Source organism: Gallinula chloropus (assembly GCF_964237585.1).
Source record: "Gallinula chloropus genome assembly, chromosome: 15".
NCBI lineage: Eukaryota > Metazoa > Chordata > Aves > Gruiformes > Rallidae > Gallinula > Gallinula chloropus.
In genome coordinates this window covers 3069196-3129981 of record NC_140100.1, presented here as the reverse complement: position 1 = coordinate 3129981, position 60786 = coordinate 3069196, and the positions used below count along the sequence as shown (strand labels likewise).

Here is a 60786-nt window from a genome sequence, read left to right as displayed (position 1 = left end):
ATAGCGAGCGGTGGGGCCTGGGAGCGCCGCCTGCGAGAGAGGGAGCGGAGGCCTGAGCCCGGGGCCGCGGGGGGCCTCTCCCCGTCGTTCGCCCTCTCGTCGGGGCCGCGAGGAGGAGCCGGGAGGGCGTCGCCGCCGCTGCCCGTCTCGATCGCCCAAGGGCCGCGGGCCGGAATCGTTGCGGGGGCTGGGGCCTCGCAGCGCCGCCGCGATGGAGCGCTGAGGCCTCGGCCAGCAGAGTCTGCCTCAGGCCGCGGGGCCTGGCCATGGCGGAGCGCCGCGGCCTGTGAGCGCCGGCCTGCTCGAGTTCAGCCCGCGCTGCTCGCTCCGGCCCCCACGGTCGGTGGGCCCTTCCCGCGCCGCCGCGGGCCCTGACCGGCGCCGTCTGCTGCGGTAGGCGCCATCGCGGAGCGGGCACCGCCTGGCTCCGATCATGTCGTGCGTGCACTACAAGTTCTCTTCCAAGCTGAACTATGATACGGTCACCTTCGACGGTCTCCACATCTCCCTGTGTGACCTCAAGCGACAGATCATGGGCCGGGAGAAGCTGAAGGCGGCGGACTGCGACCTGCAGATCACAAACGCCCAGACCAAAGAAGGTTCGTGGGGGGCGGTAGGCGCGGGGGCCTCGGGGATCGCACGGCTGGCGGCGTAGCAGACCGCCCCGCCGCGGCCTGCTCTTTGTGGCTCGTCCCCGCGTAGCGTGAGTCAGCCCGGGGCCCATCCCGCCGGCGTGCGGGGGGACAGGGAGGGCGAGCGGCGCCGGGGATTAAGCACGGTGGGAAGCGATAAGGTGATTCAGCTGCGGTTGGTAGTTGTGACTTGTGCTGGGGCCTCACAGAGCTGTTCTTCTGGAGTTGCTGTTCGGACCAGTACCTTCAGTTGTGTGTTGTGGGCGCGGAGCTACGCGTATACGTGGTTGATGTGCGACATACGGTGCTTACAGAAGTTTTGGTTTCCTGGAATTCTTCTACCTAAAATGATAAGGAATTTGGAGGGGCTATCTTACAATAACAAACTTGCCAGATTTTTGAAATGTGCTGGAGAAAGCTGAAAGGTGGTTTTGTTGGCTTAATTTTGCCTTCAAGTTATTTTATCCCACTTCATTGGAAAATTGGTTTTGTGCCCATTGCAGTTGTTGTCACCAGAAGAACTGAAGTTTTCTGGCAGAATGCTTATAATGAATATATGTTAGAAATGCTTGATTCAGAGATGAGTTTTATGTTACTTAGTGTGGTATTTCAATGATCTGCCATCTTGATAAGGTTGAATATGATTGAACACTTTTGGATGCAACATCAGAAATAAAAGTGTTGTATGTTGTAACTGTAACTTCAGCCCTAGCCTTTAAAATGGTTGGACCTAACTTGTTTATCTACAGGTATTCAAACTATTTTCAGGAGTCTGAAGAGGCTTAGCAACACAGTGTTATGGGTCTTAGAGATGGAGGCAGTTGGATTGCATGAGGTAGATAGGTAGAGATACACTTCAGAAATGGTGAATTTTTCTGGAGGTATTGAATAAAATAGTAAAAAGACCAGTCTTTGTTGCAGACTGCTCATAAATATGTTGGCCCACTAACATGCAGATGCATAATACCAGTTTTACAAAGTGTTTTGCTTTGTTCTTGTATGTGTAATCAAAAGCCAGTGGGGAAAAAAAAGTGGTGTTTCCTAAAGGTGAAATTAAGAGGGATATCTTTTATACTTTTTAAAGAGCATTACTCCTGTTTAACAGGGAGAAGAGCCTCCTCTAGGTAACTTGTGTTGCACTTTGACCTTCATAAAAGAAGTCTGAAATTTTAAACTTGTTCTATTGGTGGCACAGATGCTTATTGAAGTTTTTGTAAGCGTGTTTTCTATGTGAAAATGCAAAAATCTCCCAGTGGTTTTCAGAGCAAAGCTAGAAAACACATTTCACTGCAGTATGTATGTATGCATGCCAATTTTTTTGCTTATATTCGTAGCAGTTTTTATGAATCAGATGTAGATGTTTAAATTCACCTTCAGAATGTATGGGGGGGGAATTAAACCAGGTTATCCTGCATAAATGAGATAGTTGGAATTCTTAGATGTGGACATAAAGTATTGGGGTTTTTTAATAGCTGTGCAGGAGTCGTGACTTAAATGCTAAAATTATCTTGGAAAGAACAAAGTGAAACTTGAGTGAAGATAGATAGCCTACTTGTTCAGATTTTTCAGAGTACTCCAGACTTGCTCTTTTCATGATGGAAATCTAGTATCAGTAGAAAAAAAAATCATATTATTAACATTTGAAGATGCTGGGAAGGCAAAGTGGATGATTGGGACCTGTTGGGGAGGGGGTGTCCTCTTCCATCCTTACTGTAGAAGGCAGAATTGCCTTCAAAAAAGCCTTTACTCAAGAACGATGCATTTAAACTTGCCTTTTTTCTAATTTAATCTGAATTTCTTGACCTGTTTTCCACAATACTGTGGAAGAGCTGCAAACTCCAGAACTGATGTTTAAGTGCTCTTTTTGCCCTGTAACATTTTGGATCAAAGCCCTGAAAGAACATGCTGTTCTGTTTATCAGGCTAAACACAAAGATCTGTAAAACCAAAAATGTGACTCTGAACTGGTCTTAGATTAATAGTTTATGGAAGAATATTGCTCTTGAACTCAGAACTTGCTTGAGTTAGTGCTGTAGTATGCACTTGATAGATTTAGTAGTGCCACGATGTGATGTCTTCCCAACAAGCTCATGCTAACTCAGAGTGAAATCATTTGGCCTCACAGCTGATGCCTGTCTACTGGAATGTCTTCAGCACTGTGCAAACTTGGCATTTTGGAGAAGGCTTTTTAAATGCTGCCCTTCACTGTGCCACATTGTTGCAGTGCTAATATGGGTGATTACTGTGGCTGTACCTCATAGTGCAATTAATTCTTGGGTTGCCACACAGCTTATTGTGCGGAGCTCTGAGAAAGGATATGGAGTTCCCCATTTCCTGGGCGAGTTGAAAGTAAGCTACATACCCATTCAAAAATACGATGTTAACAGTGGAGCTGTTACAAGATAGTATAGGATGTTACAGTGCAGTGGGGATGTGCTGTCAGCAGGGTCAGTGTCCCTTGGACAGGTGCTTAGTGGGGTTCAGTACCACCTTGTCTCCACCATTGCTTTCCTTTTCCCAGTAACATGCTGAAGCAACAGGCAGTGCCAATAAAACATTGTAGCATCAGGCAGTCTGTATAATCAGATTAATGACTGAAACGATGCTAGATTTCATTGACTCATCCTTTCAAAGCAATATAGGTGTTCTTTGGAGTACAGTATTGTATAATAATAATAACACAAATGAAAACTTCCATGAACTGCTTGGCCTACTGAACTAGGTAATTCGAGAAATGATGGTGGACCAGTGGTAGGTGAGTGTTGTGGTTTAACCCAGCAGGCAGCTAAAACAGCCACACAGCTGTTTGTCCAGCCCGCCTGCAGTGGGATGGGGGAGGGAATTGAAGAGAAAAAGGTAAACCTTATGGGTTGAGGTAAAGGTAGTTTAATAGGGCAGAAAAAGAAGACTTAAATAGAAGGCAAATGATACACAGCACAATAGCTCATCAACTGAAGTCAATACTCATCTAATTCTCAAGCTGAACTGCATCCTGAGGCCTGCCCCCCTAGACCATGACATCATATGGTATGTAATATCCCTTTGGCCAGTTAGGGTCAGCTGTCCTGGCTGTGTCCCCTCCCAGCTGCTTGGCTGTTCCCTGCCTTCTCATGGGCAAGCCAGTAGGAAAAGCTAAAAAGTTCTTCACTGCTGGGCAACAACTGGAAATATCAGCATGTTATTGACATTATTCTCATCCTGAACTCCAAACACAGCACTGCATCAGTTACTAGGAAGAAAATTAACTCTTACCTGAGCTGAAGCAGGGCAGCGAGATTACTGATGCTTATTTTGGTGGAAGCTGAAAATCCAGAAATAGTAGTCCAGTCTGTTAATCAGGATGTTTAGAGGCAGTGCTTTCAGTGCCAGCTACGTAGAGGATTTGTTTGTTGCAAAGTGTGCAAGTGGTGGTGATTAGAACAGAGCATTTAAAAATCCCATAATGAGCAAGCGTATTTTTAAGTGCTACAGAGAAAGGGTGTTCTTGGGAGTTACCCTGTTTGCTGGTGGACACAGTCTGGCATGTTAGTAATTTTAATTTCTTACTCTGTAAATCCTTCTCCCAGTAGCATAATAGCTGGTTAGCAAGGCATCTAAGCCTAATAAAGGTTTTTCTTTGTGGTTTCTCATCTAGGCTTGCCTTTTGATGCTTTCTGTTTTGATGAGCTGGGGTGAAAAAAATGGGTGGAAATAGTTCTCTAGATAGTGTGCAGGGGGATGCTTTTGCAATGCTGAGACAATCAAAATGGTGGATTAAAGCAAGCCATGAAAAAGTAGGAACTTGTTTCAGTAATATGCTTAAAGCATGTATATGACAGAAATTATTAAAAGTAGCAGATTATCATGCATTAAATGTAAAGCAGTATAAACTTCAGTACATAACTTGAACTGTTTGTACTCTTGTGCAGTAAGAAGGTTGTGGATATTAATGCAATTGTTGATTTACTATTTCTAAGTCAGTACAAAGTAGCAGTCAAAGTAGCTGTTGTTTAACTTGTCTGCCTTCATTCATTCCTGGAAATACTTTTTTCCCTTAACTCTTTGAAGCATACTGTTGTCTCATAGAATAGACAGCAAGTTTTAGACTGTTAGGTCTCTTCTGCTCTTGACTTTGATGTTGCATCCAAATCTTCCTTTGCTTTTGCAAGCTTTCTGAGTTGAATCCTTACTTTTAATCACAGGTTAGATTTTCAAAAGCCTGGTAGCCACTTACTGGTCACCACTGGCAGTAGAAGAAGTTTTGTGCTATAAAAGAGTAGGAATCAACAATGTTATCTTCGGCTTTGTTGAACACTTCTGTTGGAGCTCTGCTTGGACAAGTATGAAAAGTAGCCTTGTTGAGTATGATGTCACTGCGTACTTTGCAGATGTTGAGTCACATGGTGAGGCAGAGTGACACTGCTTTGCAGGTCCTGGTAGTTGCCAAGTCTCTGCTAGGGGATGGTGCTGCCCACGGGAACAGGATCCTGCTGGGAGATGCCAACATAGTCTAGCAGCTCTCAGGCTAAACTGACATCTGTTAAATTTAAATGGAACAAACAAAAATTTCTGGAGACTTCAGGAATGGTGCTCCAGCTGTAGTCCTTTTCTGTTAAGGACCAAACTTGTTAGTCTACATTGTTTTACTTCATCTTTAATAAAATGTCATCCCCAGAATGAATTCAGTTAATTGAGGTGAAGGAAAAATAAATGTATTGAAGCCAACTGCTATCTGTCTTTCTACAGAACTAATTCAGCAATATATCTGCTGTGTGTGTACTCCCACAAGTTCTGGCGCAGTGACCAACCTAGTGTGATACTTCAAGTACCAAATACAAATACGTGCCCTGATAAGTGTCCCTGACAAAGCCTTTACTTCACCAAGCTATTGTCAGTCTTCAGTTGAGCCATTTATATGAATGCTGAACAACTTCTATGGGGAATTCAGTTTTATCAGGATGTTATTACATGGCTGGAGCTTCACTGCACGCTTAAGCGGACTGAAAGCAAGCCTATCTATGTGTGCATGCAGATTGGTTGTTCAGCAGGCAGATGTTAATACTTTTGCCAGTGAATTGTGACAAAATAGTAAAAGAGGACTTAACTTTCTGCATCATGTGCCTGTTGTTCATGTTGCAATTGACATCTGCAGGTTTTCATAATTTGTGAGAGAGGTACTGCCACTTCTCATCTTCTGCAATGCTAAATTTGGCACAGGTCTAGGAAACTCCTGCCTTTCGGTGGAGCCCCTGTTGCTTATCCTGTATCTCTAAAATCTCAGTCTTAGTGGTTTGTGCTCTGGCCCAGAAGGAATACACTGTGTGACTCCAGCAGGTAGAAACAGCTGGGTTGGTCTTTGGGAACTAGGGCTGGCATGATCTCCCAGTTGTTTGGGCCTTGGTACTGGCTCCCTCAAAAAAAAAAAAGTCCTGGTGCAGCCTTTCTTCACAGGTGGCTGTGTAATGGTTGGATTTCCCTTTTGAAAAGGGCTCTAGGGGTTAGTTTCAGAATATCTGACTTCTGTAAAAGCTTCCAATTTCTTCATTAGTAGCCCATTCTGTGGTTTTAAACTGCTTTGTTTAGAAGTTCAGAGGAAGCTTATTGTTTCCCTGGGGAGGGAAAGACCAGGAATTAGTTTCAGCTAAATGATTTCTTAGTTTTCTGAAGAAGCATTCTGTCATTTTGAAATAGAAGCAAAACTTCTATTTCATTCTGGTGTAGGTATGGTTTGGTCTAAGAAAGGTTTCTGCACACAGGAATAATGCACTTAGAAATGGGAGCATAAATTGCAAAATACTCATATTTTGTGTGTGAAGAGAGAACTTGACTAGATACACAGCATCTTTGGTTTTCAGTCCATTGTTTGGATTTGGTCTGCAAAGGTAAAGGCTTTTAATATTTAAAACTATAAGCAGATTACAGGGAATGACTGCTTATACAACTGTAAAATATTTAGTCATATCAAGCCTATGTAAGAACACCGATTCTTGTGGAGACATCTTTGTTTTACACTTGGTCAAAGTGTCTCAGGTAGTAGGGTGGTTGTGGTGTTTTTCCTTTGAGTCTTACCTAGGAGGTCAGAAGGCTTTCTTCTTCAAAAGACTAACACAGTGTAAGCCAAGGCAAAGCACAGATGGCTTCAGGCATGCTGTTTTCTAAAGGCTTTTAAAGGCTGGCTTAAGTAATTTCATTTGAGTCTTGCTGCTCTACAAAGAAAAAAAAAAAACATGAATTGAGAGAATTCATGTCCCTTTGGTTACTTTTTGCTAGATAATTATCCTAAGAGGTGGTGTAGTTCTGCATGGCTGGGTTCTGGTGGAGGAGGGGGTGTGCTGCAGGGGGTGGCTTCTGTGAGAAGCAGCTAGAAGCTCTACAGGCCGGAGAGAGTAAACACCAAGGCTGGAGTTCTGTTGACCAAGGCCAAGCCAATCAGTGATGGTCACAGTGCCTCTGGGAATCCCATTTAAGAAGTAAAAAAACACAAGCAGCCGCTTTTTGCCCCCAGAGAAGGGAGTGAGAAGATGTAAGAAACTCTGCAGGCACCAAGGTCTGTGAAGGGTGGGGATGCCCCAGAACTACTTGGGTGGGCATCTGGCCTCCAGCCAGGGCCAAACCACCACAAGAGGGGACATGGCAGTTCTGCCCTACTTGTGAAAGCAAGCTCAAAAAACCCCTGAAACTTGTATGATCCAAATTCTAGCACTGCCAGTTTCGTTTCCATGTAAATGTAAAGCACTGAGCAGCTGAGGAAGGGTGGTTGGTGCTGGTTTAAGTGCCAAGAGTGTTCTGCCAGACTGCTCTGCACTAGCAGCATAGGTGAAGCAGGTTTAGTTAACAACTATGGAAGCAATGACCAAAAGCGTTGGTGCTTCAGTTGAGTGGCTCTTTTGTTACAGGCAGGCAGACTAGTCAGGCTTCAGAATGTGGTTTAGTCGTGTGAGACTTAGTTGTGGTTTGCTTCTCTCCAGAGAGCTATTGGGTTTGTACCCTAACAGAAGCAAAAGCAACTCAAAGCTAGATGAGGAAAGCACCTAATGTAATAGCAGGCTCTTTTGGTGACCATTGAGACTATTTTGCTATTGGCATTCAAACTTTTTTTTTTTTTAATGAAAAAGATTTTGCTGCTTCTGTTTGATAATCAAATTCAAGGATTTCTTGAAGTGTTCTTGTAGTGTTGAGACAATAAAAGCATGATGTTACATATAAAATTTTGCTTTCCCATTTGTCAAGGGATTCTCTGAAGTGCTATATAAATACATATATTAAAATAACATTCTTATTAATTGACTTATTTTTTTTCTGTATTTATGTTTCAGAATACACAGATGATAATGCGCTGATTCCGAAGAACTCATCAGTAATTGTTAGAAGAATCCCTATTGGAGGTGTCAAAGCTACCAGCAAAACATATGTTATGTAAGTATCCATAAAGCATGGTGGTATTTGTGATGGGCTTCAGTGCATTAACTTTTTTATTGATGGTAGTTTACAGGCACATTCAGAGTGTACCTTTATTCATAAAGGAGCTGTTTGTTTTTCTTTTAAATTTCTCTAGTGATAACTAAGATGATTTCTTGGGGTTGATTCTTCTGATACCCAAGTTATAGATCCTGTTTACTTGGAGAAAATCCGTGGTGTTTGTGCTTGCTTATGTTGCTTTTGTATTAAAGAAAGATATGCACTGTAGTGTAAACTTAAAATTTGTTCCCAAGAACAAGAGTCAAGTGTTTGACTGTTTCTTACATTTACGGGAGGGGGACTGGAGTATGGCAGATATTCTTATGCCCCAATTCTGGGGGGTTTGCATACCAGCAATAGAGGAAAGGCCAGGGATTGGCAGCTGGTGAAACATGCAAGCAAGGTTTCATTCATAAGTGATTCCTGTTAGTTTCCTAAGGACAATGTCCCTTGTGGGTAAGAGGAAGAAGAATAATATCCTTAACTGTATCACCTCTTTTGCAAGTATGATTGAGGAGTAGTTACTCCTTTCCAGACTTGAAACTCAGAAAGCAGTTTAGCACACTGCCAAATGTTCCTAGTTATCTTAGTCTGAATTTATCCTAAGTTGGTATCTGTCCTCCAGTTTTTAATTCTATATTGCTGAGATTTATGGAAAGCAGGTAATTGGATGTATTGATTAAAGTACAAATACTCAAATGCTACCCTTGACTGCAGCATTATTGCTGCCACTTCTGTATTCATACACTCCAGTTCTAGATCAGCTACATTAAGGCAGCTGGAAAACGTGATCATTCAAACAATGCTAAAGATGTGCCTCTCCACCACAACTAGTAGATATTATTAGCTTGTGGTTTTGTCATGTTCTCCTGTTGGCTCTGAGTAAATGCACTGAGTTTCAGTGTGTCTCGAACAGTACAGCAGCATCCTGGTACATATGAAGTGTTTGAGACCAAGAAACCCCTGAATTTATGTGGCTCTGCATGAAAACTGTGGGTGTATTACTGCACTAGTTGTAGTGCTTGCAGGCACTACCTAGTAATTCTGGGTACCACAGTGTTGTACTTAGAAACATGGCCTTGTTTTGGGAGGTAATTCAAATATGCTTAGTGCTGTCTTGTCAATTCATCCTGTTTCTAGTTGGATGGCCCCCTTTTCTGGTATTGTAATGCTGCCCTAAAATGAGAGGATAGATGCTGCTAGTGTCTAAGATCAATACGTGTATGTGGGCATAATGAAAGAAAAAGACTGCTGTTTCAATGTTGAAAACTAACTAGGCAGATTAGCTTTCTATTCCTTCAGCTGGAAGCATTGCAGAAACAGCCAGCAGAGTGATTAATGTTTGGGAATTACAAATATGTGCTGTAATGGTGGAGAGGCATTCAAAAATGTGTTAATCACCTTGTAGTATGTTCTTCAAGGTAAATGTATGAGGAAATTTGTGTGGTAGGCTAAAGTATTTCCTTGTACTTCCTCATCTTTAGGAGGTACGTGGCTGTAATGGCAGGTCAGGTGGTGTTCTAGCAGTGGCAAGAAGCATGAAACTTTTCTATTTGTACATAAATTCTGTAGCAGCCTTTGAATTGTCTCTGCTCATGGGACACTTTTAGTGATGTATGAATTGCTTGTATTAAGGGTTGCATGAATGATTCATGATGAGTAGCATGCTGATACAGATCAATGATATGTGGAATCTCAGCAAATTTTCAAATGTAATAAATATTTCCTAAAATACTGTAGCATTTTCAAGATTTTCTTAAAGCAAATTCTGGCAATTAAGACCTTTTCTTTTGTCACAGGACTCCTAAATCGCACAAAATCCTAGAAACTGCTTTCAGGTGATATTTCTACTACTATTTTTAGTCAATATAGCATATGTAACACGTTTAGTATTTTGGCACTTTGATGGCTAAATATAGTAGATATCTGAACAGTGCTTGGGCTTCCACAAAGAAACAGTTTTAAGCACTGTGACATTTTTATGTTACTCCTTTGTCAGATGACTGATTTTATTTTTTTTCTCTTAAAAGTAAACTTGCACTTAAAAGTGTCTAGACTACCACTGTTCTCAGATACCAGATCCAGTGCTTTAATTTCTATTTGTAATACTAGGAATATACAGCTTGGCTACCTTCCTATTTTGATGGTTGATTATTTGAGAACAAAACTGTGGTACAGACATCATGGGTTTGATATTTACATAGCAGAGAAAGTATTTGAGGACTTCCTCTTGCACTGTTGTGTTCAGTATTTAAGTTTTAGAGTAATTTGTGACAAAGTAGAAACATGATTTGGGGTGTGTTTTAGTTGCGTTGTGAATGTACCAAGAGAGAACATTTTTACATAAATTTCCACATTTGTTTGACAATCAGAACGTGATGTTTTGATGTTCAGGCCTTATAATATTTTTTCACTGCTTTATGTTGGGTGCAAGTGTTCTACTGTAAATTCTGATCACCTTTATTTCTTCTTCTAGAAGTCGAACTGAGCCAGTGAGTGGAACATCAAAAGCAGTATGTAAAAACACAATCTCACACTTTTTCCTACACACTGCACTTAATTCTAAACAATGTAGCCTTTATTAATTTCCCAGCCATTAACTTAATATTTTCCAGTAAAACATAGTATATGTTGTAAATACAATGTATTTGATTCAGCTTAGTAAAAAACCTGATCATTTGCACAGTTCTAATGTGACTCTTGGTATTTGTGCCTAGCAATGCGTTGTATTTCATATTGAATATGCTAGAATCTTTCCTGTATGACTTTGTGTTGTACAGATAATGTATGATCGTTTCAGATCACGTAGGTTCAAGGTTTACACAACTGAACATGGTGCCATGTTCTACATCTGTCTGTCTATAGCTAGCAATTTGTATGTTTGTATAGGTTGTTGTGTGCTTTTTGTTTCTTGCAATAAAAATTATTTGGAGTGTATTTTTTGCCATTTTCACATTGTATCACTTAGCTTTTGTTTTCAAATACTTTTTTGCCTAATGGTTTTTGAAAATGTTATCAAAAACCACTGAGAAACCATTATTGTTAAACTGGTACTGTTTCTTACTTGGGGGTTCAAACAAATACCAAAACTAATATATCCCATATGTTTTGAGGACAATTCTGTGCAGCTAAATGATTCCTTTGATGTCCTTAAATACTTGGGTATTTGTTCCTAAAACTGTATAATTGAAGCGATATTGTTTGGGCCCCTCTGAGTACATAAATGTCTTTAATAGATTGCCATGAATTTAAATATCGTTGCTACACAAAGTGGTATTCTAAAGTTCTGCATTTGATCTTTCCACTTTATCTGATGAAGCAGATGAGTTTAATAGTTTGTCTTCAAATATCTAATATAAATTCTGGCACAAAGTTAGAGCCTGGTGCATTTGTGGGTAAAATCCCTGTCATTTTTCTTAACTTCTGCTTGCAGTACATTTTTGGATCTGGGTGACTTCAGGGTTGGATGCTGATGCTTTAATTTTTCAAAGGTTAATCCTTTCTTTAGTATACCACCACTTTGAATTTACATTGGAAAAGGAGCAGCATTTTTCTTCAGCTTTAAAACATTGTCTTTCTGCTGCTAAAATATAAGTTAACACACAAATACTTGACTAGTAATGGTCTAGTTCTTGATTTGATTTGCCACCTCGGTTGAACGACATGTGTAACTAAGCATTTCAAAATAGTCCTTTTAGTAATTTTATACTATTTGGTGGTTTTTATTTTCATCTTTATTTTACGTATAACTGCTTTTTCTTCACTAGAATGGTGTGAGGCATTACACTAACCCTGGATCATTGGATCTGATCACTTGATAAGCTGTTAGGATAAGTTAATCTAGAAATTCATGAACTCTGGGTCTGTGTTCTGTGAAGAATACAGCCTCTGATTATTGTGGAATAGTAGACAATCAACTGAAAACTTCCTGTGTGTAGGTATAAAAACACATCAGTTTAAATCTGCATCCAGAGTTGATGATTGATTCAAATTTCCTTTTTGGACATGAATGCCTCTCATTGTGAGTTTGAGTTAGTTTAACTGGCCCAGTGACCCGAGTAGTTAATGTAATGCATTTATGTAAACCACATTTATAGTACTTGATCTAATTCAGATGGGTTTTTATTTCTTGAAAACAGTTCTTTTTGTTTACTAGCATGTGTATAAACACAAATCACATGTTCATAAATAAAGTTAACATTCTTTTAGCCTCGTGTGTTCCCTGGCATGTCTGTATTACGTTTCTAAGTAGGATCTTACCACGATCTAACATAGATGTCTCAAAGAAAAACGTATCCTGTTGTGGGAGGGAAAAGAGTTAGTGTTAGTTAAAACTAATTAAAGTAAATGAAAGGCAAAGCAAAAGCATTTCCCTCTAGCTTGCTTTCTTTGGGTTGTGGGTAGCCATAGGGAGGACGGAAGCCTTGCATCTCTCTACAGGTTTTCTTTCTTACTGTAAAAGCACTGCAGCTGCATGTGCTTCTAGTGTTAAAAACACTATTAGCTTTATGCTTAAAGATGCCTCAGCTCTTGGTCTAAAGTGTGGGGATTTTGTATGTCAGTTTGGTTTCTTTAAAATGCATGTATTTATGTGTTTCAAAGCAGAAGCTGGATCTTTAGTAGGAATAAATCACTGGAAAGCTTGCTGATTGTTGTTGATCAAACAGCAACAGCAAAATTTAAATTAGTTAAGATTTTTTTTTAAAAGGATGCCCAAAAGCTTTGAATATTTTATCATTTGTCTTGCTCTTTTAGCTGTCACTCTACACTTGTAAATTTGCGCTGCTCTCTTATTCTTACTGCAGCCAAATCAAGGAATTGGATCTTCTTTGCTTTAGTGTTACTGTTTCAGTAACTGCAAGGATCTCTGGTGTTTGTCCTTAGAAGCTGCAGAAATGCAGAGGGTCATGCCCATTGTTTTCACACTGTCACAACTGTGATCTTTTCTGGCTGAATTTTTAGGTTAGTCAGGGTATCAGGTTTTAGGAAACCACTGTAACTTAAATGTAGCACTTCAGCCAGTGAGTCTAGCCTTTTTCCTCCCATTATTTTGTCCTCTTTTCCATTTGCTTTGTTAGTTTCTGTTCAGTCCCTGCATGAAATGAGAGTTAATGCATTGACTGTGAATTCTGGTTTTGAGGGTTTGGGAGGAGGGAGGGGGTTGGTTAGTTTTGGTGGGGTTTTTCCAGTTCTTCCGCGGTATTATCTTAGGGTTGTACACAGGTTCTGTGGAGGTGCTGTATCTATGTGACTGATTGGAAAGACTGACAGGAAATACTTAGAAGAAATTTAAAGAAAAAAAAGACACAAGAATGCAGGATATTTGGAAGATTACTGCTGGGCAAACATACTAAATAGTACATTATCTATTTGCTGGTGCTTTTGGTAGCTGTTAGAAGGGAGTACTATCGCCTCCTTTAAGAAATTAGACTCTTGCCTGCAGGCCATGTAATAAGTGCTCCCTAAAAAAATACAAGAACTGATTTTATTAACAGTTGATTAACTTATATTTCAGTTACTGATCAATACTAGGCTGTTTTAGACTAGATTGTTTAACAGTAGACTCCATAGGGTGCTTTCCTAATTTCTTGTTTTCTTCTGAAGAATCACAGTATGGCAGTGGTGTGCCTGCTGTGAGAGAACCCAGGCCAGTTTTTCCACATGTAAAAGAGTGGCATATGGAGCAGGAAGCTTCAAAATACTTCATCAGGCTGCTTTTTTTCACGTGACTAGGTACTAAATGTTCTGAAAAGAAGGAAAGTTAAATCTTCTGCTAAGATTTGCCATGAAAAGAAGGTCTCTTTCCAGATCTGGGTGTTCCTTTCCAAAGGCATGTTTTCAAGAAGATTTTTGTCAGCAATACAGTAATGTTGTATGTGCTTTCCTAAACATGTAGAGAAGGAATGATTAACTGGAGTGAGGAATCATCATGTAAATGTTTTCTTCCCCAGAGTCTGCTAAACCCACTCCCTTTAATTCTTCCCACTCCATTAGGTAATAAAGGACAAGAGCTTTTTCCAATGAAGAATTTTAATCTTTCCTCAGATCAATGTGGTGACCTCTTGAGGAGAGCTGTTCAGTTTCCATTGTGAAATTTTATTCTATGGTTTTTAACAACTTCAGACGTAATCAGTGAATTGAGTGACTTTAATATTTTATTAGTGTAAGATTAAATACTGCTTGTGGTATAATATAATTAAATATACTGGAAAAGGAACTAAATAAGAGTTACCTGTTTTACTGGTGGAAAAACTGCATTTCAGTACTAATTCTCGATAAACACCACGGTCCATTACTAACGAGTGGTCTGGGAACTTCATTCTTGAAAGATGTTCCCAGTAGGCAGCTGGGAGGGGGGAGTGTGCTTGTAATGGAGAGAAAAGTTGCAGGATTGTGCTCTGAATTCCATGTTTTCATCACCAACAGTATGCTTTACACTTCCTTGCTTTTCTTCATTTAATACTGGGCTGCTATTAAAAATTGGCTTTGGTCTGATAGCAAGGAAAATACTAAATTCTTGCACTTCCCAAACTAATTTGCCTGGTAAGGTCTGTTCTGTGTTCTAATAAAACACAAGAAACCACTTTTCTCGATTTTTATAGTCTACTTTATCATGTTAAACAGCTTTAATTTAAGTGTTTGGTTGGGGTGGTTTTTCTAGACAAAGGTGGGCTACTTTCATGGCTTTTGGTTTAGGTTGGTGGTTTTGTCTGGGTTGTGGGGGGGCTGGTGAGTTTAGCATTTTTAAACTTGCTGACAGAAGGGGCACAGTTCATGTTTCAGTGCTGATGTGCCTGTGCTTTATTCGGACAGGCAGCTACTGTGTTCATAAAAGCCTAACTGTACATTTATAAATGGTGAGACATTAACTGACTAATTTATAAACAGCACTGAAAAAAGGTTCCCTTTAGTGATGCTTCTTTCTCAAACTTAGATATTTTTTATTAAATCTTGTCTAGCTGAAAATTTATGGCTTCCCTTTGACTGTTAAGCAGTTGTGAGCATTTGACAAGGGTCCTTCTTTGAGATATTCTGGAGCACTAAGTTGAGCTCAAGTGGGTTTGGTTATTTTAGTTTCTTATTAACTATATAGGCACTCTTATAAGCTCTCATAGGTTTGGACTGTGTTTTGAATAAATACATTAGCTTGGAAATGCCTTTTTCAGTGACGCTCAGAGGATATAATGCAGGCTTTCAGACTACAGTAGAGGTTAACTATTGCTATGTTTTGACTGTAGAACTTGAATATGTGTTTAATTTTTTGTGAACAGATTGATGACTCTTCTGCATCTATTTCTCTGGCCCAGCTTACTAAGGTATATATATATATATTCTTGTCAAATACTTTAAAAAAAAAGTGTTTGCTTCCTATTTTTAAATATATCCTGGGATCTATAGCTGAATAACTGTTGTAATTTGAAAAAAAAAAAAAAACCCTTTAATTTCTAATAATTTCAAGTATTTATTTTAACTTTAAAATGTGTGTATAATTTGATACTATCCTGTAAAGAGTAGTTCCCAGTTTGGGAAGATAGAAGGGGAGTACCTTATCAGCCTCAACATAATGTTGCAGTATAACTCAACTTCAAGACACAAAGAAGAAGCCCTTCAGAAGCTGTTTACCGTTTTTCATACGTTTCGTTAATTTTGCCTTGGAAACTAACACAATTTTTACAGAAGAATTTAATTGGCTGTAAGTTATGGACATTCCAGGGGGGTTTGCAACAGCCAAAGTAGAAGCGTTTCTGTAACATGGACAATTGCATGACTATTTTGAATTTTAGTCATAATAGTTACAGACACATTCTTTGAATGCTGCACAATTTAATAAATTGTAGTATATATATATATTTAGAGTGGACAACACAACCTAATTTGTTTGAACGCAGACTGTGTAAATTGTGTAATTGTACCTAATTGTTTATAGGAATATACCAATGTGTATGTGTGGCATATTGGCAGATGTGACCTTCTGAAACTGTTGTAATGCCATGTTTTGCTATGGAACTGCTTGCCTTTTTTTGCTCTACAATGTGTAACTTTGTCTGGGAAAGCACTAGTGATTGCACTTTGTGAAAAGGTGTAGTGCTAGCCAATTAATTACTAGTCTTTAAAGTTACAAAGATTAGAGGAGGCAGGGCCTAATGCAGAGTAGCTAGTTCATTCTTCTAAAAATAAAGGCTGGAGTTCATATTCAAGAAAGAAATCTCTTCCCACTGGTAACTTCTTCCCTCTCTCACTGCAGAAATTCGATTGTGTACATTTGGCAAAAACAAAACCAAAAAATGAAAGTTTGGAAGGTAGCCACCACAAGAAATTGGTCTGCATTAGTGCTGTCCCTAAACGTGTCCTTGGTTCTGTAAACTCATGTGAAGCTTTACTCTAAAATGTGAAAAACTGTCCAAGTGGTGTACACATTTAAGCTCTTGAGAAAATTATTTCAGAAAAATACAGGAACATAACATAAAGCAGCTCAAAACTGTTACTTACTCTAACCTCTTTAGTGCAGACTGGCTTAGCCTGGAGGTAATGTGTTGACAGTTTTCTGTTTTACTATTACTATGTATTAAATGCCATATTTGAATTTTGGTCTATTCCTACTAATGTTTGTGGGTTTTGGATGTGTTTTGTAAACTGTTTGGGTTCAAACAAATTAGTTAAGTATCTGTAAAGTTTTCTGTAAATGTTAATGGAAATGATTTCTTAGCTGTTGATCTGGATTATGTTACTGTTGAGAAACAAAACCCTGTGTATATGAAACAACCATTTAATAAAATGTTGAAACTAGTTGGTTGGTTTTGTGAATGAATGCATATAAAAATGAAAACATGAGTGGTTGATCTGAATGATAGGTGCTTGAAGGTCCAAATAATTTACAGTCACTCCCTTAGACCCTGCTTGTATCTGGACTAGTGTGTAATAAAAAACATTTTGAGCAATACTACTTAAGATCAGCTGGCTTCAATAATTTGAAGATCTAGTTGTGGATAAGGTTTATATTACAATTTGTGTGTTAAAAGGACACAGTCAACCAGAAAAAACCTCTTTAAGTTTTGCTTACGGTAGTTAAATCATTTAATATGGAGTTAAATGAGGGGGGAGTTGTGCTGTTTGGACTGCCTACAGCACCTGATAATCAGATTTCTACTGAAAATTATCTTTTGTCTTGCTGAGGGATTATAAAAAGCTTGATTCCTTTTAATGCTTCTGTGTCAGAGGCTGAGTTTCAGTAATTGAAATGACTTCCCTTTCTGTTGTGTGTCCTTTTAATGCTGCAAAATGTAAATAGTGTTACTTGCATACATACTTCTCAAATGTACAGTGGATATCTTCTCATTTGAATAGTCTGGAGCTTAAAAATCAGTTCAAAAATACTGGATAGTGTATTTTTTTCTACACATAGCTTCAGTCCACTTTGAAGAAAATTGGATTGGTTACACAAGTCTTTATGTAAGGTACAAACAGAGCCTAAGGTTTTGAGTGCCCAAGAATGCTCTTTCAAGTAGGTTAACAGGCACATAAACATCATGTAATGGCATAAGGACTCCCCAGAACATCTTCAGGACAAATATTTTATATAAGCAGCTGTTTTCATGCAGCCTCAGCTAGTGTTGTGCTGCTCTTTACAGGATTGGATGAGTGGTGTTGTCTTTGGCTGTGTGGGCTTAAATGTGTTTCTAATGTGTGTGTCAAATAATTACCTGTTAAACAGACTGCCAATCTGGCTGAAGCCAATGCTTCCGAAGAAGATAAAATAAAAGCTATGATGACACAGTCTGGCCATGAATATGATCCCATCAAGTAAGTGTTGACAACATCGAATCTGTTCTTTTTAAGATTATGAAAAATTGTAGAGGTGTTTGTTTTGACCAGAGATACATGGGTACCTTTTTCTTTTTGTCCCAAAAAAACTTCTAGTTACATGAAGAAACCCCTGGGGCCGCCGCCACCATCGTACACTTGCTTTCGTTGTGGGAAACCTGGACATTATATAAAGAACTGCCCAACAAATGGGGTAAGATGGTGGAGGAGTTCTGACCTTACTTAGGTGGTTTATTTTTTTATACCTTGACAGTGACTTAAATAACATGAATATTCATGTTATGAATTGTTTCTCTTGGGTTTAAATACAGACAGTATATGGCAGTGTTGCAAAGCCCTTCAAATCAAGGGAAACTTGAAATTATAGATGTAAAATGTCCTCCTATTTTTCTAGGTCATAAGCATTAAATATGCCTGTAGATCTTTCTTTGTGAACTTCCATGTATATAGTTTGATACTTTTCAACGTTATTTAAAATTTTTCTCTAGTTTTAACTCTAATGACTCAGTTAATGTTAGTCTCTGGATGTTTATACACGAGGTATGAATTCAACCCTCACATACACATGGTGACTATCAGTTTCTTCAGTGACTGATAGATTCAGAGCTCTGAATTAAGCTCTGGCTCTGAATTGTGCTTTGCAGGCGGAGCGGGTTTCTGTCTCTTCTCTGAGTGGATGGTGAGCTGAGGGCTATTTCACCATTAAGGAACCTGAAATCAAGCCAAAGAATGTCAATTGAGTTCAAAACACTGCTCAAGCCTTTGAAACATCCTGGCTATATTCGTTTAGGGGAATAAGTAGTTCAGTTGAGTAAGCCTTACACTACATAAATGGAGAATTAAAGACTGCTGCTGCTTAAAATACTTACTGAAATCTTGTTTTAAGCATCTGTCTTGAGTTATGTCTGCATTTCTTTTCTTAACAGGACAAAAATTTTGAGTCTGTTCCCAGAATTAAAAAAAGCACAGGCATTCCAAGAAGTTTTATGATGGAGGTGAAGGATCCTAATACGAAGGGTGCCATGCTGACAAACACTGGAAAATATGCAATACCAACTATTGATGCGTAAGTATCAAATTAATGGATCAACCAAAAAGTGAATGAGAAAAAATATATGTAAATCCCTTAGTGACAATGCAGCCAAAATAGCCAGTATCTGTAATTACAGGAGAGGAATCACTGTCTTTGTATCTTAGCCTTTACTTTCCAATGCAAAATGGGGTGATTTTTCATACCCCTGAAGTTGGTTAAACTTGTGGTATGGTAGGAATCTGTATTTCTGCAAAACATTTCAGTGGTGTTTATAGTTGGAATCATTCTCTTTGAATGATTTATGCTTCGAAGGCTTCTTGCAAAATTTAACAAATAGTTGTTGGACCGAGATTTCCTCCCCCTCTGATTTGTGTAAAAATCCCTGTCTAAAACAGAGTGAAGTTTTCTTGTTGCTATGGATGAAGAAAATACTACTGTGTGCTGAATACAGTGGTTCTTTTTAAAGGCCCTTAGTAGCACTTCTGCTTTTCTGTCATGATCTCCTTTTGTGGAAGCTGTAACTTAGACTTTTCATTTATAAAATGTAATTACGTGGTGACTAGCTTTATTCTGAGCCTGCAATTTACATTTACCCTCTGGCAAAAGAGAGATGGGATTCATTTCTAGCTGTCAGAAAAACGTTTTTCTAGTTTGAGCTAATTTTTTAGTTGATCCAGTGAATGGGAGACTTCTACAGAAGTGAAATTGTTCTCCCCTCTTTCTTCTGTTGTTATGGCTATAGAAAAGTTGTTTAGACTCAGTGCCTGTGGTTTAGAAGGCTAATGTGGGGTGAGAATTCCATCTATGAACTCCCGTTGATAAAATCTAAAGCTTGGAAAAGTTTCCCTATAGCCATCTCTGACTTTTCTTTCCTCACTCTGCTTCTAGGGAAGCTTATGCTATAGGAAAGAAGGAAAAGCCTCCATTTTTACCAGAGGAGCCATCTTCCTCCTCAGAAGAAGATGATCCTATTCCAGATGAGCTGTTATGTCTCATTTGTAAAGATATAATGACTGATGCGGTTGTTATTCCCTGCTGTGGAAACAGCTATTGTGATGAATGTAAGTGTTACTGTCAGGTTCCTTAATTCAAAACATAAAATCTGATATCTGATAGCAGAAATGGGAGATAACAGAAGTACTTTGTTACCAATTCTAACTAATACTTAAGTATATCATGAATGAGAAAAGGCTCTACTCCCACAAATGGGTGGGAAAAAAAAGCAGAAAGCTTTCTCCCCTTCTTCTGTATCTAGTTAAATCCTCTTTACATGTGGAAAGCTAAGGATGAGAAAAGTGCATAATTGTGCAGATGATTGCAGCAGTGGATATTGAATGCTTTTAGTTTGTCCACAGCCCTTTCTCCCATCCAAAATTAGGTATCTAACTGATGACTTGTGGCCTGCAACAAATGGATAATTAGCTATTTAATCTACATTCTTCTCCATAGGAAAGGTGGTTAAAACCTTCAGAACTCAAACCTGCTACTGTTTTTTTTTTGAAACATGTTTTATTCATTAACCTTGAGATTGCTGACATTTTCATTGTACTGGATAGGGAAAAAAAGACTAGTGGAAACATTAAGACAGAGTCTTCTCTGTATCTTCAGGGGTTACAATAGTGAAATACCAAAACTGTATAGTTATTTGCTGCATGCCAGAATTTTTTTACACTATTGAACATTTATAGCTTCACAATCTCAAGGCCATATTCACCCATTAATCATATATGTGCTTTTATAGTTGATTAGAATCCCAAAAATTTCCTTAGTTTGGCTAAAAACTGTTTTGGTGATTCTAATTACTCACAGGTATCAGAACAGCATTATTGGAATCTGAGGAACACACATGTCCAACATGTCATCAAACAGACGTCTCTCCTGATGCTATAATTGCAAACAAGTTCCTACGCCAGGTAACGTGGTGACTTTTACATAAGGTGTTTGTAAGAAAACTCTGCTTGTAAAAAGCTGAAGGGGAAGAAAATACTTAAGCAAGGCTAAATTGGGTTAAGGCTAAATTTACTGTTCCAGTCCATTATCTGTTGATACAGAAGCTTGTAACTCTTTAGCAGTGATCCAGCAAATTCAGCCTGCACTTCTGTTTCGTGTGATTGCCACACTTCCAAACTCATTGTCAACACCAAAATACTTTAAATACAAATACTCAGTTACCAGTGGTTGACATCAGTGTTTAATGTGATGTGTTCGTATTTGTGTATGCTGAATTACTTTAGCATTAATAGCATTTACAGGAATACACGAGTAATTTTACACTGTGGAGACTTTTGTTTGTTATCTACTGAAGTGGTGTATGTTTTTCTGCCTCTAGGCTGTGAACAACTTCAAAAATGAAACTGGGTACACCAAAAGGCTCCGTAAGCAAATTCAGCAGCAGCAGCAGCCGCCGCCCCCACCACCACCACCTCCTCCACCTCCACCGCCCCTAATGAGACAGACAATAACACGCAACCTGCAACCTCTGCTCCGGCCACCAATTTCCAGACAGCAGGACCCACTAATGATACCATTAGCTTCTCTGGCTTCACGTTCTGCTGCTGCTTTGTCATCATTGGGCCCTGGTCAGGCACCTGGGCTGCCTGTAAATCCGTCTTCTGTTGTTGTCTCTGATCTCCCTCCAGCAGTGTCCCTATCTCTCCGTGGTGAAAAGCCAGATGGACCTTTTCGGTAAGTAAATCTGTAGATCAACGTGAGTATGAAAGACTGCTAAATGCTTAAGTTGAATTCTCTTCATGAGCTTCCCAGCTCATGATTTATATATAATTGTGACAGTTCCAGATAATTGTGGAAGTTTTGGAGTTTGTCTTTACTTTGAATGAGGACACTTGGATAAGTTGGAAGTCTGCCTTGTGCCAGAATTTTCTCCGAATTATTTCTTGTGTGGTTCCCTTTCAAGTCATTGAGTACAGGTGTACCCTTAAAAAGAAACCCTTTTTTTTCTCAGGAGCCCTTTGATTCTATGTGACTAGCAATTCCTAAAGTAACCATGTGGTTATGTCAGTAGTTGCATAGTTCCTGAGTATATTACTTTCTCTTTAGTACCAAGAAAATACGTAAAAAATTAAAAGTATAAAATAATGATCACAAGTAAAATTCACCAGGTGCTTCTGCATATTTTTTTCTACATTTGTATCATTATTGGAATCAGTCATCCTCAGTAACACACAGTGTGGAGTGTGATTGTATAATAAACATTGAAACATTGTCAGTTTGAACCATTGACAAACATGACTGTTTGCAAGCCACTGAAGTCATATGAAAGTACATTAAAAATATTTACCATTGTTTAGGGCTTTGATTCTTTCAACCTTGCCATGAATGCAGATAGCAGTTCTATCCAGAAGGCTGTCAAGCTCAGCTATCCTGTTGCATGCAAAGAATCACAATTGCAGATAGGTTAATAATATGTTTTTCTAGTGAGTTTCCCCTTTAAATGCCAGTAGTCCAAATAGAATTCCCTTCAATGCTTTGTTTGGGACTGTTTTGGTGAAGTTTATTTTTAATTTTTTCCTGTTTTCAGTACTCAAGCTTTATATTTCAAGTAGCAGTTCAAAACAAAGTTTTAATAATAAAAAAATGGGGTTTTTGTTGCAGTGATGCCGATGCTCTTTTACCTCCTGCTGCTCTGGTGACTGCCTCTGAACTTTCTAAATCCTCCCCTCTGTCAATCACCAGTTTGTTAGAAGAGAAGGTAAAATTTATTTCAACATAAGCAATGATTCTTGTATTTTAGTAGAGATGATTTTCTAACTGTTTGCGTTTATTCACAAGGGCTATCAGGTTCCTGTACTAAGGCAACCAGCATTACCAAGTCTTCTGGGCCCACAAGGACAATCCATACCCACAACTGGTAAGTAACTAAGGCTTTAGAATTTCTTTTGAAAAAACTGTCTTCAGATAAACTGAAAGGTGTTTTGTTTGTTTTTCTTTCTTTTTCCTCGCTCCACTCCAAAAGGTCATCCAATGAGAGCTGGAGCAATTCGTTCAGCAGGTGGCCGACCAGGCTGGGAACTGTAAGTATTCTACAAAAATTCAATATATTCCTACTTGTATCCAGTTAAATTAGGCCATAACACATAACTTATACAACAGCTGATTTATAATGAAGTAAGTATGTGCAGATAGTTGTAGAGAATGCAAGTGGTAATTAATTTTTAAATGGCTTAATTTGAATTCTCTTTAACAAAGGGGATCTGTGCTTGCAGTAAGATTATTTAAAGTAAAACTTCAGTACATAATTGAAAAGAGGACTCTGAAAAATGAACACTTTTTGAGGAAACCATAATTACATGTAAAAATTAAATATAATTAGAAGATCAGATGGAAAGCCACTCTTTTGATTACTGGCTGAATAGGGCTGAAGAAATTGATTTCCCAATAGAAATCAGCCTCCAACATTCTTTAACAACTTAGTTGATACTGACTGAGGAAATTATTGGAAGAGGCAATGGTATTTTATTTCAGTTCTGAATTTCTTCAATTTAGTCATTTCAAACTGCCAAGCTGCTTTCTCTCAGTTGAGAAGAGAGGAGTCCATGTTAGATTGCATTGTGTTTACAAAACCTTAAAACAAAAACCAGGATCCACCGTACAGATTATCTAAAATCACGAATTGAATAAGCAAGAAAGTAACAGCTCAGGGACAAGAACAGGCCAAATGCATCATCATGAGGCAACAACATAGGAAGCAGACATGGGAGAAGGTAGAAGAAGTTCGAGGGAAGATTAGTTAGTACCTGTGCAGTACTTTGAAGATCAGAAGTGTGAAACACTGAGTGTATCGAGGAGTGACAGAAGAGCAATGAGCGCTTGGCACATGAGAGATGGGAATCTCTTTTGAGCATGGGCAGCCTCCGTCGACAGTTGAAAAAGCTGAGTATAACAAGAGAAGAAGGAGGGAACTGTTGGGGGTGAGGATGTGGAAGGCAAGTATGAGGATCAAGAAGGGAGCATAGTCTCAATTGAACAATGGGGGGCAAAAATGAAAAGAACAGCGGGGAGACACATGCCTAAGTTGAGAACGAGAAGTGCTTCCCACCCTGCTCCTGCCTCGTTCGCTTTCCTCTTTACAATCAGGGCAGAGTGTAACAAACAGTGACACGTGTTTTTGGATTTCTTTAGTTCAAATCGAGGACGCCCGCATAGTGAACGTGCACAAAGGACTCAGGCCCCATCACTACCAGCATCTGCACCAGTCTTTGTGCCTGTGCCACCACCTCCCCTGTACCCTCCACCACCCCATGCACTTCCTCTTCCACCGGGGGTACCACCACCACAGTTTCCTCCTCAGTTTCCACCTGGTCAACCTCCATCTGCTGGGTACCCTGTCCCCCCTCCAGGATACCCCCCAGCTCCTGCAAACATGTCATCAGCTTGGGTACCAACAGCAGTACCAACGGCTCATTCAAATACCATCCCAACGACACAAGCACCTCCTCTATCTAGGGAGGAGTTTTACAGAGAACAACGGAGGCTTAAAGAGGAGTAAGTATTTGACTCAATGAAGTTGTGTTGTTTTTCATTGTGGTGTTTTGGTAGCGTATCAGACTGCAGTTACCCTAAAGTGCATCTGACATAAGCAGAAATGACTTAGTGTGTGTTTCCAATACGTTTTTTCATTACAGATAGTAAACATGCAAAACTGAAACAAGACAAATGTAATTCTAAAACTTTCCCTAAAATTTGCAGGAATTCTAAACTGTTTTTGCTTAAATAGGATGTTCACCTTTCGCATTTGCATGCAGTATACATTTTCTCATATTGGCCATGTTTTGTTTCTTGATGTCTTTATGTGATAAAGGTCAAACTATAATTGTAATAAAGGTCAAACTTATTTTAACAGGGAAAAGAAAAAGTCCAAACTTGATGAGTTTACAAATGATTTTGCTAAGGAATTGATGGAATATAAAAAGATTCAAAAGGAGCGTAGGCGTTCGTTTTCCAGGTAACTGCTTTACATGTCCGTAATGGAGAAGCAGATTGTCTAGAAGAATCAGGAGGAGTTCCACTCCACCTCTCTGTCGTTAGATGGATTGGATGATTCAAGGGATTAGCAGTGACAGGAGGCTCATATGTAGGTTACTAGCTCAAATATGGCAGAGATGACAGTTGACTGATAGTTGCAATTTGGCAGCAGTTGTTAAGGAACAGGTGTCTGTGTCTCTTAGTAAAGCTTTTCTGTAATGACATCCTTCACTTCCCAGCAGCCATGAGGAGGCTAGAAGCTGAATAGGTGCAGTTGCTGGATTTGCTGCATCCCCCTATTCTGATTGTAACCATTTCCTCAAAGCACTTTGGAGGACATATGTGAGAGACATTGTCTTCATTTCCCCTTTTCTTTATCTCATGTGGATACACGGAGAGATTTTAACCTGGACTGCAGACTGGTCGCTTTCGTTAGTATTTTGTTGGCATTGTAAATTTTTCTTAGGAATTAAAAGATCAGACTTGGTTTTAAGGAAATCTTAAATTGGTGAAGGGCTTTGAGAGGAAGAATGATGCTAATGAACATATGTGGAATAATGTGAAATGGTTCTTCAAAAAATAATAAGACTTGTGAAGAAAAAAGTCAGGATAGGTGATGTTTTCTATGCCAAAAAATTGCTTGGGCGGGGAGTCTGAATAGCTCTCTGTTAGTACTGCTCTCAGTATCTTTCCTAGAGTAATGACATTGAGCCATATTACTAAACGCTGAATTTAGAAGCTTTTAAATAAGATTTTTCTTGTAATGCAGTCACTGTCCTTGGTTAGAGCAGTGGTACATGTAAATTTGGGCTAGGACATCTGGCTGGAAGCATTGATTAAATAGTACTGCGTGTAAGATTGCAGTATGACTATTTGGCATCGTGTACAAATTGCCAAATAAGTAATGAAGGTAAATAGACTAAGCTGGTATTTTAAAATTGAGCTTTACTGACTTCAGGCTAAGTCGTGTGTTCTTGATGCTCAGTACTGTACTGTAGCCATTATAGGACTTGCTCTTCTTGCATCTTACTGCAACAGGAATGATTTGCACCGCATGTAGTTGCTGAGTAGTGAAAAATGTGCATGTTCATGTACCAGTAGAGGCCAGTATACACCACCTGAAATCAATCAACAGCTATGGTAGTTCACATGATAGAAGTGAGTGGAAATAGACTTACCCTTCCTGTATGTTTTTACACTAACAAAGCAGCAGCTGTTCTGTCTTGTAAGCAGAAGTTCTTACATGTTACCAAGTTCTTCAATTTGCAGTAGCGTTATGTCAGCAGCTGAAAGAAGCTTTGACATAAACATATGGAGAGAAAAGAGGAAAAAAAATGGGAGGAAGAAAATCAGGGAGGCTGTTTTGAATTAACTTCATTTATATTCTTTTTTGTGTTGTGTTTTTTTTAAGGTCCAAGTCTCCCTATAGTGCTTCATCTTACTCTAGAAGTTCGTATACCTACTCGAAGTCAAGATCAGGTTCCTCCCGCTCTCGTTCCTACTCTCGATCTTTTAGCCGTTCCCATTCCCGCTCCTACTCCCGATCGCCACCGTATCAAAGAAGAGGCAAAGGGAAGAGCCGTAATTACCGTTCTAGGTCAAGGTCCCATGGGTATCATCGGTCAAGGTCAAGGTCACCCCCGTACAGACGGTACCATTCACGGTCGCGGTCTCCGGTATTTAGAGGCCAGTCTCCCACTAAACGGACAATACCTCAAGGGGAAGCAGAAAGGGAATATTTTAACAGATACAGAGAAGTTCCTCCGTATGATATGAAAGCTTACTATGGCAGATCTATTGACTTCAGAGATCCATGTGAAAAGGAAAGGTACAGAGAATGGGAAAGGAACTATAGAGAATGGTATGAGAAGTTTTACAAGGGCTATGCTGTTGGCGCTCAGCCTCGACCTCCAGTAAACAGAGAGAACTTTTCTCCAGATAGGTTTGGTCCAGCTGGGACCAGACGAGAGAATTCGCCGTATGCTCGGGGTCGTAGGGAGGATTATCCTGGTGGGCAGAGCCACAGGAATCGTAATATAGCTGGCAATTACCCTGAAAAACCTTCTGGAAGAGAGAGCCATGGCATCAAAGATCCTACAAAATCAAAAGAGAAGGAGGTAGAAAATCCACTGGGAGACGGCAAAGGAAATAAACATAAAAAACACCGGAAGAGAAGAAAAGGTGATGAGAATGAAGGGTTTCCCAATGCTGAGTTGTTAGAAGGTGCGAGAAAACCAAGAGAGCCAGTTGCAGCAGAAGATGTCAAGACGGACTCTCTGTTCATGGTACCAAGCAGGGATGATGCCACCCCCGTGAGAGATGAGCCAATGGAAGCAGATTCTATTGCTTTCAAACCAGTGTCTGAAAAGGAGAAAAAAGAGAAGGACAAGCCAAAAGCAAAAGTTGAGAAGACAAAGAGGAAAGTTGAAGTGGCTGCTCCTCCTAAGAAAGACAGCGTAACAAAGCCAGCTAAAGCGACCCAAGAGAAGACAGACACCGACCGTGAAAAATCTCCTCGAGCGGAACCTCCTGTGAAGAAGGTGAAGGAGGAGGTGCCAAAGACTGACAGTGTTAAAACATCTTCCTCTCAGAAGGATGAGAAGGCTCTTGGTACTCCACGGAAAGCTCATCCCAAAGTGACAAAAGATCACCCAGAAACCAGGCCAGCCAAGGAGGAAAAGGCAAAGAAAGACCATCCGAAAGAAACCAAGTCAGAGAAGCCCTCCAATAAAGAGGACAAGTCAAAAAAACCTGCTGATAAAAGCAAAACTTCTGATGCAAAACCTGAAAAAAGAAAAAGAAAAGCAGATGAAAAGGTTGATAAAGAACATGAAGCCACTTCCACAAAGGCCTCTAAACCAGAACCTGCTGAATCAAAAACATCACCGAAGGGAAAGACTGAGCCTGATGGTGAAAAGGGAGAGCGAACTCCAGAAAAGGATAAATCTGCTTTTCTTAACAACCCTGCAAAAAAGATTAAACTTAACCGAGAAACTGGCAAAAAGATTGTGAGTGGAGAGAATGTGCCACCTGCAAAAGAACCTGTTGAGAAACCTGAGCCAAGCAGCAGCAAAGTTAAACAGGAAAAAGCAAAGGGAAAAGTGAGAAGAAAAGTAACAGCAGCCGATGGATCTAGTTCAACTCTTGTAGATTACACCAGGTACCTCATTTCTTTTCCCATTCTTTCTTTCCTTTATTATTTATGAAGACTAATGAAAGGAATAGCTGAATCTCTGCCAAATGAGTGAATGATCAGTGATCTTTCCTGCTAAACTGTGCTTGGGTCAAAATCAAATTCTCTTAAAGAAAAGCAGTGGTGTACTGCACGGAAAGCTAATAAGGTTAATTCGTTGGTGATGTGTTTGACCCTTACTTCTGGGACTTTTTTCCTCTCTTACTCATTACATGTTTGCTCTTTGAAGTGTCTTCCTTCAAATCCAGCTTATTGCTAAAGGCAAGGATAATAGACATGCCTATACAGTGCAATATTTTGCATTTTAAATACTGCAGGGTACTTTAATGATCTGCTCTTGTCCATATGACATGAAATCCTGCCTTGCAGAAACAGCAGCTTGGTTGCCAATATGGTGTGCTGATGTTAGCATTGAGCACGGTGCCATGTTGACACAGTTATGCTGCTTCCTGCTCAGTGCCAACTTGTTTGCCACTTATCTTGGAGAGATCTCGACCATATTCTGTTGTGTGAAATGAGAGGGCAGGAGGGAACAAATGGTTGAGAGTGTTACTGCTTATAGGGTGTCTAAAGAAGCAGGACTAAGCAAACAAGGCAATTAAGACCTCACTGGAGAATTGAGATAGTGTCTTGATACAGCATTTTTGTAAAGAAAAAAAACCACTGGGACATGAGGCTAAACCTTTTGTTCTGTACAGTAAGAAGATACTAAATTAATTATTTGTAATCTTAATTAGCAGACTCTTTCTCTTGTCTGTTCTCTTAATTGAACATTTTTGGGGAAAAAAAGAAGTGAATATTTAAATGGAAGCAAAAGCCATTTTAGAAAAGGCTCCAAAAGATGGTGGTCCCTGTATCTCTCCTGTTACTAATGCGTGCTTTTTGCCTCTTAGCACCAGTTCTACTGGAGGAAGCCCTGTTAGAAAGACTGAAGAAAAGCCAGATACAAAAAGAACTGTCATTAAGACCATGGAGGAGTATAATAATGATATAACAGCCCCCGCTGAAGACGTCATTATTATGATCCAGGTCCCTCAGTCAAAGTGGGATAAAGATGACTTTGAGTCTGAAGAGGAAGATATTAAATCTACCCAGGTGCCTGCAAATGTAGGAAAACCTGCTAGTGTTATTAAAAATGTGAGTGCTAAGCCACCAAACCCCATAAAACACAATGAAAAAGAGACAGAGCCTTTGGAGAAAACACAGAAAACTACAAAAGAGGTGAGTTATGACAGCTCCCAGCATGATGCAAAAAGCTCAAAAAGTTCAGTGTCAAATGAAAAAGGAAAAACCAAAGACCGGGATCATTCTGTGTCAGACAAGGACACTTCTGAGAAGAGAAAGAGCAACACTCAGCCAGAGAAAGACCACTCAGAACGTGCAACTGAGCAAGGAAATGGGAAAAATATTTCTCAATCTTCCAAGGACAGCAGATCTTCAGAGAAACATGATCCTGGCCGTGGTTCCACTGCGAAGGACTTTACTCCGAACCGCGACAAAAAGTCCGACCACGATGGCAACAGAGATCATTCTAGTTCCAAGCGTAGAGATGAAAAGAGTGAGTTAGCAAGGAGGAAAGATTCCCCTTCTCGAAACAGAGAGTCTACATCAGCACAGAAGAGTAAGCCAAGAGAGGAACGGGCAGAGCCATCCAAAAAGGGTGCTGGAGATGCCAAAAGGAGCAGCTACAGCCCTTCGCGTGAGCGGAAGCAGTCTGATCACAAAGCAGCTCACGATTCCAAGCGTCCGTTGGAGGAAAACAAGCCTCAAGATAAAAATTCAGGAAAAGAGAAGGAAAAAGAGAAAGAGAAGCATGTACCAGAAGTAAAGAGCAATAAAGAGAAAGAGCCAAGTGGTAACAAACCACCCTTGAAACAAGAATCCCCAGAAGTAAAAACTGAGAAAGAAAACGTGAGTGGGCAAAACGACAAAAGTGTTGTCAAACCCAAGCCTCAGGTAAGCAGCTCCTCACGGCTCTCCTCTGACCTAACTCGAGAGACCGATGAGGCTGCCTTTGTACCAGACTACAATGAAAGTGACAGTGAGAGTAATGTATCTGCAAAAGATGAAGAAGCTGCGGGTAAAACTCCAAAAGAACCAAAAGAAAAGTCTGTGGAAAAGGTGAAAGAGGATCCGGCAGCACCTGCTGCCGCTGAGCAGCCTGAAGCGAGTCAGAGTCAAAGCAGTCCCAGTGTTAGCCGCAGCCGTAGTCAGAGCCCCTCTGAGAGCCAGACTCGAAGCCACAGCAGCAGTGCCAGCTCAGGAGAGAGTCAGGACAGCAAGAAAAAGAAAAAGAAGAAAGAGAAGAAGAAGCACAAGAAGCATAAGAAACACAAGAAGCATAAGAAACACATTGGGAATGAAACAGAATTGGAAAAGAGCCAAAAACACAAACACAAGAAGAAAAAATCGAAGAAGAGCAAAGATAAAGAGAAAGATGACCAAAAAGTGAAAGCTGTCACTACATAGGGTGACAGATAATTAAAAAAATGACTTAATTCCTAAGTCATCTGTATTAAATTTTGTTAAAATGTAAACGAATTCAAGCGTTGTAAATAATGACATGAAAGACCCTGTGCTGCACTTAAAATATTGCTGCTTGATTATTTGATTTTTACATCAGAGCTTTATAAAAGTGAACATTTTGTACAGAATTGTGAGTTGTGACCATGTAACATGAAAGGTTTTGCTGGGGCATCTTATTTTTAACCACCGTTAATTAGTTTGGGTGGAGTTTACTGTACTGTGAAAATTTTCACATTTGAATTTTTTTTAATTGCCTGGCAGAAGAAGCTGGTATCAGTTATAAAATATCAGCAGAATGATTTGCAGAATACATTACAGCCCTGTTATGTCACTTTTTGATTACAATAAAAAGTTTTCAGTAAACTATCCAATGTGATGAGCTTTCCACTGGCAGCTGGACGTGAGCAAAGCGTGGTGACAGGAAAAGGCTACCTGGTAGCCAGCCCCTGTGAAACACTAACATGTCCCTGGGTTTGCGTTTGCAGAGACTGCTAGGACTGTAAGTCTTTTGGACTGATGCAACGTGTGGAGCTGTTGCCAAGAGGTGTGCTTTCATCGTGTGCCAAGTAGGCGTGGGTTGATATTGTGGGTGTTGGTGTATGGCCCCCAAACCAGCCACTGTGTGCAGCTGGTGCCCAGCTGTAAAATAACGTTGGGGAGTGAGCTGTCACATGTCAGTGTTGTTCCTGGTTTAGAGAGCAAACGTTTACATGTGTGACTTTAAGATCATAGAATGGGTTACATTGGAAGGGACCTTTAAAGGTCATCTAGCCCAATCCCCCTGCAGTGAGCAGGGACATCTTCTCTAGATCAGGTTGCTCAAAGCCCCATCAAGCCTGACCTTGAAGGTCTCTGGGGATGGGGCCTCCACCTTTTTCTAGTTTATAACCATTACCCCTCGTCCTGTTGCTGTATGCCCTTGTGAACAGTCCTTCCTCAGCTTTCTTACAGGCACCTTCCAGGGATTGGAAGCTGCAGTAAGGTCTCCCCGGAGCCTTCTCTTCTCCAAGCTGAACAAGCCCAACTCCCTCAGCCTGTCTTCACAGGAGAGGTGCTCCAGCCCTTTGATCATTTGTGTGGCTTTCCTCTGGACGTGCTCCAACAGGTCCATGTCCTTCATGTACTGAGGGCTCCAAGCTGGACGCGGTGTAATCTGTATTTTTTCTTAACGATGCTGATCACCAGGATGTTTGTGGTTATAAATAGAGGCTTTATTCTTAGTGCTTTCATCTGGGGGTGCCACGCGATACAGAACTAATCTTTGTTAGGTGGGAGGCTTGGCACAAGAACGCCCAGCCTGCTAGAAAGGCCGGGCCTCTGCTTTGAACAGGGATAGGAAATCTAGAGCATGGAAATTTAATTAGCTTGATAATTTTAAGACAGAACTTACAAAAAAAAAAAAGTGACAGTGGTGGGTGTTGCTCAGCTGTTGGAAATCTGGCAGGAGGAGGAGTGCTGCTCCTTGCACATTAAGGGCAGAACATCCCTGTAGAAATTGACCTTGGGAGTGGAAGCCCTTGACTGTGGCTCTGGGGTTTTTCAAGTAGAGTTCTGTCCGAAAGCACTGAGTTAAAGCAGTGTGTCAGGCTCCCTGCTTGCAGGGGCTGTTCTGTTCAAAAAGTGCTGCTGTTTATAGGGACCAGTACTAGGGGTTTAGCAGTGAGGAAAGTAATCACAATTCCTTGTCTTCTCAGTGGGACTGATGCTCGTGTGTTTAACACTGGGTCAGACACCCAGCATCCCAAACTGCTGGTGGTTAAGGGAGGAGAAACAAGTGTTAGTCCTGGATGTCACTTCCAGTACTTTGTACCTTTCCATGTCAAGCCCTGTTCTTGGTGGGTTTATGCAGGTGTGCAATGCAAAGCAGCCTTTCCAATCAAACCACTTCAAAAATGGCATCACCAAGCACCGTCTGGAGGGGGTATGTACAGCAGCCTCAGCCTTGGCCTGGTCTGTGCTTGCAGGTGAGGCCCTGGAAACCAGATTTCTCTGCAGCTGGTTCTGGGAGCGCCCTTCAGCCTAAAGGCAATGGGGAAAATTTAGGACCTGGTGAGATGGGATTAGTGCCTTCGCAATCAAGGTTCTGAATAGCTGGTGAACTTGCATGGAAGTGAAATTTTGGAAATTTAGGGAATAGTTGTATAAAACCAGGCAAAATTGTGTACTTTTACATAACCTTGTGCTGAAAAGGCTGCAGTCAAAGCCCATTTCAATGCTCAGTTCAACTCCTGTGTTTCCTGAGCACTGTAGCAGCATTACTGGTGATTTTTCAGCCTTCCATGATCATAGCTTACTCTGCACGTGGAGTTTCTCCTGGTGGCTTTTTCCCAAGCTTTTTGAGCTGAAGACACCGGGGATGCAGTTACATGTGAGCCTGAATAGGTGGGTGTTACTTAGAGTTGTGCCTACAAGCCTTCTGACTGAATTCCTGGAGTTTTTATGCCATGCTGGCAGTAGGGATGTGTCCCAACGGGGTGCTCGGGGTGATGGGAGATGCTCCTGTGGTTTCACTGCAGGTGGTGAGATGGTTTTAGCCACAGCACAGCGACACCTGCCTACAGAGCAAGGCCAGCTCTGAGCCTCAGTCAGACTGTGAACAGCTGGCAGCTCGGTGAGTATCTTTAGTGTGTTCCACCTTCCCTTCCGTGGAAATGATGGTGGATCCCTGGAGCCAATGTCCCTCAGCTCCTGCCGTCAGCCAGGGCAGACTGTGCCTGAATGGTTTGACCTACCAAGAGCTGGAAAAGCTCAGGTGGGAAAGGGGGATTTGAAAATCTGTGTGTAAATGGTGAAACAGAAACTGCCCCGAGGTGGATGAGAGGCTGGTAGGGTGTCCTGTGAAATGTAGGAACAGTGTGAAAATGAAGATGAGGCAGTTATGGGGTGGGATAGTGTTGTGCATGGGCAGAGATAAAAAAACTTGGGATGCAGAATGAGTTTCGGTGAGAAGCCCTAGTGACTGCTTTGCACTCTGAACCAGGGGCCAGGGATGGAGAGCACAGACTCTGATCAGTGAGAAGTCGTCATGGGTGACAGGGCAGTTGGTAAATATGCTTCTGCTTAAGTCTTCACTGGGAAGGGTTGTCATTTCTACATGCAGCCAGGTGTCTTCCAGGGCTGGAGTGTTTGTTACTGGAGTTTTTAAGGTCCTGATTAAACCCAAATGCCAGGCAGAAATCACAGCTTTCAGAGAAAGGGCTCCCAAATTGTTCCTTGTGTTCTTGCCTAGCCAGCTGAGCGGCTTGGGTCTGTATTGAAATGGGATCAGCAGAGATGTGCTTTTTGCATCGTTGACCCCTAACTGTGCTCCACGGGAAGGAGTTTCATCTAAAATACTCATACTGCGAGCTTGGCCATCCTCTCAGTCACCTGGCATGAGTGTAGCAGCCACCAAGCCATCCTGTCTGCAACCCCAGCTGGTGCAGGATGGGGGGCAGGTGATGGGACAGCCCTGGCGTGCAGTGGCTCGTGTGTGGGTTGGCCGAATGCAGCCAGCAGAGGAGCAGGGCCAGGTCTGGGTGCTGGTGTCACACACAGGGGCTGGTCCAGTGTGGGTGTCTGGTGAGGGAGGGACCTGGCAGGGAGGGTCACCTCCTCCTGGGCACCAGCCCATCGCGGTGGGAGGCAGCTGCTGCCCCCCAAGTTCAGTTAACGGTCAGGGTCAGGAAGAGAAAGCAAAGGCAGCCCAAGGTTGAAAGAGGCAACACCTCTGAAGGAGACTAATTAAAAGGAAGAGCTAATCAAGGCCTGGAGCTTGCAGGAGTCCCGCTGGGCTGGGGGATGCTGGTTGAGCTGGCGGCGGAGCACACCTTTTGGGGGAATGAGGCTCCCTAATTAAAAAGGGAGAGCAGTGCTCAGTGGTGGGGGCTGGTGGAAGCTATTAGGACTCTGCCAGCTTTGGGAGCATCGCCCTCACGGAGCCGCTCCACTGCGTGATGGCAGTGAGGGTCCTGCTGGGGCTGGGGAGTGGAGCTGGACTCCTGCCCGGGGTTGATGAGTAACTCATTCAAGAAGCACACAGTAAAGCTCGTGACCAGTTGGAGGACGGATTCACCTGCTCTCCAGCTCCAAGATGATTCATCCAGGGCTTGCACAGGGAAGCTGGGCTCCAGCTGGCAGGGTGGTGGCAGTGGGGTGCTGGGGTACCAGCCCTGGGAACGTACAGGCACGTAGAGGCATGGAGAAGGGTGCTTCCAGGGCAAAGCTCTTGTCCCAGCCCCACAGGGAGGGCTGGTGGGGACATGGCAGTCCTGATCCCCCCAGCTGGCTTGTTTCTGGGGCCTCACTGCCCTTGGGGATGATGCTGCGGGTGCAAAACTCTTGGGGCTGCCTGGTCATGCTGTTAATTAGCACCCAATTACGGCCTGTGATCTGTGAGGTGACCCAAGCCAGGCACAGTCCCCATCTCTGGCAGGGAAGCAGCCCTTATCCACGGCTGGCAGGGAGCCAGGGGGGGTCCCTATGCACCCTCCACACATCTGGCTGCACGCCCTGACCCTGCAGTGCCAGCAGGATGCTGTTTGCTTAAAGCCAGCAGGTAGTTTGGGTGTAGGGCCTTTCATTTCACCTCCCTAATGTATAATCTCGAGTCAATTTCAATAACAAGTGAAATGTTTTGCTGATTCCCAGCCTTGTTTGAATTCCCTCCCATGCGGAGGACGGTGTGAGGCGATACAGTTAGGCACAGCAAGGCCAGCACAGGCACTTCTGGCTGCCTTCTCCAGGGAGGCACTAGCTTATAAAGCAACAGGCTTGCTTTTGTCCAAAATCACCTTGTTGGGCTCTTTTTTTGCTAAATACTTGGTGGCTCCCCAAGCATTTGCCTGCAGCCCCCTCCCAGCATTGCACCACTTCCCTGGCAAGGCTCAGTCCCATTGCAGTTGGCTCTTCTCTACCAAACCAGCCTCAGACAGACCCATGACCACGGCAATGGCTCCAACCAGGCTGGACACCGGCACCCCCTTCCCACTGGCCTGATCTGGGGAGGCAAACTGGGATGCTGTGGGGGTACAGGGGCCAATCCCTCTCCTGTGATTCTTGTGGTTGGGCTGTTCATCTCAGGGAGGTTCTCCCGCAGTGCTGCTCTGGGGCATCTCCTTTGTTTCCCCTGAGCGTGGTGTTTCTTTGCAGGAAATGTATTTTCCTGTTCCTGGTCTGACTTTACACCTTCTTACCCAAATGCGACACCCTCAGTCCACCCCAATGGCTTTCCTCTTCTACTGGTGAGCATCTCCCTGCCTGGAGTGCCACGAGGGTGCAGGGTGCTGGTGCATCCATGCGTTCTGCTGCACCCCAACACGTGAGTTAGAGCTCACAGGCTCAGGGCACTGACCAGTGTTTTGCACGTGGGGTCACACGACTCCACTCCTCCCTGGCTTGGTGTGTGCAATGCAGGAGTTGGCAGTGCCAGACCCGGGGCGGGTGTGCGGGGCACGTGGTACCAGTGTCCTGGGAGTGTGGGGCCAGGTGAACCCCAGGGCCCTTGTAGATGGTCTTGGCTCCACAGCATGCAGGGGGTGATGGCACCTTTCCAGACCCACCACGACTGCGTTCCTACGGCCCTGGTGGGTCACGCCAGGCTCGTCCAGGCAGGGGAGATGGTTCTGGAGGAGAAAGATGAAGAGGAAGATGCCATGTGAAGGATGGGGTGCCCAGAGGGACTCCAGCTGCGTTTGCTGCACCGAGGGGGACACCTGGTGTTGGTGCAGCCCTGGCTCCATGGGGATGACGTCACTGCTGGGCATGAGGGGCTGAACAAGCTCGCTGCTGAGCCCATGACCCATTTTCCCTCCCCACGCAGCGAGGGCTTCACTCACCAGTTCAAAGCCCAGCTCCCCCGCAGGGCTGCGGGCAGAGCCTGCCCTGGCATCTCCAGCCTGATCTTCAAGCATCCTCCTCCTCAAGTGGGAATGCCTCTGCCAGCTCCGCCAGCGCCTGCTCCTTCAAGAGGTAAACGAAGGGTTGAATAACTAGCAAGGGCAGTGAAATTCCTTGGCTTTAACTTCTATCAGCTCTGCTGTCATGTGTCCCAGCTGGGGAGGTGGGATGGGGCTGCCCTGGCTGGGCACCCTCCCACCCCATCGCCCTGAGCTGGGGCAGGATGAGGCTTTTGCAGGCGGTTTTTCCACCCATGTTCTGCGTGTGCGTGCGCACGCCTGGGCTTCTGTCGCCCTTTTGTGAGCAAAACAGTTGTTTAGTAGCAGCGAGCAAGGGCTCCTTGCCAAGCCTGCCTAATTAAGATTAAGCATATGCAGATTTGCCTTGTTTTCAGCTAATGACAGCTGCAAACAATTATTTGTCATGCTTGCTGACTGTTGATTGGTAAAGGCGAGGCCGAGCGAGGCTCCAACGTGGATGTGGGTGTGATGAGCGGTGTCAGCCCTCCCGGTGTCTGGCTGCCACTCAGGGCTCAGCCCTGTGGCCTCAGTGTTCCCTGGCTGTGGGGCAGCCGGCTCCAGCATCACCCCCGCAGCTCCCTGGGTCGGGGTCTGCAGGAGGTGGGAAGTGGTTTTGTTTTGTTCTCAGCGTTGCCCATCAGCACAGGCACATCGTGAGCCTTTCACGGGGTGATAAATAAAGATGTCTGCAAGCGTGTGTGACGTCTGCAGCTCCGAGCCAGCAGCCCTCATCAATTCTCTGCAAGCTGAGAACCAAAGCAGAGACTAAATGAGGCAGGAGGCTTCCTGCCCGCAGTCCTGCTCTGAGTGCAGCTCAGGAACGCCTTGGCACCTCTCCAAAACGCCTGGGCTTTTTAAGGACATGCTCAGAAAGAGCTTGAGTTCATTATTTCATCCTTTTTTTTTTTTCTTTAATGATTGTTGTTATGCTGATGAAAGGAGAGAGCCTTTGCCACAAAAGGATGCCCCAGCGAAGGAAGCGCTCTTGCATCCCGGATGCAAACGCTCTGCATTGTTTTAAGGGTGGTGTGGAAATGAGGACGTGGGGGGAAAAAATAGTCACTGCAGAGATATAATTACGTTCTGTTTGACATACATGCTGCTCGGTGCTGTGTGCCTCCTGGACCTGCGTGCTCCCACCACATCCCCTGCCCCGCTCTGCAGCCCCAGGCAGACACATTTGGGGTTCATCCCTGGGCTGTTCTGTTCAGGCTGTCCCCACTGAGAGTTTGTCCTTGACCCTGAGGGCCAGGAGCAAACAGTGCTTGGAAGCTGAGACAGGCGGGTACATGGCAGCCCCAAGGCAAGGAGGAGGCAGAGGCACCCCTGTCCCATCCCCATGCAGCCCCGGGCTCCGGCCACTCGTCCGAGGGCCGTGCCCAGCCCTGGTGCTCAGTGGTCACTGGCCACATCCCCTGCCCACCGAGTCCCTGGGCTCTGAAAGGAGCTGGAGCTGCTCCTGCGAGGAGCCGAGTCAAACGCTCAGATGCTTCTTGAGAATATTTTGGAGCGTTCCTGATTTTAATTGGGTTTACTTAATTATTATTTACTTTGACTGAAGAAACTGTTGTTATTTAAACAACGCTGGTTTTGCCAAAACACTGTCACGGAGAAGCTGCTTTCCCTTTAGGAGCCCTCAAACATGGGCTTCCTTCCAAGCCCCTCGGCTCAGCGGCACGTGGAGCATCATTGCTTGTGCTCCTGCTCCTTCCCGGGCTGGGAGCACAGCTCAGTGCTAAGGGACAGCAGTCCCAGCTGCACAGCGGGGAGGGTGAAATGGGAGCTTTGTGCTGTGTCCAACGCACCCGTAGTGTTTCTTGTTGGAGTCTGGCAGGGCTGAAGGTCTCAGCTGTGAGCGTCCCGTGGCTGGTCAGACCCTGGTGTGCCTTGAGGAGTCTGCAAGGCGAAGGGAGGACAGATCTGAAGAGCATCTGCACACACAGCAAGGATAAAGGGCTGAACTCAGAAGACCGGTGGGCAGCAAGCTGAACCTCTGAGGATGAAAAGCGGTCTGTAATTATGGACAGGAGCACTAACCAGCAGCTGTGCTGGATTATGAGCAGACGTTCTCATTTCCAGCCATAGTGTGGGGTTGGGTTTTGTTCTTTTTTTTTTTTTCTCTTGTTAACAGCCACGATGTCCCACCTACCACTGAGGTGACACAGCCAGGCAGGGGACCTGGGTCTAAGGACCCGACCCCACCATGCTGCGGCTGGGTTGGGTGAGCAGAGATTTGCCTGGGCTTCCCAATTTGTCTGTTGTGCCACAGGCAGCAGGACAATCCTGGAGAAAAATCCTGCCTCTTCTCAATTCAGCATCTGACTTAAGAGGAGCCAGGATTATGTTTGGGATCCTTCCCTGACAACGGGGCCCTTTTTGTGTCCCTGAGGACCGTGAGGGCCCAGCCAGGTGAGGAAGGCTGAAGGGAATGAGCAGTTAGGAAGGTACTGGGAGTCTGAAAGGATGCAGCCCTGTGCTAGGTCATTGAACCAGCCTTTCTTTCAAAAGCCAGAGCCTGGGATGAGCGAGTGTTTGCTGTGAAGCAGCACTTTCCTCCCCGGTCAGGATTGCTCTTCGGTGTGGGACACGCTGAAGCTCTGATGTATGTTTTGATGTTGTCTAATGAGCATCTTGTATGCTTCTGCTATTGCTGTCTGGCACATTGGAAGGAAATCTGTAGCTATTACACGGAGGAGATAGGAGAAACCATCCACTTGTATGTGAGTGTTTTCCGATCCAAGCTGCTGAATATTCAACAAAAGTCATTTGTGACCTATATTCGGTGTAATTGCTGTTATTGCAGGGTAGGTAGCAGGGATGTCAGCGCCAGCACCACCGAACGCGGCTCTTGTCTCTGCATCTCGTTGTGCAAAAGGTAATTGGGAAGGGGAGGGAGGCAGGACGGGTGCAGCCGCCTCCAGCTGCTTTGCCAGCGTCTCCACGCTCCTGAATCTCCCCTCGGGGAACTCTTGCTTCCCAAAATCTTGATGTAAAGAGCACGCTGTTCTAAAGGAAATACAAAGTGAATTGAAGAGGAGGTAGATCCCACCGGGATGCGCGGTGTGTGCGGGACCCGTGGGAGCACTGGAGCTCCTGGGCTGCCCCAGGGATGGGGCTGGTGGTTCACCCAAAGGTGCATTTTGGGCTGCAGTGTTGGGGAGCCTCACCTCCCACCCCTCACTTTGCCCTTCTGACCGTTCTGCCCCTGTTTGCTCAGCACAGCTGGTTTTGGGAGCGGGCAGCCAGACTCATTCCCTGGCAATAAGCTGCCCTGCCATGCACGCCTGGGGCTGGGCGAGGGGCTGCAGCACCTTTCCCCCAGCTCTGCAGGGCTGGGGCTCTCCCAGCATCGTGGGGACACACCCCTGTGCCAGCTCCATCCCTTCCAGCGCCCGGGAATGACTTTTGCACCCGGTAATGCTGCTTCTCTATCATTCAGCCTCCTTATTTGGTATTTCTTTAATAATTAGGGGCAGATTTTGTACTTATGTTTGCAATTATCTAAATGCCTCTGGGACATGTTCTGACAGATAATTGAATCTCCTTGGTATGTGACTGCAAAGATATTGTTAGTGAGCGCGGGCTGGAGCCGAGGAATGTCTCGCTGGTGTTTGGTGTCATGCTAAGACAAATTAGGCTTTTTCATTGAAAAAAAAAGAACCCAACCCCAAAACCCTAATGGAAACAGAAGCGTTTTGCTTTGCTGTCCTCAGCAAAAGCTTTGCTAGAGGCCTGAATTGGAGGGGGCAATACATTATTACCAGTAATTAACTGGATGTGTGTTTTAATTGTGCGCAGCGGTTCCTTCCTGGGCTGCAGCAAATCCTCCGTGTGCTGGATTCACAGCAGCAGCGACCAGAGATACCCAGAGATGCGGGCAGGGCAGGGAGGAGTGAGCCCTGCTCCGGTGCTGGGAGGTGGTGGAGCAGGGAGGCAGGCTCTCTGGCCTGACAGACGTGTGGAGCAGAAGATGGGGTCCCTATGTCACTGCCCCCTCCCCACCCTGAGCTCTCAGATCCATGTGGGGTGTGTGTCCCCATCCCCAAACACTTGGCTTTCTCTGTCTTAGCATGTAATGCTGGGATTTAAAGCGCCGAGCCAGGGAAGGAAGCCTCTCGCCTCAAGTGCCATTCTTGAGAGTAAGTGAGGAACTGTTTGGCTTCTAATTTTGGGGAGACTCGGTGCAATCCCTTCCACCAGCACTGCTATCTCTTGTAGGGCCTGGGCAGGGAGGGGAGTCCAAGGCTTGACAATGCCCAAGCGTGTCCTCAGCCCCAGCTGCTGGGAGCAGAGGCAGCTTCCCACAGCACAGAGCACCCAGAAATCCTCAGGGTTGGTTGGAAAATGGTTTTCTTTACCTTAACAAGCTTTGGGCAGGGCAAAGCTGTGCTGTCACTGGCCAGTGAGCTACCAAGATCAGGCTTTGGTGTGCTGCTGCTGCTTTTCCCCCTTGCCTAAGGGTGAGGGGTCCGTTACCCAAGGGTGGGGGCAACTCTGCACCCCTCTATGGGACCCTCCAGCTGCTTTGCTGGCGGCAGAGCCTCTGGGGTGGGTGGCGGTGAGGAGAGGACCTGCTGCACTCCAGCTAAGTTCATGTTGTGTTTTGATGTAGGTAATGGAAGAATTGTCAAATCGTGCCCAGGAAAACGTACCCGGGGATCTCTGGAGCAGAGAGGAGCAGGTAAGAGGTGCCGACCTGGGGCTCTGCCTCCATCGAGACCCCTTGGGACCCCGGGGGAGGAAGCTTCCTGAGATGGAGCCAGCACAGAGCTCCTGGGGAGCAGCTCCCAGGGAGGGCTCCAATTTGTGAGCAAAAAGAAACCCATAGAAACCAAGCCATAAAAACGAATTGATGTGTTAAAAGGATGAGCTGGGTCTGCCTCAGTACTGCCCGTGTTACACCAACCTGTTCTGAGTAGCAGCTCTGTTGGAGCCTGAAGTATCTTTAGGATTGCCAGGACTATTACTAAAATATTGAATTTTCTCCTTTTTAAAATATGGATGCAGTTTGCCTCATGTTCCACCCATTTCCCTTGCAGCCCCACAGAGTGAATGGGTGCTGCTGGGATCCCACTGCACCCATGGCCACAGGCTGTGGGCTGGGAATGGGTGCTGCAGGGATGCTGGGCACACACTTCAGGTCAGGGCTCCCCTCTGGTCTCCAGCAGGCTGCAGTTCCCTGACAGATGCGAATGGTGACTGAGAGTTGGCCCAGGGTGGAAATTCCCAGAAGGTGGGAATTGCTGTGAAGCACGGTGGCCTGAGGCTGAGCTGGGCTGGTTCGTCCTGTCACACAGGAATGGGTGCAGGATGAGCCCAGGGCTCATCTTGGTCCTGGCTGTCACCGGGGCAGTGTGTGCTCTGCTTTGCCAGACACCCTCCAGCCGGCTGATGCAGGTTTGAGTCTGTTCATCTGTCAGTGTGAGCTTTTCCTTCCCAAAGAGGGGGTAAGGATGCCACAGCTGTAAAAATCTCCTACTGAAGTTTCAGGGCCAAGTGGGTCTCTGTAAGGAAAAGGTCCCAATAGCAGAGCGGTTGGCACTGCCCCATCCCCTGGGTGAAGCACTGAATGGCTTTACTTCTCCTTGGGTTTGGGTGCCTGGTTTGCTTTTCTTTTAATCTCTCTGTGGCTGGATGGAGCCCTGTGTGCTGGAGCCGCTTCTCCATGCCGGTGTCTCCTGGATGCCTGTGGCTGTGGTGTTCAGCCAGCACTGTGTGCAGGACATCTGCCACATGAAGATGAGGAGGAGCAGGGGTACCTGCCCTGCAGCTGCTGCCTGGGGACACCCCATGGGTGGGGACAAACCCTCTGGGTGCCTCTTTTCCTGCTCTCACCTGGCAGGTCAGGGTGTTTGAATCCCCTATGTATGTAGCCCTTGGATGACTCCCCCTCTGTGGGGGGTCTCATGGCCACCGCCTGTGGGGCAGCTGCAGGTAGGGGATGTTCAGGCAGCCATGTGTGCTTGGACAGCATGATAGGAGAACTGTCAAACCCTCCAGGGCACAGCATCCACAAGTGTGGCAAGGAGGCCGTGACAGAGGCCTCCGAGCATCTGTGTCCCACAGCCTCAAGGTGCATCACTGCTCCGTGTCCCGCCAGAATCACAGAGACCTGCCCGCTGTCCCCCAGCCTGTGCCCGGGAGCTACCCTCGCTGGAGGGATGCCTAACGTGGGGTTAGCAGCACGCCAGCCCTGCATCTCCCTGCCAAGCCATCCCCCCCACACACGCTCCCTGCTCCTGCGCTTCACCCCAGCCACAAAGCAGTTAATATTTGTTGATCGCGGCGGCGTGCTCAGCGCTCTGCGCGGCTCTCGGATGCGGCGCGATACTCCCTGGTCTCCAGGGATCTCGTGGCATTTTGCCCAGATGGCATCGGTCTGTGTCTCAAGGACATAACACGGCGCCTACGGCTGAGTGCAGCAGTGCCAGAGTGACAGATGAAGCCGGGGCGCTCCTTCGTCAATACCGAGAGGGAAGAAAAGCGCCTGAAAATGCCGGGTCTCCAGCCGGCTGCTCCCGTTCGCCTCCACGAATGAGCTGGTACCCGGCGGCCGCCCGGGTTGCTTCGTGCGGGGGCAGCGCCGGCCGAGTGCGCAGGGTCCCCTCTCCCCACGGAGCAAAGGGCACGCTCCGTGCCTCCCCCTTCCATCGGCAGAGCAGGTAGGTGAGACATCCCCGCTGTCCCCGTGTCACCGCGTGTCTGCCATGCCCCACTCCGCTGCATCCCGGCATCATCCCTGCCCTGGCCTATGCTCACCCTCTTGGAGCGACACCACAGGTGACCTGCCCGTGGGATGCAGGTGGGTGTGGGAAGGTATCACCTCTCCCAGGGACGGTGCCCACCCAGCAGGCATAGTGGGGGGCCCGGTGGGCACAGGCAGCCCAGCGTTACCATGGCTCTCAGCCAGAGGCTGGGATGCAGTGTGGGACATCAGTGAAGCAGCCGGCTGTGGGGCAGAGGCTGCAGCTGGAAATGCTGGTGCAGCTGCCTGGAGCAAAGTCTAGGGTGAAGGTGTGGGCTGCACAGGAGCCCATGGGGGTTTTTTTGGTTGCGTCCACTGCATCCAGGACATCCCAGCCACAGCACTAGGGCAGGGGCTGCAAACCCACCCCAGCGCAGGAGCTCCTGCCCTGTCCACGGCCTGTGCATGGCAAGAGGTCATGAGCAGCATGCTGGGGACCCCGTGCTGTGGGCTCTGCCTACACCTGTACTGACAGAGCTCCACTCAGTTGTTAGATGAGTTGTTAGATCCTGCCCTCCCAGGCCTTCAAGCATCAAGGAGATACTTGTACATAATCTCAGCGGGTGGCAGCATGAGGGACAGCTCGGGGACAACTACAGAAGCGCTTTGCAGCACTTGTGCCATGTCCCAGTGTGGGGGTTTGATGGTGCACAGGAGGAGGTGAGCATGTGTCAGCAGCATGGCTGTGACGTCAGCTGTGTCCTTCCTCAACTGAATTTTCTCCGTGCATTGGCCAGATGGAGCTAGGTGGGAAAGGAGGACATGGGGATGGGAGCAGCCCAACCCCAAGCAGGACTGGATGGGAATGAACTGGGGACTGGGAGCCACAGGTCACCCCTTCAGCGACAAAGGGAAGCACCAACCACCAGACGATGGGCCGGGCTGGCAGCGAGAGCTGCGACTTGCCTGATCCCGGTGGTTTTCCTCCCCATTTGGCTGCCCAGAGTGGGACGGTGCCAGCACTGATCCCCCTCCCCAGTGGCTGAGCCGCCATCTCTTGCACCAGCCTAAAGCCGCCATGCCATGGCACGAGCTGCAGCAAATGCCTGTTGTGGCACCAATTAACCAACACATCCCCACACACCCCACTGACTGAAACGAGGTGCCGACCCCCACGTGCAGAGCGGTGCTGGCACAGTGGCCAGTGCTCTGCCCACACCCCGTGCCGGGAGCACGCCGATGCTGGGAGCAGGAGCCACCATTTCCCTGCTGTGCATGCAGCCAATTTAATTCGGAATGGAAACTGGGTTTGGTTTTTTCCTCCTTTTTTTCCCCCCCTTTTCCTCCGGCGTGGGGCCAATCGAGTGTTCCCTCACCGCAGTTCATTAGAGCCCGGCACAGCCGCAGACACCCGTTTCCAGCAGCTGCTGTGTGCTGGGAATGCCAATGAAGCTGCCGGCATGCCGCGTGCAGCAAACTGCGGAGCATGTTTGTCCTGAATGCGGAATAATTAATGGTTTAGGGGAATCAAGTGAATTATGCTGGAGCTGTTGCCCAATTAGTTAAACTAATTGGGAAGAAAGGAGAGCTACCAGGGACCCGGCGCCCCGTGGCAGCCCCCGTGTCCCTATCGGCACGCAGGAACAGGGCTGTGCCCGAATCCTCTCTGCAGAGCCAAGGTTTCCATCTCTGCGGTACTGCTGTTTCCAGAGGGGGAATTTCCTTGTTTATTTATCAGATTCCTGTGTCCGTGTGTGTGCAGAAGGAGATTTTTTAATTCCAGCCCGTCGATGCCCAGCGGGGGTGTGGCTGGTCTGCAACCCGCTCCTTCTACCCAATCTCACATCCCCCACCTTTGCCAAGTCTGGTCCCACCCGGGGGGTGGGAATTGTGATCCCTGTGTCCTGCCCTTACGTGTCGGGGATGTCGTGACCGCCGCCATCCTTGCCGAGAGCGCGAGCAGGTCCCGCAGGTGTCGGCGGGGAGGTGGGGGAGAGATGTTTGCTCTGCGAATGGCAGAACCGTACGTGCCCTGTTGCTTCCTCCTTGAAATTATAGAAAATTTCAAAGAAGGCAAAAATTCTGTATGGAATACGGCAGGAACGAGCCTCCCGATGCTCCCTGCCAATAACTCTGGCTGGGAAATACACACACACCCACCCCCCCAATGTTATATATGTATTTGCATAGATGTGTGTGTGTTAAGGTCTGTGTCTGGGCGGAGGGGCACGGAGCACCCTGCACCCCGCCGGGCTGCGCGACCAGCCCCGTGCTTTGTCCGGGTGGCGCGGCGGGGATGGGTGGGCGCTCGTTGAGTTATGCTTCCCCCCCCCCCCCGCCTCCTCCCCACCCTGGTCCCGTATTCGCTGTGACAGATTACAGCTTGATAGAGCCGCAAACACCGAATAGCGACAGAGGCGTCAATTTAGTTATTAACAAAGGACGGTATTCAAATGGCGCTGGCACGGCTCCAAGGCGCGGGAGCTTATGAGGAGCGCGGAGGGTGTATTAAATATTCATCGAAATCTTGGCATTTCGTTCCCATCTCTCACTCTCCCGCCCCCCCTTCCCTTCTTTCCCCCCCCTCCTTCCCCGAAATTATTTGGCTCTAAAGGTTAGGAGCCTACTTCAAGAATTAATTATTTCATTAGCGCGTTGTAAATTAGATTTTTTTTTTACAACTAAGTTTTTTTTCTTTTTTTCGGGTCGACGCGAAATGGGTCGTGGTGGCACTTCATCAGGTTTGCTCATATCACGTGAGCCCTGACCCTGGGCACGTGACGGTGCCGACCGATGCTCACGGCAGCATGTGACCCTAAATGCTACGTGAGCTCAAGGAGGGAAAAAAAAAAAAAAAAGGAAAAAGAAAAAAAAAAAGAAAGAAAAAAAATTTTTAAATACAAAAATATAAGCAGGTCTGGCTCCTGCCTTCACCTGCCCTGCTGTAGTTGAGCCGTACCTGCCGCGCGGAGACCCGCGGGCGCGGGGAGCTCCGTGTCGCTACCACGCTACGAAACCCTGCCCTCCAATTTGGCACCACGGCTCCCCATTTGGTAAGTTAACAGATACTTCCAGCAATTAATTGGCGCAGCTCTGCCGGCGCTGCTCATTAGCATGCAGGGCGTGAACGGGCGCTCCACCGCGTGCAGCCTCGCGTCGCCGCCGCTCCATGGGAGCAGCTCGCTGGCCCCAATGGACCACGGCGCTGGCTCTCTGTTTGGGGGGGTGGGGGGGGTCGGGGCAAGGGGGGGTTCACGTGTGGAGGGTCGCGAGGGCTTGTTGGTGCGTGTCGGCATCTCCGTCTTCCCACACGGTGCATCCCGCTGCCTGCCTCCCTGCAGACATTGTGATGCTCCACAAAGGGCTCCTCGCTGGGAGCGGGGGGTCGAGGTGCCCCGTGGCCACCGGCTTTTATTGCCTCCATGCTAGGATTTATAAAATGACGTGTCCTGAGTGGGGTGGGGTTGGGGGGGGGGGCTGTTTCTCTTTCCCTCTGCATCGGAGGTGCCGTGTGACCCCGCGCCCACCGCCGATGCTGGGCTGCCGGTGGCGAAGTGGCGGCTCTCAGACAATGCGGGTTTTATTTTGGCGCTCAGCTGGTGGTGCCTCAGTGTTCCGGGGCAATGTCCCCATCAGGGGTGGGGTCACTCCCTTCTTCCCCACGAGTCGCCATGTGGCAATGGGGGATGAATCTGTAACGCTGGGAGTGCTGGTGCTGACACAGAGCAGCCCCAGCGTGGAGGGGGCCGGAGGGAGCCCATGGCCGGTCAAGTGGGTGCGGGTGATGCCGTCCACCCGTCATTAGGATGCAGGTCCGTCGCCATCTCCCTGGAGACGATGGGAAAGGAGGGCTGGGTGAATCGGTGTCTGGTACGGCTGGCAGCCGTGCTGGGAAGAGGGCAGCTGCGTGCAGGCGCTGAAGGGCGAGGATGAATTACTGCCCCTGTTCAGGCACAAGCTTTTGTTCCCCGCGCATTGTCAGCAGAGGAACAGGAGAGAAAAGTAAAATGGCTCAGGCACAGCTCGTGGTGTGGGGCAGACAATGGGCTGAGCTGGGCTCACAGACCAGACCCTGCCACAGTGGCCGGCGTGGTTTTAAGCATCAGTAATAATTTTTAATTCTTTTTTTTCTTTTCCTAATTATTTTTTTTTTTGCTCCTTGAACTGATTTTCCACAAAGAGCTCCTTTTTGAGCTGACACTGAATATGAATTACCGTTCTGGCGTGGCATTGTCACTGTAGTGATCCCATATTTAATACTCAGGGCATTCCCGGGCGATCATTAGCCCCTTTGTGCCGCTGAAGGAAGCCATATGTTTCAGAGACATCTTAAAAGATGCTTGCAGAAACAACGGAAAAAGGGATTTCTGTGTGTCGCTGAATGAGGCTGCCAATCACCCGGCGTCCCGCACCGGCTCCCTTGTGCTCGCTCGCAATGCGAGGCGGTGGTGGCAGCTTCGGTAAATACGGGCTGGTGTTTGTAGTTGGGATTTGCCGTCTGGGGGAATGAGCTATGCAAGCTTTTAATTGGCACGCACGTCCGCCCTGCCCCTTTCTCACATTTGCTGGCTCTCCCAAGTCTTAACTCCTTTTTAATTCAACCGTGAGGAAGCCGCTTCCGCGGTGTCGCTGCTTGAGAATCATTTTTCTCTGCTGCTCGTACAGATTTTTCTTCTTTATTTTTTGTTTGACTTGCAGCCAGCTGTCCCCCTGACCCAGCACTTAAACAAACAAACAAGTGACCCAGGCCCTGCCACGCCATGCCTCCCCCCTCCCCGGCTCATTTTTCCAGCTCTCCCTGTAGCGGTTTGCTCAGCCCCCTGTATTTTCATTTGGTTTAATTGGCTCCATCATAGTTTCATGGCGAGCAATTCCGCTCCCATCAAAAACCCGCTCACGTGAACGTTCCCCTGCGGTACGGAGGAGATAAGTAATGAGGAAAATTGATCCCCATCAGCTGCACGGGCCCTGGTGCAGGCACGCGTGGCATGACCGGGGCGGCGGGGCTGGCTGCGGCCTGTGCTGGCTGCGGCCTGTGCTGGCTGGTGCTTTCGGGGGAGTCACTGGGGCTGTGCTTGCTGTGGGGCCCACCAGGCTGCTGCCACCAGCACTGCAAAGAGAGGACGCCTGAAGTGATGTTTAGCTGGGTGTTAATTTACAGGGGGATTGAGCACGGCCCCAGCTCGGTGTCCCGCCACGGGCCACGTGAAGCACGCAGCCCCCCACTTTGCGCACCCGGTGCACGCACACAGCCCGTGTCAGCCCGTGGTCTGGCTGTGGGCACCGGGTGAACCTCCAGCTGGGCACTGGTTGTGCTGGCCAGCAAAGTGGGGTGGCCAAATTGCGCTGCAGCAGCTCCCTGAACTGTAGCCAGTCACATGCTGGCCCAGCACCCATAGCTGCAGGGAGGTGGGTGCTCCCCAGCCCTCCCGTGCAGGGAGGCTTCCTCCCCTCTTCTCCTCCTCGCCCCCAACATCTCCATCCCAGCTCCAGGGCTGTTGGGGGGCAGCTGAAAGCAAAGGACCAGTGTTCCTGTGCGGTACGGGTCCTGCAGCTGCCTCTCCTTCTGAGTTTGCTTCGTAACTGCAGGTGCCACTGACATTAAACATTCAAGCACGAGAGCTAAAACCAGAACTGTGCTAAGAGACCCAGGACCTGCCCAGGATCCAGAGTTTCCCAGTCCTTGCAAAACCTGGGTGATGCTGCAGAGCCCAGGTGGCTCCAGCCAGGGAGTCAGGCACAGCATGGAGCTGAGCACGGTGGGAACCACTGGAGAGCAGCCCTCTGCTGCTAGCATCGAGAATTAAGACTGAATTCGTCAAAGGCTGTTAACAAATGGTAGGTAATTAAGGCCCCTGGGAGGCTGGCCAGGGATTGGGTCAGGGTGTGCCTGTGATGTGCCTCCCGCTGCAGCAGGCATGTTTTTGGGGTGCCCATGGGGGGAAAGGAATGCACGGAGCAGCCAGCCTCACCGCTGCCCATGCCTGAGGAGGATGTGCCCAGGACAGGGGTCCAGGCTCAGCACAGTCCATCCAGCAAAAGCTGAATTTTCTTACAGAGACCCACACCTGCTGCTTCTCGTCCTATCGACCCGGGGGGCTGGACACACACAAACCACAGCTTTCTCCTTCCTGCTTTGCACCAGCTCCTCATCCACTGCAGAGGACTGAGCAGCCCTTGGAAGTAACCAGTTCTGAGGGCCGTTCGTATGGTCTTCACCTTCTCCTGGGGACAGGGACAGATGGGACCCGAAGCCGGAGCAAGGAGGACTCCCAGCCACAGGAGGGACTGCGGTGAGAGGAGCAGACTGCACTACTGGGGGGATGAGCAGGCAGGAGCAGGGTGCACTGAAGGCAGTTTCACAGCTAAGGGTCTGGCTGGTTTTGTTTCTTCTTCTGCTCCCCTTGGCTGAATGAGCCCGGTTCCCACGGCCATTCCTCACACCCTGTTCCCCATCCTCCAACTGCTCCCATCTGGTCCCTGTCCACTGCCCATGTCCTTGACATGGGTCCCACAGAGCTGGTCAGGGTGCAGTGCTGAGCAGGAAGGCAGAGCTCTGAGGCAGCACACCCCGCTGTGCCTGCTCTTTTTGTACCCAAGCCCCAAGCTGTTTGTGCCCGTGGGAGCCCTCTGACAGGCTCTTGCTCCATCCCTGAGTCCGGCAGCCTGGTTGGCTGCTCTTTGAAGGGGTGCCTGAGCCAGAGGGCTACCCCCCACCAAGTGCAGTGGTGGGCTGGAGGGTGAGGACCACCCAGGGCTGCTGGATGAGCCTCTCAGTGAGCAGCTCAGCCCCAGTGCAGCCCTGGTGGAGTTGTGGCAATGCCATGGGGCATCTGTGTGGGTCTGTGTGCTCTGTGCACCAGGGTAAGGCACGGATCGTAATGCCAGCAGCTGCTTGGAGCTGTCACTGCCACCCCTGTGTCCTGTGGGGACAGCCGAGGCTCAGAAGGGGACAGTGGGGAGAAACCTCAAGCGGGAACTGCATGTGACAAGCAGCAGAGCCCACCCTGAGAGTGGAGGCTGGGGGGGACACAGCCCACCCCCTCACAGACTTTGTGCTGAGCATCCACGCTGCTGGCGGGAAGCGGCTGCTGGGAGCCTGGGGCTGGACTTACGGCAGCACCGCTGCTGGTTCCGGGGGGTCTGTGGGGTGCAGGGGGAGCCAGGGCAGGGGAGAGCTCTGCAGGCACCTTGTGCCCAGCTCCCCCGGGAGCACCGGTCCCCAGCATGGGCAGGGCTTGGCTGCTGTGTCCTCCAGCTGTGAAAGGTCCAGTTTTTAATGCTCAGCCTGGGCACGCTGCATAGGGTTGTTTCCATGGGCTTTCTGTTCGCTTCTGCTCTCACAGATTTACATCCAGCCTTCCCCGGTGCCAAATTAAACCCTGGGGATCCCTTTCTTCCAGGGATGCAGTGCCACATAGTGTAGGAATGGATTTAAACCCATGTGGGTGAAGCCCATCCGCGGTCCCATTAAAGGAGGGGTGTCATCCCTGTCCCTCTGGGAGCATGGCCAGATCTGGACCCTCCAGACATCCCTGCCCACTCCGCCTGGTCTCCGGGTTCCCCGTGAAACAGCCAGCACACAAAGCACAGCTCTCCATCTTGATTTAATAAGTATCTGGAAATGTCATAAAAGACGTGATAATAAAATATCAGATGGAGGAAAATGACTAGCCAAAAGGCATTTAAAAAAGGGAAGGAGTGTAAACGTAGTAGATTAAGACACTAATTCTGATCCCTTGTATGTTCTCCATCTTTCTGGTGTCTTGACAGACAGAAATAAATGCCCCCTCTCCCTGTGAAGCACTATCTGCCTCTCCTTGCTGGATTGTAACCACAGGGTGCCCACAGCTGTAACAGCCCATTTATTCGCAAGATTTGATGCTTTATCACTTTCAAAGGAGCGGCTCGGCTAGTTCATCATGCATTCCCACTGCAAGCACTTACACTTAAAGGGCAGATAGAGATTCCGATGGTAATAGCTAAATTTGATTTTTGAGGGTCTGAAGTATCTCTGCAAATTAAAGACCCACAGTTTGTGCCTTTGTTTAGACCATGTGATGAGGCACCAGGGACAAAAGATGAGAACCCAAATGCAAAACAGTTCACAGGAGTTTGGAGGAGCCAGAGGGTCCCTCTGTAGCCCAGGCTCTGTGTACATAAGAGCTGTGGCTTGGGTGGGCTTTTTTTCTTGTAAACGCAGCTTTCAACCAAATAAAATGCCAGTAAATTCCCCAAGCCCAGCGAGGTGCAATAAGGATAGGAGCCAGATCAGCAGCTGTGATGGATGTGTTAATGTTTTAATAGGCTGACCACCTCATAAATAATTTGCTCAGTTCTAGAGTAATTGACCTGGTCACAGTGGTAATAAAGGGCTGTCCCCTGGGCTCTTGATCAAAGGTTCAGCAAACCCTTCCAGAGGAAGTCTTAAGTGGCTTTTAACAATATATATTTTATATTGTTACAGTCTGGTACCCTGCTAATTCAGCAGCCAGAGCAAACACCATCAGTTCAGCTCTGTGGGTATTTCAATTAAAAAAAAAAAAAAAAAAAAAAAGAAATTATAACTGAGAGAGACTTTGGCTGGTGAGCTCTTTGTTTGCTCTCCGTTGAGCAGGGACCCGCGCGAGGGCATCCTGCCACGGAGCACAGCTCGGTGAGGATGGATGGATTCTGTGGTGATGCCCAGCACAGGGGAGCAGTGGTGAGTGCCCAGGCTGGGGGTGGCTTGGCAGGAACCCACCTGCTGCAGCCAGGCCACCACAGGTCTGTGGCCACCACTGCTGGTTATCCCAGGCAGCAGGAGAAGAGGGACCCCAGTCTGCAGCCTGGGAACAGAGCTCCCCCAGGGTTTTCCTCTTGTGGACTGGGTATTCCTGTGGCATACTGGGTATTCCTGGCATTTTCCCAGTATTCCTCTTGCAGACTGGGGAATCCCTCCTCCTTTGCATGCCGTGGACCACTTTCCAGTGCTGGCACTGGGAGGGGCTTTGCTCAGCCTGGGGCAGGGCTGCTGCTGTATCATTCGGGTTTCTAACCTTTGCCATCGTGGGGTCAGGCAGTCCATGGCATTTGCGACTCTACCCAGTGACACAGTGTGTTTCCTTTAAAGTTTCTTTCCTTTCATCATTAACTCCAGCTTAACAAAGTGCTGCTGTGTCCCAGCAGGCCAGTGTTGCTTTGGCCACGCGGTGCTGTGGGATTTGTCCCACCAAAGGCTCTGCTGTGTCTGTGGGATGGGCCAACACCATTGTGCTGCTGTAGCTGCAAATAAGGAAGGGACCAACCACCAGTGTCATTCGTCAAACAGAATAAATGTCAAATATCTCCAGCATCACACCTCCAGCGTGAGGATGTAATTAAGGGTGAGACAACAAGGAAACACCCCCCTAGTTTTGAGGGCAGACCAGCAGCCACCCTGGCTGCATGGGCAGCTCTGTTCCCCTCTGGCAGCGCAGGGCTCGCAGCTGGAGTGCCCATCCCTACCCACCCGCCCCCAACACGGGCTGTTTCTCTCCTCTGAAGGGAAGATGCAGCTGAGGGAGGAGGAGGAGGAAGAGGACCGCTGGCAGTGGGGTACGTCTGCTGTCAGTGCTGCAGCACCTGTCATGGAGAAGGGACTGTGGCCAAAACGAGCCAAGCTTTGAGAAGGGCGTTGGATGAGGCTTTACATATGTAGTTTGCTACGTGCTGGCATGCTGGCTGTGCTCTGCGCCCGCGCTTGTGCCGGCACTGTTGGCAAAGCACCTCCCTCCCTGGCAGCCAGGAGAGTGGGCACGAGCGGCACCGCTTTGCTGAGTTGGCAGAAATCCTGCCTGGGAGCCCACCAGCCCTGGTACAGTGATCAGCACCGTGCTTTGCCCTCTGCTTCTCTGCAGGGAGGGCTGAGCCTGACCCGTCAGTGCCAGGGATTCCCAGGGCCGTCGGGTGCCCGTGTGCCGGTGGCAGAGCCCGGGAGTCCCCGGCTGCCGCATCCCCTCGCCTGAAGCATCGTTCCTTCTCCTCCCGCCTGTCCTCCTGCACACACAGCCTCATGCCAACCATCAGAGGCAAATGTGGCTGTAATGAAAAGTAAATTTAATATCCTTGCCCCTATTTTTGTAAATTAGTATAACCGTCAGCTGCAGAATAAATGACACCTAATTACTGTTTGGGGAAGTTCCCGCAGAAGTGCTTAGCTGTGAGGTGATCATAGGGAAGCACCATCAATGACGAAAAATGAACAAGATGCCGGCTGTAGGAAACTGTAATTACAGAGGACTGACATACTGTGAGCTGTTTATGATAATGAAGTGGTGCATCAAATCAAATTAACCTTAGTTATTTAACGCCGAATGCACCGAGGACTTGTCTCAGTAGATGCTCAATCCGAAACCGGAGCAGTGGCTCAAGTCAGAGATGCCGGCACGGGCAGCGTGGCTTTTATTTAAGACATGATTAGCGAGCAGCGGCGTGCCGGGGCGGCCGGGCTGCGGGATGGCGAGGGCTAGTGCGGGCAGAGAGCCGGCAGAGCGGCTGCCGCCGGCAGCCTGGGGACCAGCCGCGCTGCCAGGGAGCCCCGCTGCCGCCGCACGCTGCGTGGTGCTGGTGGGGAAGAGCCCGCGGCAGCATCACTGAGTGAGAGCTGCTCCGGCTGCCATCGCCTCCGTGCCCCCCCCACCCCACCCACCATGCGCCCCTTGCTCCGCGCTACGCTGACGGCCCCGCGCTCGCTTGCCGCTGGAGCGGAGCCAAGGCAAGGTCAGTATCCCGCCCCGGGAAGGAGGTAACAAAAGCCGGGGGTGTTTTCTCTCAGTCCAGCGGGGTCTCCGGCTGCGGGGCAGCAGGATGTTCCCCTGCCCAGTGGGCCGGGCACGCCACTGGCCGCTCCTGATTTTAGGGCAAAGGATGCAAGTGCCACTGTGTTCTTGTAAGAGGGTTTCATTTGCCCATCTCTCTTCCCCACGAAGGCTGCGGTGCTCGCTGGAGAAGAGTTCCCGTTGGGATCCCTTCACACTGACGGGTGAGTAACCTTTCAAATTAACCCAAACGCTCTGTTAAAGATTAATGAGCTTTCTAAGCCAGGGTCCCTTCTGTGCAAAGGGGGGGGTGTTTGCAGCACTGCACGTTCCTCTCTGCCTGAGGAAGGGATTGCCTCGCCGCGGCCAGGGCTCTGCCACGCCGGAGATGCCGGCACAGGCTCAGCTGGGGCGGGGGGGGGGATTCTGGAGAGCACCGTGGTGAAGGGCAAAGGGGAAAAACACTTTAGGGCAGAGGTTCTGTAAATAACATGAAAAGGCTGTTTGTGTCAGCAGAGTTTCTGTGGTTCGAAGGAGGAGGTAGGAAAGCCCAGCCCCGGGGAAGCAGGGATGCTCCAGTGCAGGCAGAGGCGGGCTGGCTTTGCGAGGCAGGGATGGTTGATGTGGGCAGCACGGAGAGCTGGTACAGCGCAGCCACACACACACACACACTGCTGGGGAAGCCCGAGGGGTGGGAGAAGGCAACAGCCTGATTAAAATGCCTCTTGCACTGGCTCAGTGCCCGTGTCCCGATGGCCTGCTCTGCTGGCTTTCTGGGTACCTGATTTGCTTCTGAACGTGTTGTTATGCATTGTTTTGAATTGTTTTCTGGTAGGAAATATTTGTTTAGTGCCCTGCATGCCTGTGAGAGCCTCTGGGGAGACGAAAACCCCCTCCTTAGGGAAAGGATTCCTTTGCACAACTTCCCACTTGTTGGAAGAACACAAATTGCACCTCCAGTGAAAGGCTTTCCTCTGTGCAATTCAGAGTGTCAGATGGATTTTGGAGTACCTGCAGTCAGATCCATCCTGGGCTGCATTTCTGCATGTTTTTCTGTTTATCAGATTTAAAACAAACAAGTTTAGTGTCTTTTCTACTTTCCAGCACCTGCACACACACCCTCACACCAGCACAGCTCCTCAAACCCGCAGCAAAGGCCCACGCAGGCAGTTAATGGAAACAGGTGATGCTTGGCTCTCTCAGGTGAAAACCAGGCAGTGCTCAAACTCTCCCCCAGCATGAGGGCAGGAATCTGGGTGTGCTGGGTCCAGGAGGGGACATCAGCCAGCTGGGAAACCGACTGCCTGCTGGCCCTCCTGCCAGAGTGTGGGATCTTCCCCGATGTCATTTACTGTCGCACCGAACTGCATTGGCACTTCTCCGAGCCCTCTAATCTCCAGCCCCGTGCTGGCAGCTCCCCTGTGTATAAATTAGCACTCCAGGTGTCATCCCAATAATTGCTCTTCTAATGCTAGCTTTGAGTCCTGGCGCATGGTGGAGGGCGATGGCTTTTGTGGTTATGAGTTCATTTTGCTTCTTTCCATCGATATGAAAGTGCCTTGTGAGCACTGAGAGTTAATCACCATTGTACGGGAATAAAGAGAGGAGATTTTCTCTAATCCCCTTTAAATGGCCTCCAAATGAAGGCTCGAACAAAGATGACTAATGACAGACATGATTAAACTAATTTAGTAGGTGAAGCTTTGATGGGAGCTCTCCCAAGCCCAGGTATCGCCTTGGGTGACGGTGCAGTAACTCCCCGTGCTGCAGAGGCAGACCTCCTTGCTGTCACACTTGAATTAAACAAACCAGTTAGGTTTTTGTTCTCTCCAGAGGATTTTGTCTTTTTTTTTTTTTGAATTGGAAATATTTTTGTCTGTTTTCTGCAAACCTTTTTGCTGAGCTCTGCCAAATAGAGTCTCACTAATGGGATACCAAATCCAGGGTCACTTGATGGCTGGCTACATCCCTCATCCCTTTTCCAGTACCCCTCATCAAAGGGTTCACTCTGAATGTACACTTGTCTCTCAAGAGCTGGTAACAGGAATGAGATACAAAGTCAGTGAGGTGTGTCTGAGGATGTCTTTCCCCACAGAAGATGCCCTCAGCTGTGGAGACCCGTCCTGCTGAGCTATGGTACCAGCTGCAGCACGGCTGAAGTCTGGTTCCTTTTGCATAAAGCACAACTGCAGCGCTGTGCCATGTGGGGCACAGGCATCAAGCAGACACAGCCCTGCAGTCCCCAAGGGGACAGAGCCCCAGGGTCCCTCTGCAGAGCCCTGTGGTCCCCAAGAGGGGCCACTGGCCTGTGCACCCCATGGCAGCGTCAGGTCTGTCCTGCAGCGCTTACTGTTGTGATGCAGCTTTGGGGTGCGAACTCCACATCCCACCCCCAGCCCACCCCAGGGAATTTCCTGCTAGAATAAAAGTCTTGCAAGGCTGACATGAGGGTAGACACATGTGAAAGATCAGGACGATGATGGGGTTTGAATTCAGACTCCACTTGAGAGAACTTCTCTCGTGGCCTTGGGACGCTGCGGAGCTTTCCCGTGCCCAGGATATGCTGCTTCTTTCTCTGGGTCCAGAGGGCAGAAATTAGCTACAATTGATGAGGTACTTGAAAAAGGTTGAATCTCACCATTCAAGGCTGTTGTTGTTATTAACATGTACTATTTTCAAAATGTTATTGTTATGTCAGGGCATGAGGATTCCCAGCAGCACTTTTCCCATGCAAGAGGTGTGTATATCCCAGCTGCTGTGGAACCAAAGACCTCAATGAGAGTCAGGATGAGGTGGCCAAGCAGACCTGTCTGACAAACATCCCCATGCTGGGCAGGGACCGTATCCCTCTGTGCATTCCTCCTTTGTAATGACTAACTGCGGCTTCCAGGCAGCACAGCAGGACTTTGCTCAGCCCTGCTCCTCTTCGGGTACCAGAGGTGGATTTATTTTAGTGTTCCCCCTTCTCGGTGTTCAGAGGGGCACGGTGCACCTGCTGGCAGGTGGCATTGCCACCACTAGCATCGACTTGTTGGGGGTGGCTCATCTGCATTGGAGGGTTGCATTAACAGGGAATAGATGTGTCACTAGTGAAGACTTCGGCTGACATTTGCAGCAGTGGAGGTGGAGTTGTGTAAATACACCTGAAGTGGGGGGTGAGATGCACGGGGTGAGCTGTGTGCTCCCCCTTCAGATGGGCTAGCAGGAGACCTTGCATCCCTGTTGCCAGGAGAGGGTCCATAGCACAACTCCTCTGGCCACCTCTGCTGTGCTTTACTGAGACTCTGCCCTGGCCTGTCCCCATCACCTTCCCTGTGGCACATGTCAGCCTCCGGCCCTTGCCCAGGTACCTTCCCTGGCCTCACACACACACAGTGCAATGTGTCCTCTGAGGAGCGCTGGGTTCAACTACTCCCATGTGTTATCCTGCATTATCCACAGGCTCGGGTAGCACTTGTCACTCATCTCCTGGCTCACCCCTGGTGACTTCAGGAACACCTCCAGCTCCAGCACAGGCCCTGAGGACACCTGTATGCCTGCCTCCTTCCTCCTTTTACCCACCACTTTGCCCTCCCTTCTCTCCCCAGGCTGTTCCCTCTTCCCTGAGCTCTAAGGGTTGCCTTTTCCACCAACCGCCCCGGCCCTGCATGTTGCCCGTTCCCTAAATCCTCATGGGCAGCAGCAGCCTCTCCTCCCCACTGCCCCTGGGGCTTTCCCTCACCCAACAGCCATCTGACCGTACCTGCCACCAACAGCACCAGATCCCCTTTCTAGGCCTATTAAAACCCCAAAAACCTTCCCAGAGAAAAGTGTGAGAACATGCAGGACAACATCAGGGTGTCCCATCCCTTCCCCGCGGTGCTGTGAGTGATTAATGTGACGCTATTGCTGTCCATCTTGCTTTTGTTTAATTATCATTTTTGTATTGTTCTTGTCTCCGGAGACCCGATCTGGCGGGAATGGCTTGATGGATTATGTATGAAATCCAGGTCAACATGTCCAAGTATTACTGCCTCATAATTTGCTGCGCCACAGAGGCCAATATAGATGCCTTGTGTTATTAATTATACCAATATATTTTCATGAGTAATGTGATTAATTAGGCTGTATATATTACAGTCGCAGGCCTGTTCTGTTGGTGTGTTTGCTCTTGGATGGAAGCGGCTGGCTCGGAGAGCAAGCAGCAAAATCTGTAGCTTGGACTCTGTCTCGTTCCTTCTCTTCCAGAGCGTTCAGGGGAAAAATGCAACCCCATACGCTGCGCTTTGTGTGCCAGGGAGCCACGAGACAGCGAGGGAGAGGAAAGCAGGGCGGCTGTGCTCACAGGGCGCTTGATTCTGGGAAGGGATGGGCGCTGCCGGGGCTCTCCTGGCTGCGGGGAGCACCTGAGATGCTGCCTGCAGCTGGTTGCCAGGTTGCAGCATCTAAACCGTCCTGCGTGGTCCCTGCACCGCTGGCTGACGGCACCGGCGGTGCTCAGGTTCACAACGTGGCTTTAACCTGACACACACGATATCCTGATACGCTGTTGTCAGCTTGCACGGTGTGAAGACAGGCTGAAGTGATGGCAGCTCTGCTGCAGTGTGAAAATAGTCACCGAAAACCAGGGGTTTGGCAAAAGCAGCAGCCTTGCCAGCTCGCTGGGGACGTTTGTGCCACACCACAGTGTCGGGGCTCCAGCCCCCCTGGCAGCCTGCGACCTGTGTCCCTTGCCAGGTCACAGCTGGTGCTGGGATGCCTGTGGTCCCCCAGCCCAGCATCACCACGCATCAACAAAGCGCAGTGCTGCGTGGCCAGAGCTGGGCTCTGCTGGGCTTCCCATGGGGCATGAGGAGCCTGTGTGTGTTTTCTGCCTCTCACTCTGTGCTCTTCTCCTGGCACCAAGGCAGAGCTGAAACTTCTCCTGTCTTTTGTTCCCATAAAGGTCAAAGAAGAGTCATCGTCCTTTAAGTGCCACGAAGAGGCCTTCCACCCTCTGGTGCAAGAAGACTTTGAACAGTAAGGCCACTGCTTTTTCTTCCCCAACAGTTGCTGCTTGATTGCATGTACATTGATTTTACTCTGGCCATTGCTTTTTTTCCTTCTTGTCATGAGGTTGATTGCAAGGGTTTGTTTCTTTGCCTTTTCATGTAATTTAGCCCTGGCAGTCACACAAACAATCATCTCATTGATGGGGTATTGTCCTGTCCTCCCAGTGATGCTCTGAGATCACAAGTTGCCATTAACCCACCAAGTTACTCCTTCAGTGGGGATGTCAGGAACTGGGAGAGAGTAGTCCTGGCTTCTCTGGAGCCTTGCTAACCCCTCTAAGAGCATCTGGGAGCTGTTTTTGCAGAATTAAGGGCTCAGCTGCACCTCCATTGACCAGGAGGCCTGCAAGCACCCAGCCTGATGCTCAGGGCAGTTGTGAGTCAACAGGCTGAGACCCCAGTTCTGTGTGGTTTTACTGTCTCTTTGGAAGTGGGGGTGACTCATGTGCCTTGGGGGACTGAGGACAGCGAGTTGGCAGCATGCAGGAAAATTACCAGTGTAATTAAGGCAGGTTGAAGCAGTTCTGGATGATCCCTTACATCCCTCTATGCTGGACCCATGAGGTCAAGCAGCTCTGCTGCTTGTGCTGGGTACAGGACACACCTGGGGACCCCACTCTTGTACTGCCATGTTTCCACCCCTAGGGAATGAAACGCTCTGTAGTGGTGCAGAGTCTTCACTTGCACCCTTGGGCGAGGGGAGCAGGTACCTCACCCCATTAAAGTTTCTGGCATTTCCAGGGTGCTGCTCTTCCTCCTCTGAGTGAAGCCCAAAGCTGTCGCTGCGTCCCCAGCCGTCTGCCCTGTGGCAGGGCCCCGCTGTGGGCTGGCTCAGAGCCGGAACGGCAGCAGGGGGATGTTTTACTGCACAGCTCCATACAAAGGCAGAGAGCAGCACAGACACACGGCAGGTCAGCTGCGGCTGTTTGGCTGGGCAGGACCTTGATTTAATTATGCCAATGGTTGCAGTTGGCACCCAGCCTGACGCGCGTGGTCCCTGCCAGGTCGCTGTTGCAGACCTCCAGAAGCGCTGTCTGTCCGCGGCTCCCCGCAGCCATCGTTCAGGCTGTGCTGTCAGGCTCGTGCTCCCCACGCTGCCCAGCCCAGCACGGCCACCCAGCACCAGTGAGGCTCAGCATGTCCACCTTGGCACGGCCAGAAAAGCCCCCAGGGTGGGGGGTGCAAGTGTGATGTAATGTGATGGCAAAACCGCGTTAGCTGGGGTCAGTGGGAGAGGGGCAGGGACCCTGCCAGCAGCTCTGGGGAAGGTGCACACGCTTTTTGGATGCTAAGGAAGGTTTGCTGTCTTGTGTACAAGATGTACCCAAGATGTATGTCTTTGCCACGCAGAGATGTACCTAAGTGTGGCTGTGGGGACATGGCAGAACAGATGCTCTGGGCGTGGGGTGGTGGGGTTGCCTAGTGCCGCCGAAAGCCCCCTGTGCCTGTCCCATGCTGTGGCCACAGCACCCTGTCCCCTGTACTGGGGCAGGGGGTGCAGGAAGCCTGGGAGAAGCGTGGTGGCACCATGCTACAGCTACTGGCAGCTGCCCCAGCAGCAAGGTGACAGCCCTCCATTTCTCTGGAACAGAGTCAGCAATAAATTAGGCATGATGAGGGCAGGCTGGGACACAGTAACCAGGCTCATTACCGGTAGCTCTCTCTTCAGGTCTTGCTGTGTATTTATTTGTTTGTCCTGAGCTATGGCAAGCATGAGTCCTCCCTCTCCAACAGCCAAGGGCAGGCACTGGTGGTGCTGCAGCCCTGGGTTC

The 60786-nt window shown here is 47.3% G+C and overlaps 1 protein-coding gene across 1 annotated transcript; it reads left to right on the top strand.

Annotated features, from left to right (window-relative positions):
- Positions 1–270: 270 nt before the first annotated feature.
- Positions 271–30990, top strand: RBBP6 (RB binding protein 6, ubiquitin ligase). Its single transcript, XM_084270962.1, has 17 exons — positions 271–599; positions 7927–8026; positions 9868–9906; positions 10545–10581; positions 15340–15384; positions 17781–17869; positions 17987–18083; positions 18817–18956; positions 19812–19984; positions 20733–20836; positions 21253–21608; positions 22536–22632; positions 22713–22791; positions 22897–22954; positions 24063–24425; positions 26317–28065; positions 28992–30990. The coding sequence occupies exons 1-17, from the start codon at positions 434–436 to the stop codon at positions 30565–30567; spliced, it is 5268 nt and encodes a 1755-aa protein (XP_084127088.1). The 5' UTR covers positions 271–433; the 3' UTR covers positions 30568–30990.
- Positions 30991–60786: the final 29796 nt, after the last annotated feature.

Excerpts from the sequence above, each read along its gene's own strand:
- RBBP6 (XM_084270962.1), top strand. The coding sequence starts at position 434 with ATGTCGTGCGTGCACTACAAGTTCTCTTCCAAGCTGAACTATGATACG. Across the intron at positions 18,957-19,811 it reads GCAATACCAACTATTGATGC|GGAAGCTTATGCTATAGGAA; the intron begins GTAAGTATCAAA and ends CTCTGCTTCTAG. Across the intron at positions 22,955-24,062 it reads GGCCGACCAGGCTGGGAACT|TTCAAATCGAGGACGCCCGC; the intron begins GTAAGTATTCTA and ends GGATTTCTTTAG.